Below are 60,948 nucleotides of genomic sequence, written 5' to 3' on the forward strand. Positions count from 1 at the left end.
GTTGTCACGTGAACTTTAATTGTTATTAGCAATTTGTTTAATTGTATTGAAATGGATTTTTTATATATTGTAATGAAGGACAATGGATAAAGTTGTGCATAAAAATATATATCATATATAGACATGAGTGACAAATAGTTAGAACTTGAATAATTTTAAATTTTCGAATTATTTTTTAACCCTTACGGCCTCACCTTACCCAGACCACATAGTGGCCACATGGGGTAACTCCCTTTTTTGAAAGTTTTTTTGACCATTTTATTTAAAAAGTATGAGACCTCTAATTCCACTTTTTTAAGCCTGGGGTGACTAGTCACCCCATGTGGCCATTAAGGGTTAATCACATAATTTGTTTTTTTATTTTTATATAAGAGTTAAGATTTAATATTCAAAATTTTTAACACTGCTGGAAAGTCCAATTATAATTTCGAATTGAATAGTCTTTTCAGAGAGGACGTCGTCATCGGTTTTATCCCCACTCTTCGAAAATTAGTCTAATCTGACACCGTTGATAGACGGAAAAATGATTGTCGCTTGAAATACTGTGGTGTCATAGTAAAGCTAGTCCATGTTAGCCACCATCAGTAATTAACATACAGTCAAATTCCATTAATTCAGATTCCATTAACTCGGAACTTCCCCTTAATCTTGACCCCCACTATGAGCTACGCTGTTTTCCACCCGGTGCTATACATTCGTATATGCTGTGTATATTTATATGTCATCATACATGTAGATGTAAGAGCGCATGCGTTATAGTTTACTTTTTCAAGGGAGAAAGGGCATCCGTTAACTCGAAAATTCCAAGATATTCCCGCTCTTCCGTAGACTGAATGTCCGAGTTAATGGAGTTCGACTGTAAATCCATGCAACAAAATGACAATGATTATATCAAAAAATACTGTTACCACTGTATTTTTACTGTGATAGTAATTTTTGCATGTGTTTGTTTCAATTTCTGCAGGTGACCAACATAGTCCGGCTTTACCATGACACAGTAACATTTTAAACAGGCATTATTTCTTCGTGTACGCATTAACATTAAAGACCGAAAATTTCTGACAGTTCCCGACGACCATTAAGTCTCTGAGACGACTCAAGTAATATTTAATATCAACATTTTTTGCACATTCCTGGTGATCATCATATTTGAATTATAATATATTTTCTATTCAAGTTAGCTTTTGGAGAGAAATTTTAATTCAAATGTATGCATTATTTGAAAGTCGTGAAGAATTATGACGTTTGAAATTAGTCTGCATGATGAAGTTAACTAGCCTGAAATTTTGTTAAAAGCCATGAAATCCCTCGAAATAAAATTATATTTTATTCTAAAGTTTATCTTAATTTTTTGAGACTTACAGATTGTGGGATAATATCTTCAAATGATACCAAATCATGGTAATTGACATCTACTTCCTGCGGCCACCGATCATGTGAAAGTTCATCTAGCTGTAAAAAAAATATATATTAAACATGGACAACTCGGACATCATCGTCAAATTAGTCAGGATAGCTTCCTAGAATCTCAAAACTTCAAGATCTCTTAGAAATTCGATTTTCGAAAATCGGACCGAAACTAATAACTTTCCTAATTTTCGAAAATTTGCAATTTTCTTAGCGGGAAGTTAAAAAAGCGGTACTTGACATAAAAATAAATTTTCTATTATCTGTGACACTATATATTATTTACCTCATGTTCAAATTGTTCATCTATTGAATATCGTCTCAAAAGTGAACAAAGATTATTTTTAGCCTTTTTTTTCTGTAGAATAATTTCGTCACTTTAATATTCAATTGCCCCAATAAAAAAAATAATTAATAAAAAATACGTATTAAAATATTCTATTTTTTTAAAAAGTTGTATACCTCTATCTTAGCTCTGATAAAAGTAATAAATACGACAATAATGACGAAAATCATCCATATTAGCCAGATTCCATAAACTACATACTCTTTTGCTGTCAATGGCTGTAGAAAATTCGGGTAATAAAAGTGACAAACTATGAAAGGTGATATACCAATGATATTAATAACAGCCATTAACATAGGAATCCCATAAAACGAGATAACGCTATCTTGTAATTTGCACAAATCCATATAAACTTCTTTGAGACAACAAAGTTCACATTCTGACGCTTGGTTGTTCAACACATTGTCATTTCCACCAATTCCGATTTCAAGTATTAAGGAATTTATATTTTTAATTCGTGTTATCGTCAAATTTAACATCATTATACATTGAAACATCACCCAATTATAGAAAATACTCGAAAAACCTTCTATGAATATATGAAGAAAGTTTTCATACAAAAACTGAAAAATAAAAACCGATAACTATTATCACGTTGCAATAGAATTGATCATCATATTATATCTGCTCGGAAAAATTATTTTCCACCATATCTGCACCAAAAGTTTAAATTCCTGTCCCGTTTAGAGGGAAGGAAGTCGTTTTTTCCATTTATGAGAAAACAAATGATAAAAATTAACGCATGCGTCATTCTTCCCACAAATAAAGGCAAAAATTTGAACTCTCAGGTGCAGGCATAGTAAGATAGTATGTTACACACCTAGGGAGGAAAGCAGGGCATTCCAACCCCCGCGTATAATTACCAATCCGAGCTAAAGGCGAAGGTGGCAAACACGCGGTTCGGAATGTTCGATTTTCCTCCCTTGGTGTGTAATATACTAATTAAAATGAGTGAATTGCGTTTTTTTTTTGATAATAATAAAACGCAAAAACATCTGCTTCGCGTTTGAGATGTGCAATAGTAACTTTGTTAAGAAAGAAAGAATTACAAAGTATCGTATGTTCGTTGTTGATTGCATCACTATTAAGCTAATTGACACAAATAAATTAACAAAAAACATTAAACAAAAACCGGTAGCATTTTTTGGTTTATATTTTTTTGAATCTTTCATCAATTTTATATCGACGCGCTGTAACCGGTTTAGGAAATTAATGATTATAGCCTGTAGCGAAACGTAGTTCCACAGGATGATTGATGTTGATGTGAATGATGCAGCTTGCAAATAGATTTGAATATCAGTTGATGCCAGAAGAATAACTTTCTCTTTGAAGTAAAGGTGTTCCAAGTCTAAGTACAGAAAGTTCGTTATTATAATAAAAGCACTGAGTACAATATTATAATATGATCCCCAGTATGATAAACAGTATTCAAGATTAAGGTAGTTTATTTTTTTGTGACGATAGAATTCCACAAAATGATAAAATGTCCAAGGTGATAGGCCCAGTGCTCGGAATACAATAAACTGCACAAATATTAAACTTCGGTGACGAATTTGGTACAAATTGTTGAAATTAATTTTTCCCATTTTACAATTATTTATTTTAAGCAAAAAAATGGGTGTAAATTTAACGGGTAGAAGTCATGTATGTTTTATAACTTCGCAATGTAAACTGAAAATAAATTAAGAGGACAGTGAAGTATATATCGATTTAAAAAGGTATCGTGTTACTTATCACGTGATCGACGATTAGTTCGAATAATTTATTTAAGTGCACTATTGGAATAAATAGGTTGTTTTCAAATTTTTATGAAAAGTCAATATTAAAAAATGCTTTATTTGATGATCGATCGGCCTTTTTAAAAATATTGAATGAAAAGAATTAAAAATAATGGAATTCGAATTCTTTTCAATAATTTGAATTTTTTCGTTTGTATGTATAGATATACAGTTTGCAAGGAGTGATCGCTTCTCAATTCTTTCCAATCAGTATTTTTAACCAGGGTTAAATAGCTTCTAAACTGTCCGTGAGGTCAAAAGTATGTGAAAAGTTGGAGATTTCAGGATCCGACCTACACAAATTTTTTATGGCTAATCTACTGACTCTAAATAAATTTTTAAAGTTCCATGAAGTTGAAAATAAGTAAAATTAATTTAATTTGTTGGAAAAAAAAATTTTTACAAGGTCTGACAGTCATTAATACGCACTGAAATCTCAATCCGGTCCCTAGATGTCGCTCTTCCCCCACTAAAAAATTCAACAAATCTCTTCGTTGTCTGATTAACTTCTTTATTTATTTTTCCCACCATTCTAGAGGTGAATAGTTCCAGGAAAATTCCGGATTGAACCTGGAACGTTTCCGGAGCGAAAAGGAACTAGTTCCTGGAACCATATTCTTGGAACTATTAATTTTTTTTTTAATTAATTAAATGTTTTTAATTCTCATGAAGGTTCAGTATTTGGAACGGAGACATACGAAATATTCTAGTATTAGCAAAGAGCGCGACGAAAACGACATCTGATGGTTACAAAAAATCATGCTCGATAATTGTAAGAGACATAGAAAGTCAGTGTAAAAAATAAAAATTCGCTATAAAATCAAAATATAGAAATTGATATAATAATATCAATAAAAAAGTGTAATTGTATTTTTGTCACAGAAAATTAAATTAAATATATTTCGATAAAGAAAGTAAATATAAAGTCCGCAACAAATATTTTGACTCGCTCTCTTTAAGTATCTGAATATAAATTTAATTAATTAATATATAATTATAGCAGAATTAAAAAAATTTATAGCACTTAATTGTATGACTATACGGTAGAGTAATAAAATTTCAAACAAAAACGTCAATTTTTAGAAACGAATCAAAGTTTGAGCTTCAATATCTCTTAAATGGTTAGATTTACGAAAAAAAACATAAAACGTTTATTGAAAATTTTTGAATTTCCTACAAAAATCAGTATTAGTTATAGCTGTACGCTTATTTTTCAGCAAGTTATAAAATTTTTCTCATTGCACAAACATTTCATATTTAATTTTCACATGTTTATTTTTAAAGAGAGCATGATTCAACAAAATTATGTCCACTGCGAGCGCTGAGATCGATTCAGTTGTCCCCACCATATACTAGGCTCCCTGCCAATACACAACATTATGTTTTGCGACTTATATATTTAAGAAGCATTCACGGCGAACTATATTATTTTATACTAAATAGAGAATGAATTTTGATTGGTATTCAACTCAAAGTTCCATAAAAAATCACCAATCTAAAATTATTCTGCTGCTTTACTGCTTGTTGGTAAGTGACGGCATTAGCGGATAAAAAAAAACTAGTGAGCATACTAAAGTGAATTTTGAGGAACGATTGGATACGTATTCGACAAAAGACATAGTTCATGAAACTATACAAGTCCGGAATTACCCACCTCTACACCATTCAAAAAATTGAAATTTCGAAACCTATCAAGTTTTTTTTCGTAGGCAAGAAATATAATAATGAAAAAAAGGAAAAAAATATATATACTTCATTTTACGTAATCGTAAATTTATAACTTTTATTCATACATAACTTTTAATCAATTTATTTATTCATATTTTATACAAATAACAAATAATTCCTTATAATAACAATTAACTAATAATAATCATAATATATCGATTCATATATTAATTATCAATTAATTGCTGATAATTATTTAACCCATAGCATTTTTTTCTTCCTTAATTAATAGTACATTTTATTTTATTTATGTTAATTAAATATTATTACCGTTACATAGATTTTTAAATATCTTGTTTTTTAAAATTAATAATACATAATTATATTAATATATATACAGATTTACCAAAAATTAAAAAAAATTAATTATAAAAAAAAAAAATTTTTTTCTAGTTTCGTTCAAATCTCTACATATTAAACATTATATATCGTATCATATATTTATATATATATATTTTTTTTATTGTACATATTATATTCCACATGACCATCATTTGCATATTTAGTTAAAACAACAAATTTAAAAAAGCTCGATAAAAAAAACTTTTATTTTTTCGTCAATTATAAATTTTAAAAATCAATCAATTTTTCTAGTAATAATTTAATAATTATTTTAAGAAAATCAAAAATTAGCAGAAATTTTTTAGTGAACTTTTTAAAATGATTTGTTTTTTTTTTTCTTTATTTGAAAATTAAAACAATTCCGATTTCATAGTAAAATATGTTTTTGAACATATACATACTTTAATAAACATTCTACACACATGTATGGCATAATTTTAATTGTTATTTCATTTATTTTTTGTTTTACTTCAATATTCAATATAATGATAGTAATAATAATAATAATCTACAATTTAAATAATTAAAATTAATTACAAATAAAATTACGCTAGACAAATAATAATTTGGTCAAGTTATCCCACTTCTAAATTGATATAATTGTAATAATAAATTTGAATTTATTAAAACAATAACAAACTAACTAATTAATTGATTATTTTTATTATTATAAATTCTGACGTATTAATTATAATAATAAAATATACTTTTAATTGTTTAATTAGTTACACTTGGTCTTGTTAATAAACAAACAAAATTATTTTATTTAGTATTTGAATTATCTATTAATTGTATTATTTATCTGGCGATGTTTATATTTTATTATTATTTATTTATTAATTATTAAATTAAATAAATATTTTTTATTTGTTTATTAATTACTTAATCTGCGTTTTGAGGTGTTGTAGGAATTCGTAGTAACTCAATGCGGCTTCTGAACGATCTTCGATTAGGTGCTCAATAAATAGGTTTTTGAAATGGCTGTCATCTCTGTAATGTTAAATTATCAAATTATAGAAATTTTTGATATTTTTAAAAGTAGAGTTTAAAAAACAATCCGCATAGAACAGTACTAGGTCTATATACAAGAAGTGTTTAATTATAACCTCATTTGTATGACAAACTCTATAACCTATCAAGTGTGGTCACTTATATGATCATGGCTATTGTCATTATGATCATAGATAATCATGTCTAACACCATGTGTGATCACGCCAAACGTCACTTGAGATTATATATAACCATGCCTGACGTCATGTAAGATCATGCTTGGTATCATGTATGATCATGTCTGATGTCACTTGAGATCATGCGTGACCATGCCTGTCAACACATGTGACCATATGCGATCACATCTGACGTTATGTATGATCATGTGTGACTATGACTGACATCAGGCACGTCTACGGTTTTTGTGGCGCCATTAAATGACCAAAGATTTTTGTAAAACGTAATAAGACTTTTTTTAAGAATAAAATTTTTCAATATCTCGCTTAGTTTTTAAGAGATCGAATTAAGAAATTAAATTTTTTTTTTTTTTAGCAATGCATTTTGATGTAACTCATCGTCAGAAAAGTGATTTTCAAACCCAAATAGTATAATACTGTGTATGACCATGTCTAATATTGTGTATGTTCATATGTGAAGCTATATTTGCACTTGATGTATAAATATTAAATAAAAAAAAATATATATATGTATATATTACCGTATGATTTGTACAGATGCATAGTATGGTTTTTCTTCTTGTAAACTAAATATGAACAATCTCAATCGTTCATTTTCCATTGTATCTAATTCTGGTAAATCATACTGAAAAAATAAAAAAAAAGTAAATTAATCAACTGACAAATAAATGAACAAAAAATTGAACAATAATTACCATTTCTTCAGGAATGGCTGCATAACATGATACACCAAGTACGTTAGTGCAAAAGAGTGGATCAATATTTTTACCAATATAAATATATATTTTATCACCAGCGTCCATCAAAAATGCACCGCGAAAATCAAGTTTTTCAGCGGTCAAATGTAAACGCGGTGGTTGCGGACACAATCTACCATCAATTTCTTTCCCATTATTATCATCTAAATTATGAATCGGATATAAATCTGGATAAATCATAAGCATTAATTGTGACAATGGTAATGATTTCATTTGACACATTGTAAATATACGATCGTCTAATCGTGTACTTGTACCGGTTCTAAAGGCCATCTATTTACCAAATAAATATAATATAATACTGAGTGGTTAATTTAAAAATTTGGATATAGTTTGTTTAATACTTACGCTTTTTAATAAGGCTACGATGTAAAGAGGTAATAGTTTTAAGTTGAGTGGTGCCATTAAACCACCGGTACTTGATGGCTGTGCTAATCTGAAGGCTGATAAAGCGTCTATTGCAACATTTATTAATGCATCACGTGCATCTGATAATGATGTCTGTTGTGATCGATCAACAGCTGTAATTTATTACTCATTATCAATATTAATAAAACATATTAATTAGCCAGCAAAAAATTCCCATAATTATATTTTCTGATTTTAAATAAAAATTCTAGATTTTGAAAGCATTTAAAAAAAATAATTAAGGACGATCTTTAATAGTACTCCCCTTTCCCACTTTTTAAATATATCTACAAAAATTACTTGCAATTATTTCAAATTTTTTAGGTTTAAATTAATTAATAAGATTACAGTCGAGAAATTTAAAATGGTAATTTTTGTTTTTTAATCTATATCACAGGAATTTATAAACTCTTTATATTTTTTTCAACTAATGTGATAACTATTTTCTTAATTAATTAATAAAATTTAAATAGGGTTTTGACAATTAAGTCATTGGATAAATTTAAAATGTGAGTGGGGGGGAGGGGCAACAATGATTGTATTTTAAGATTTTAAATAAAAATTCTAGGTTATGTAAGCATTTACAAACAATCAATAATTAAATTTTAACAGATCGTGTGATTGTTATCTAGTAAAATATTCAATTAAATTAACATATACAACTATATTAAAAAAAAAAAAAAAAAAAAAAAAAAAAAATCTTACCCATTTTCGATACAAGTCCAATAATACATTGCTGGTCAGCAGAATATAAAATATCTGATAAGCTAGATGATACTGGTAAACAAAGTGTATGAACTCTAATACGTCTTTCACCTAAAATATGAAAATAGTTTTTTATAATTATTAAAAAAAATTAATATAGATATTAATTTTTGTAAATAAATTTCATGTATATAACAGAAAGGATCCTAGAAAAAAAATAGTGGTTTAGTCCTGAGGTCTAACCCAGGTCTTTTGATATCGCGTCGACTTTTCTAAAATATGTTATAGATATTCATAATAAGAAGCACATAAATATTGGGTACTTGGACCAAAAATAATCAGATATTAAATTTTCAAATTTTGCGAGGTTTTGTTGACTTGATGATAACTTCTTCAGACAATTTTTTGAGGTTAATATCCTTGTAAACCTTTTATAGACATTAATAATCAAATAAAAAATATATTCAAAAGTACCTTTGCTGGATGTATAAAGTAAAGCAGCTTGGAAACAAACAGACTGTACATCACATAAATTTTCTTCAATAGCAACTTGCATACCAAAGCCAGCGTCGGGGTTAACGTTTGGTAAACTCAATAGATCTGTTGATCTAACAAAGAAATTACCATGGAACGTATGAATACTTAAACCACGTGTACAACGTATTCTCATAACAGCTTCAAATCCAATTTTGCGTGTTAAGTAACGTCGTAATATACGATCAAGTGTTTCTCTACATTGTGGTTTATTTATACGGAATAATGGCAAATGATGCATACAACCACCAGAAAATTTACATATTCCAGCTATTATAAATATAATTATGATTATTTATTTTTATAAACAGTCCAAGTTATTAATGTACCTGAAGATCGGAACGTTTCTCACGGAACGAAAATAAAAAAATGAAATGAATATTAAGAAATCTACTGGATTAAAATTTTTGAGATTTTTCGCTAGTATGTCAGCTGAAAATTGAAGTTACTCCCAATTACCTCTTAAGTTAACTTTAAGCAGTCAAATTACATAAATTTTTTTCATTTTCGTTGGGCAAAAAACGTTTCGGTCTTTAGGCACATATAAATTAACTAACTTACATAGAGTCGCTAAATCACAGTATTGACTATTTAGTAAAAATAAATCAACGGCTATTTGTTGACCACTGCAGTCTAATGCAAGACGTTTATAAAAATCTGTTGCGGGATTTAAATATGGTACATCTTTATTAGCACGTGTATTCGGATCTTCACGTGATTGCAGTGAACCAGGCCCTACATTTGGTAAACATGTTTGGAATACACTTACGCGTCCACCAGTAGCAGACTGTTAATAAATAATAAAATATATTAAGTAACAAATGAGTTAATTGATTAATAATAAATGTGTACAAAGAAATTCATTTATTTTGTAAGCTATAAATTAACATAATGCGGGATAAAGTAAGGGGAAAGAATGAGGTTAAGCGAAGCCCAAGGTGAAGGCTTCTATGAAGCAAAATCTGAAATCATGTTTTATTTTGTGTTACGCACTACATATTTATACTTATTACCGAAATTGAAGGGTTCAAATGTCGTCGGTGGAAGTTAGCTAATTTAAGGTTAATAATGTTGACAATTATTTGCGCATGCGCGAATAGCAAATGGTTATAAGCAGCGGGAAGAAACAAACATTTCTTCCCTAGGTTATAAAGTTTTTTTGTGTGAATATTAGCAATTTTTCCTGTTCATTAAGTCTGAAACTCTTCGGAGAAAACTCCGAGCGGATCTATCGCCGCCATTTTTGTGTCTCAAAACATCAATGGCGTCCTCAAAAAACTCGGAGATAAGAGAACACCAGGGAACGGTTGAGGGCAAGTGTGTATAATGGCTTGTCTGAAAATCTTAGTGTTTATAAGTGGAAACCCGTATGGGTAGGGGGAGAAATCGCGTCCCACCACTAATCATAAGCAATCTGTAGACCAATACCGGGAATTAGTACCATGGGGGACCCATTCCAAGCCCCATTTCGACAAGAGTCTTTCTATTTCCCGAGATGGGAGGAGTGTTTGGGTCCAAGTGAGGTCGGACTCGTGGTGGCTGTCGCTGAGGCACCCACATGCTATGCATGGCGAAAAGGTAAGCTCATATAATATATGGTGAAGTCAGAATATACAAATAGGGTTTATGCAGCACGAGTATGCCCAACAGGGTGAGGAATCAGCCTCCCGTCAAACGGAGGTGGACCTAACGGTCCCGTTACATTAATTTTTTTTTACTCGGAAAGAACAAGATGCTACTGGCTACTGTCCCAAATTATACTCAGTTACATCTGAGATTAAAAAAAAAAAGGTGCGTGTCCTGGAACACCCGAAAGAAGTGAAGCTTTCTTCGCGTTTCAGACCTTCATTGAAATTAAATTTAAAAAAAAAATACGGAATTACTCACCATTAATTTGAACGCAGCTTGTAAACCAGCACCTAATGCATTATTGTTATCAAGAGTACCGTTAAATTTACTAGGCAATTGGCTTAATAAATCACGTACTAATTCTTCACGTTCTTTTAAATTAACAACTAAATTATCTGGGCATGGTAAGAAAACATCTGTAACATAAAAAAAAAATAATAATAATTCGTTAATAAAAATTAACTATCCACTTTTTAAAAATAAATATAAAGACAATTACCGTCAACGTCGAGCATAATCAATTCATGCGGCTGAGATACATTGTCAGGCATACTGAAAAAATGCACAGCCGAATCAATGGCAAGGAAACCAACTTGCATACGACTGTCACCAGGTAATTTTGATAATTCTTCGCTTATAGTATTACAGACTATTGATAAATAACCGCTTTCAACGGCCAATCTTGATACGTCCAATATAAATAAATATACTGCTGGTTGAGGCGGACGGAGCTAAAATATAAAAATAAATTTCGTTGCCATCACTATACTGTTTATAACCAAACTTAACCTATCGAATTAATCAGTTATGATTAGAGATGCAAAATGAACGTCATCTTGATGTTCAGTTACGGGATCTTCATGTATTTTGTGAAAAAACTTACCGATGCTATCAAGAAAATTTTCATGAATTTTTTCATTAATTGACGGGAAAGGATTTTTAGCCTGTCTTGGTGTTTTATTTTTTTGTTTCTATTACACTAAATAAAGTTTTGAATATTACAGAATTAATCTCCATTAAATTATCTGTACAATCGTATGCAAACTATTCTGGTTCCGTAAACTAACAAGAGTATAAGACAAAAATAGCTGAGGAGCAAAGGCGAAAATAATTTGGTGATTGTAAAAAACTATCTAATGCTTCGCATTAAGAGTCGTACAATATATATTTTTTGCAACACCTGTTTTGAAAGTTAAATTTCCGAACGCTTTAAGTCGTATAAGAAGCGCCAAATATACTCAGCCTTGCCGATTTACTACGGCTCATAGTATCCACTACACTCATCTTCACGTTAATGCATCGTAAGTCTTACGCGCATGTCGCGATATGGTTGTCAAATTATTCGCTCCTTAGTACACATGTATCATAATCTACTATTAAAAATTTTAAAAAATTTTTTTGATCACGCGAGTAAAGTAGGGCGTAAAAGTTAATACGGTTCGGCTAAGTTCGAGTAGCTCCGAATCTTTTCGACATTCACAGCCATTTTTTTCAGCCGTTACATCTATCATTATTTACAAAATTTAAAAATAAACACAAGTACATGGTGAAATTAAAGTTTGTAAAATTTTTTAAAAACATTCAAATAAATTATAATTGCGTCATTACTAGGTAATTGCATATTATTTTTCTATTTAACGTTTTCTACAAAAAGTTTTAAAATTCAAGCGATTACGCATGCGCCCAAGCTCGAGAATTTTTCTCATCACGCGAGTTAACCGATAGATTTTTTTGTTGATCGAGTGGCTAATAGATGACAGCATTTTTGCTGGCTTAATCCGTTAATTTACAAATCGTTGTGACGTTTCCATGACAGTCACGCGCCCGTAAAAATTCAGTAACGGACCGCACCATAACTTATGGTACTTAAAAATAAAATTACCATGTATTCACTGGGTGCTATAAATTCAATTGTGCTTGTTTTAACTTCAGGTCTTCTTGTTGGATCGCCGTATGATTTTGATACTGGATCAAATTGAAAATCGTCGGGAACTTGAATGAAAAAATAAATTAATTTAATTAATTGCTTAGTATATTTCTTTATTTGATTGTTTGTTTATTAAAAAATACTTACGTTCATTTGCGCGGTAACATAAATTACATTTCCATCGTTTAGGATCAATAAAATATACATAAGGATTAATATAAGTGCGACATGCACGACAACGTACTATCGTACTGCATTGTATCAATGGTAAATGCTGAAGAAAAAATATTAAATTAATAAATTTATTAAATAATTAATTTAATATAAATAATTACATTTAAATCTTTAAATGGATGAATTAATATTCCTAGTGGTAATCGTGTTTTCTTTAATAATTTGTCGTTTTCTGGAATTTTAGTCAATGTGCATCGGAAAATACTGCAATAAATAATTTCATTAGTAATTTAAATTAAGTTAATTAATTAAATAAATATAAAATACATACTCAGGACTACAGTTTATGGATTCTAGTTCTTCTTGTTGTAATTTTATTTTAGGTGCTTCAATTTTTTCAGCTGGTAAAATATTTCTGTTCTGGAGTAAATCAATTGAGTGTTGATTCCACATTGCATTGAAACCAGAATTTAAAACATCCATTCTCCCCATTTGAGTATTTAACTGATTAATATCATTTTGATAATTATTAACGCCGGCAATTTGATTTGGATATCTTTTTGACATACTGTCCAAGGGTACATTTGACATTTGACCGAAGTAAGGCTGCCTGTTATCGTAAGGACTTTGCTAAAATGGTTTGAAATAAATAAATCGTTCAATTATTTCATTTTCTAAATTCTAAAATTTATCTTTGTCTTTGAACTAAAATAACGGCGAAAGTAATGGAGATAAGAAAAAATTGATAAGGACCTTTTTTGGAGAGGATTAAATTTCCTACAAAAAAGGTTCTCATACATTTTGACGTAAAATCAATACTTGAAGCACAAAAACGAGTTAAAAATAAATCTTACTTGCTGTCCAGGAAGTGGTGGTCCACTGATCCTTGATCCCATGTTATCATTAACAGCATTCGTGACCCCACTAGCAGGATTCGGTACTGCATTGAAATTAGCTGATGGATACCTCTTCTGACTAGTTAAATTTTGTTGACTGTGAGCATAATTTTGAGTCGGATAGACTGGCGTATTAGCATTAGCACTAACTGGTGGTAATCTAGGATCAATTTGTGGTTGATTGGTATAATTTAACTGCTGCTGTTGAATCGGAGGCGGCTGCTGTTGAATCGGAGGTGGCTGCTTTTGTATCAGCGGTGGCTGCTTTTGTATCAGCGGTGGCTGCTTTTGAATCGGAGGCGGCTGCTGCTGTATCGGAGGCTGCTGTTTTTGAATTGGAGGCTGCTGCTGTTGTTGATTATTAATAAATTGAGCAGTTGGCAGTGTTTGTCCAATAGGTAAACTTGGATTGACATTACTATTTATATTAGTAAAACCATCTCTATTAAATTGTTGATTCGATAGTGGAACTGGTGGTACAGTTTGTAAACTCTGGCCTTGACTTTTGTTAAATAAATTTGTTGTAGAATTTGAATTCAATGGTCTCGAGTATTGCAGAGGATTAATTTGATTGTTTTGACCAGGACTATTATTTAGTTGTTGTTGTTGTGGTGGTGGGGGTGGTTGTTGGAGTAGATGTTGCTGATTGACACTAGAATATGGAAGAACATTTAAATGGCTAGGTTGATTTGCATTAACTGGTGTCTGATGTCTCTGATCAGTAATTTGTGGCTGGTCTTTAATTAATTTTGTTCCGGGATTTAATAATTGCTGCTGATGCTGTGGTTGTAGCTGTGGCTGCTGGCGTGGATCTAGAGGCCTGATAACGGCTGGTGGATATCTCGGTAGTTGAGTTTGAAAAGGATTTGGTTGAACTGATCCAGATGATTCGTTAGTCTGCTGGCCATTTATAGGTGGCATTGGTGGTCTTGTTAATTGAGGGCGATATTGATTGTGAAGATATTGGGTCGGAGATGGATCTCTTGATGTTTCACGTGATGATTGCGATGATGGTGTACCTATTGCAAGTAATTATTATCATTGTTATCAATAAATAAATAATTAAATTAATTAATTAGGTAGTAATAATTATGATTAACAGATTGAATGATGAAAAATTACAAGACAACGCAGATCACATCAGCGCTTTGCAATCATGGGGACCAGAGTTGCGATATTTTCGTAAATTATCACGACGTCCAATAGTCGAAGGCGACTGTAATATAGTTATTGAAAAACCAACTTATATTATGAAGGTTGATGCAAGTAAGCGGTGTAAATAATTGCAAAGAAATATAAACAAATAAATAATTTAAATAATTTTTTTTAAAAATACGATTGTTGTAATTATATTACAGCAGTTAATTTGTATCATCATTTCTGTGATTTTTTTAATCTGTACGCATCGTTACACGTTAATAATACTCATCCATTGACATTTAGTACTGATAATCATATTTTAATATGGGAAAGTTACAAGTAAGTCAACTAAATAACATTTTTTTTTCTTTAATGACGATAATTAATTATTAATAAAAATGAAATAAATATTCAAAAATTGAAGTTATCATTCGGCGTTTCAAGATACGTTTGAAGCATTTACTAAAAATTCATTATGGGATTTAAAAACATTTCGTGGCAATACAGTTTGTTTTAAAAATTTGATATTGCCATTATTACCTCGTATGATATTTGGACTTTATTACAATACTCCATTAGTAAGTATTATTTTAAATAAATTATATATTTTTGACATACGTATAGAAAAACGAAACAACACTTTTTTTGACCTAATAAATTAACTAAAACTAATAATTTGTAATAAAAGTCGCCTTTATTGCTTTATTATTTAATAAAAAGGTATCTAATTAAGAAAATAAAGAAAAGGAAATTAAATTGTGAAGTATAAATTTATCGTAAGGCCTAAAAATTTTTTTCACAGGCTACTTAAGCCAATAAAAATAAATAAAAGTAGTCTGTGTGAAGTACAAAAGTCAAGTTTCTAAGTGACATTTTCATCTTGATCATAATCCTCACCAAAGTTACAGTCATCAGTACTTGTGGTAATTAAGATTATTTGATAATTTGAAGTGAATGATTAATCAAAATTATAAATAATTACCAGTCGAATTATAAATTTGTTGACTACCATTTTGATTATGTTGAATCGTCGACTGACCATTTATCATCGATGATGATCCACTTTTTAACGCATCATTACTATCAATATTTAGTGGCTGATAATTATTTTGTGACATTTCGAATTTTAATAATTTGCCAAATTACTTATAATAAATTCTAAAAATGAAGAAAAAACCATAAAGATTAAAATATTGTGAAAGTTATAACGTCATCATCATCACATATATTTAAAAATAATAAATTTAAACAATTGTAACAACAAAATCATTTTTTTATCATTGAATTAATTATCATGTGGATGATAATTTTCCTTTTTAATTATTTATAAATAATTATGTATAAATATACATACATAAATTAATATTTTGATGTAAGTACTCACCTTTATTATTTTTATTGATAGTAATAGTGACGTATAGTAACGTTGATTATTATGTACTTTTAAATGAGTGTTAGGATTGGACTTTAGTAGAATTAAACATATCTTTTTATGATGATCAATCAAATGTATGAATAATAACAAATTTTTTTGGAATAAAATATAAATATATATATGGATATATATATATATATTTATATGTATATATATGAGAATATTAAATGTTATAGCGCTGGCAACCTATAATATTGCACAGACAGACATGGACAGCAGACACAGACATTTGTAGACAGCAAGATACTGGGATTGTTAAAACGGCACGCAACATTACGTGGCAGCTACTACTGCGACTGTCACGCAGTCTTACAACTAAAAATACTATTAAATTTAAATACAGACAATACATTTTTATGGTAAAGTAGATTTTAGATAAATTTCTAATGGTAATACAGTTCATTTTCATGTTAATGATAACCCTCCTGATAGCCAAGTTGGCCGCAACTTATGTACATCAACTTCCTGATCAGAAACTCTGGCTATCAGGGCCACTTTGACCATCTACCCCGATAGCAAGAGTTTCTTATCAAAAAGTTGTTATTCATTACCCTGATAGCCAGACATTGCTCTACAAGTGTTGTAGAGCAACACTTTCGGCTAACTTAACGAGAAAGTTTCTGGCAAACCTTAGCCGTAGAATACTTTCCTTTAAGTTGGCTTCAGAATACGGCAGTAGCTTGAATGTAACTTACCAGAGAAACTTGCTGTCAAGTTGACGACAAGTTGTCGACAACTCTAGCTTTTGCAACTTCTGGCTACAAGTTACCGCCAACTTTCTGAAAAAGTTGACGCCAGGGAAAAGCCGCAATTTGAAAGCAGGTTTCTGAGAAAATTGAAGGCAACTCTCCGTCAACTTATGATTGCCAACTTTATGTAAAGGTTACTTTTTACGAAAAAAAAAGTCGGTAAAGTTCATTCTTACCATTTTAGAAGGTAAGCAAATTTGTACATAAAATTGTCTACAATTTGACAGTAAAAGAATACTTAACAATTTTTCAAGTCAAATTAACAAGAAATTGACTGAAAATTAACAACTTTTTTCTAGTCAACTTTTGAAGTAAACTTACATTCTAATTCGGGCAGTAAACTTACGTCAAATTCAATAGCATGTTTCATACAAATTCTCGTAAAAAATGAAAAAATCTGAAGTTGACGGAAATTTGACAACAAATTCAACGAAACTTTTGTTTACGCAAACTGTGCTATTCGGGTAGTTAACTTTCCTGATAGCAAACTAAATGAATACCAACTTTTTTAAGAGCAACTCGTGCTATCAAGGATTGAAAAAATTATATTCTTTATTTTCAACATGCGGAAATACACCGACAACTTTTTTTTTACTATTAATAAACTTTTTTTCAATAAATTTTTACTCACAACATGTATAATTTAAAAATACCGATGATATTATCAATCGTTGATTTAATTAATTTAAATTATTCCTTGCAGTTTAAAAAAACCGGTATTGTATTTATGTGATTAAATAATAAATGAAAACTGGTAAAGTACATGTATTCAGATAAAATATCGCTGAAAGATACTTTGTATAAAATATAACATATGTAGATATATATAATAATAAACAGCTGATTACCTCGTGTTTGAAAGTACAAGTGAAAGAACGTGAATACTTATCAGTTAAAAAAAAGTAAAAGATAAATATAAATATAAATAATAAAAAAACCATCACCGATTAGAAATTCGATTTTAGTAACAGTCTACTGATGCTGGTGAAACGCAAATATTTGTTTCTTATAGATTTTAATATATATAAAATAATATCATATATAATATTGTATTTATGAGTAAGTAATTATAAATATTGATATTTTTTTATTCTAATTTTCTTTTTTTACATACATTTATTTACTGTGACAAAAAAAAAAAAAAAATATAGAAGTCAGGAATAAATTTTAAATTACGAAGTCCGGAATAATAATTTTAAAAATATATTTACAGTAAGACCTCGTTATAAGACTATTAGTTGCTCTTTTAAACTATCGTGATATCTGGTTTATAAAAAAGACAGAATGATAGTCTTATAACGAGGTCCGAATGTATTTAATAAAATAATACTGAAGTTAGCCGACGTCTAATAATTTTTGGATTTTCTTTAGAACGATAAATTATAAAAAAACAATATTTTAAAAAATTGCACTTATAGTTTTTTTAATTTTCTACATATGCATATTTTTAGTTTTTTTTTTTTTTTTTTTTGTGATTGATGTGTTAAAAAAAAATCCGAAAATTGTTAATTGTTTGTTAATTTATGATCCTGAAGTTAACTATTATCAATTTTTATTTTTTTTAACAATTTAATTTAAAAAGAAAAAAAAAACTAAAAATATGGACATGTAGAAAATTTGAAAACTGTTGGTGCAATTTTCCAAATTTTTTTTTTTTTTAATTAGACGGCTAATTTCAGTGCCATGTTAATTTCAGGATCATTTAATACAAAATAATTTTATTTTGATTTTTAAATAAAATAAATAATATTTCTTCTCTTAATATAAGTTTTAAAAAAATAATTATGAGCTAATAAACATTAATACAATATAAAGTAACGGAAAAAAATGTATACATGTTTATATATGTATATAAAAATGACTAGTGTTTAAAAGTGAGGTCATACACCCACATCAGGTGTTTCTTACTCTTTACCCATACATTAACGCCTACTTTTTTTCTTCACTATAATTTTTTTCCTTGCCACTGAACAATCTACAGCCGAGCATTCACTGCATTAGTATTTTAACTTCCCATACATACTTTGTATAGAACTAAAAAGAAAAAAAAAGTTTTAATTTAATTCTTTTAATATTTCAGCCGTTTATGAGCAAACATCATGATAAATAATTATAAACTATTGATAAAATTGATCGTTATTTATTTAATTATCAATATATGTGCTAGTGATATTTATAAAAATATTAATTTGCCGGTAAATCATTTGAAATATTATTTCAATTCATTTCCATCGGTTGCACGTGAATGCTACGATGATCCGGCATGCCCGTATAAGGTAATCAATTTTTTTTTATTTCATTAATCAATTAATAATAAATACGTACAATTATTATTAATATTTTCTTCAAAGAATTATTTATTTTTAAGTTAGAATTGACTTTAAATTTTTCAGTGATAATTAAAAGTTAAAATAATCATTCAAATTTATTACATCGATTGTCGCGCTCATTTCCGGTATACTTATTTTTGAACTAAAATTTCTTGAAACTGATCGAGTTCAAAAAATGTTTTTAAATTTATTTGACCGCTGGCTATAAAATTCAAATATTTTTATTTTAAATTATTTTTACATTGATCTTAATGATACCAAAATTAGCCGACATCTAATGATTTTTTTATACACGACAAATTTAAAAAAAACATTATTTTAAAAAATTGCACCTATAGTTTTTAAAATTTTCTACATGTGCATATTTAAAATTTTTTTTCTTTAATTAAATTATTGAAAAAAAAAATTTAAGAATTATTAATTGTTTGCTAACTTCCGGATGATTGATCTTAGAATTTTTCAAACGATTTTTGTGATCAATGGCCAGCAATTTTTTATACTTGAGTTTATTTAATTTATACTTTTATAAATTAATTGTTATTATATTTTTTTTGCAAGGAACATTTAGATAAAAACGCGTGCTGGGGATATGAAAATGATTGTAAAAAAGAAAATGCATTTTCAACTCCACATTGTCCTGGTGATCACAAAGGATGGGTGTCAAGTAAAGAAGCACAAATAGATACATTTTATTCTCAAGGTGACTTTGGATATGTTAAAGATCAGCGTAAGGAAATGACGCTGCTGTGTGAACCATTTTTTAAAGTAAATACTATTATATATATTTATTTAAATTGTAATTCATTTTTTAAAACTTACACGAATGTCATAAATAAATTTAAGAAGCGTTCTTGTTAATTAGAAAATTTTTTAAACAGGAGGATTCATCATTAGAATGTTCAGAACATCTACGATTTTGTAGAGGCAGAAATATAATGATTAATTTTACGGATCTGATAAATAGAAAAGAGCCCATTAGATACGCGATGGATGTATTAAAAGAAGGACAAATTGGGGGTTATTGCAAGTAATTATTATCATTGTTATCAATAAATAAATAAGTAAATTAATTAATTAGGTAGTAATAATTATGATTAACAGATTGAATGATGAAAAATTACAAGACAACGCAGATCACATCAGCGCTCTGCAATCATGGGGACCGGAGTTGAGATATTTTCGTAAATTATCACGACGTCCAATAGTCGAAGGCGACTGTGATATAGTTATTGAAAAACCAACTTATATTATGAAGATTGATGCAAGTAAGCAGTTTGAATAATTGCAAAGAAATATAAATAAATAAATAATTTCAATAATTTTTTTTTTAAATACAATTGTTGTAATTATATTACAGCAGTTAATTTGTATCATCATTTCTGTGATTTTTTTAATCTCTACGCATCGTTACACGTTAATAATACTCATCCATTGACATTTAGTACTGATAATCATATTTTAATATGGGAAAGTTACAAGTAAGTCAACTAAATAACATTTTTTTTTCTTTAATGACGATAATTAATTATTAATAAAAATGAAATAAATATTCAAAAATTGAAGTTATCATTCGGCGTTTCAAGATACGTTTGAAGCATTTACTAAAAATTCATTATGGGATTTAAAAACATTTCGTGGCAATACAGTTTGTTTTAAAAATTTGGTATTGCCATTATTACCTCGTATGATATTTGGACTTTATTACAATACTCCATTAGTAAGTATTATTTTAAATAAATTATATATTTTTGACATACGTATAGAAAAATGAAACAATACTTTTTTTGACCTAATAAATTAACTAAAACTAATAATTTGTAATTAAAGCTGCCTTTATTGCTTTATTATTTAATAAAAAGGTATCTAATTAAGAGAATAAAGAAAAGGAAATTAAATTTTGAAGTATAAATTTATCGTAAGGCCTAAAATTTTTTTTTCACAGGTTACTTAAGCCAATAAAAAAAGATAAAAGTACTAAGTTTGTATCATATTGAAATGTTGAAAAATAATTTTGACCCGTAGTGTCTCTTCTTAAACTGACTTGGAAGTTTTAACTTTTCACAACTCAATAGTTGCAGATATAGATTAAAAATCTTCTTTTTCAGGTATATGGCTGTGAAAAAAGTGGACTTTTTAAAGCTTTTAGTGAACATATATTACACAGACTTAAAATACCTATTTATCAACGCAAAGACAATAGAATACGCGTTACATTATTAAGTCGTGATACAAGATATCGTAGAATATTAAATGAAGATGAACTTGTTGAAGGATTAAAAAAAAATATCAATTACAAAGTCAAAAGAGTAAGTCATCCATTTAAAATCAATTATGTAAAATACAAAAATTCTGTATTTATCATTTTTTCTTACAGGTAATTTACAATAGAGCAATACCATTCAAGAAACAACTAGAAATAACTCGTAATTCCGATGTATTTATTGGAATTCACGGAGCTGGATTAACTCATACATTATTTTTACCTGATTGGGCAGCAGTATTTGAATTGTACTTATCAAAAAATTATAAGTATTGAATTGAGTCTAATTAATATATGTAATTTTTTTTTGTTTAGATACAATTGTGAAGATGCTAGTTGTTACAAAGATCTAGCTCGATTACGCGGAGTTAAATACTTTACTTGGGAAGATGATGAAAAATTAATTCAACAAGACCCTGTAAGTTTTTTTAAAATTTCATCTGACTTTATTTTTAATAATCTCATTCATTATAAAAACTGGCTCTTAAGGCTAGGCAGCATCTAACGAAATCTCGAATTTAAGATCTCTAATTACGTTTTGTTTATTTATGGGACTCGAATGATGAAAATCTTCCAAAGAAGTTCATCTTCTGTTTTTTGCCGGAAGCTAAAAAAATCGTTGTAATGATAATTATTTAATAAATAATTAGAAATCTTAAATTCAAGATTTCGTTCAATCAATTCAATTTTAAACAGATTTAATCGGAAAAAAATATTTATTATTTTCAATTCTTTTCGGTTCAAGTTTTCAATCAAATTCAATCCAAAAATATTAATTTTTTCCGATTTCTGATTAACATTCAATCAGATTAATTCGGGACTTCCCAATTAAAACTGATAGAAATTCAATCAAAAATATCTGATTAGAATTTTCTAATCGTCAAATTTCTGATTCTGATTAAAGATAAAATTATTTATTCTTTCGAAAATTTACAGGGTACTCATCCAGACGGAGGAGCACACGCTAAATTTACAAATTACAGTTTCAACGTAACTGAATTCCTACGAATCGTATCTCTAGCTACAGAGTCAGTATCCAGTGACCCGAATTACAAAAAATTTATGAACTCAAATACCTCAAAGTCAAAACCACCAAAAAATGAATTATGACAATTACTGTATAATAATTAATTAAAATAAGTATTCCAACGTTACCTATTGATACAAAAATTTTTTTATTTTTATATAAATAGTAAATAAAAATTATTTATCACACCACACAATATAAATTTATTTTCACAAACAATAATTACAATTTTAATTTAATGTTATAACGATACAATACAAAAACACTGAAAATACAAATAGCAGCATACGAACAAATTAATAATACCGCATTGTATTCGTCAACATACAAAGTTTTTATTCTCAAATTAACAACTCCAGTCAATAAATTCGAAATTAAAAAAAATATAAGTCCATTATAATTAACAGCTTGAAAAATAATCGGAGATTTTCTCATTACTTCTTCATTATCAATGTCCTCAACATCTCTATCTCTCTTCCAATTATCCTTCACATTAAATTTATCATCAAATTTAACATTCTTCTTTTTTTTCTTAATACCATCCTTACTTTTATCTCCATCCTCACTTTTAGTATCATCTCCAGCGACAATAAATATCAAAATATCAATTAATATCTCAACAAGCAGCAATAAAGTCAACAAAATGGTGCTGAGCGTAACAATCCATGCGCAGTAACCAAAATTCGCCATACGCCGGGAAATCCCATACTGCCAGTTGCAAAAAATAGTTAGTCCACAAGCCTGTGGCGCTATTATCGATAGTTTAATGCATAATATCATTGCCTTTGTGTATTCAAATGATACTTTTTTACCAAATAACTTCATCTGCACACCAAAGCGCTTCATAAATCCGTAATTATCCTCATTATTATTGTAGGTTGAGTAAATTAAGCGTCCTAGCGCAATGCCTATTAAATATAAACCAACATAACCTGGTACAGACACAATTCCTTCGCGGTTCGCTGATACAAAATCATTGCGCGGTGTGTCACCTAATAGCCATTCTTTCAAACCTTTCGTATTTAATGCGTACTCATGCATTATTAATATCCATAGGCCTGATATTAATGACAAACTAGAGCTAATAGCGCTTGTTATTGTGCTTATAAATATTTTAACAAACGCTAATGTTAAAAAAAAATTCCAATGCACACCATACTCAGAAACGTGGTTATGATAATTTGAATATTCAACGGCTATAATGCGTCCGATTCCCAATATTAGTAATGGCGCAGTATCTTTTGTACATTTTTTTGCATTTAATGCAAATTTACGTATTAATTTTATTTGTTTATTACTATTGTTAATATTACGAAAGTCTTTTGTTTGAGGCGACACTATTGCGTTGGCAATTATGAATAAACCGACGCCGGTATCCATTAAACTGTAGCCATATAATTCCGTTTTCGCGTATTTTCGTGGAAATATATTAAAATCAACGGCTAATATACAAATACAAGTTAATATATTTGTTAACGCGCGAAAATTTGTTATAAATGATTTTTTGAATTCGTTCTTTTTACTACTTATATTTATAGATAATTTATGACGTAACTTGTAGATGATTGTGTAGTTAAATATTGTAAGAATAGTTATTGTTAAACTAATGAGTAATGTATAATTTGATAAAATGGTGAGACTTAAGATGGATGGAATTATTGTAATAATAAATTCAATTATTGGTAAAAGATTACGGTCTATTTTATTGTTTAGTAACGAGGTAATTGTTGATAAAAATATAATTGTCAGTATGTTTGGTAAAATTACTATTATTATTTCTTGTGGCGAACTCCCGCCGAGATTTGAAATGAACTCTTGTTGCGCGCGTCGGTAGCGCTGCTCGTCATCATCCTCGTATATTGATCTCATATTTTTTTGTATAGTTGAGGAGAGATGTTTTGGCTTGATATATTTTTAAGGTTAAGATTATTGTTTTTATTTTATTTCACTTATTTGGTCTGCACTTGAGTTAAAATTTTATCACCGCACATTTATTTTTTCATTAATTTATTTTTTTTATTTAATTATTTAAATTTAATTTGCTGATAATATTTTCATTTATTTGGTTTTTTATTTAATAACGATAAATTGAAACGCGTGTTTACTTTTAGGCGATTAGGAGACTAGCGCCGTCAATTGTTTTTTTAGCAACTAGATTTAGTTTGTTGGGGATTTTTTTAATTTTCAAATGAGCATGAGTGAATCTAGCAGACATGAGGAAACAAGTTATAAATTTGAATTAAATAAATAAATTAATTAAAATTATTAAATTGATAAAAACGCGCCAAATTTAAAAAGTTGACATGTCAGTTACATTCACATTCATAAATGAGAACTTAATTAATTAGAAATGTTTTTGCAGGATAGATATTGAAATATTTATGGAAGAATTTTAGTATGGAGACTAATGAAATGAGTGAATTGATGTTGATTGATAAATTGAGACCTCGGAGTTTGAAAGATTATTTTGGACACAAAAATGTTATTGGAGAGGAAACTTTGTTGGGTAAAATGTTGGATAAAAAAGAAATTAGTAGTATGATTTTGTGGGGACCAACAGGATGTGGAAAGGTAATTTTTTAAGCACTAGATGACAATACAAAGAATGAATGATTATTGAAAAAAATAGTCATGGATTCATTAATGAGTATTAGTGCCATTAGATATTTTAAAAATTTCCCAGACAGCATTCAAGTTGGAATGACTGCTTTACGACGTCTTTTAAAAGGCGTCCTCAAGAAGTCTTATAATGACTTCTTAAAGGTGTCATTTTTAAGAAGTTTTAATTCAGAGTTCTTGAAGACTTCATAAATAAGACGTCAGTTTTGTGACGTCTAAATGTATTCTTTTTTTTTCAACTTTTTTATGAAGTCAAAATTAGGAGCTCCTTAAAGACATCATGGTAAATTCACACTGAAGTCTTATTTGCGAAGTCAGAAAAAAGAATTCTTTGAGAACTTTTTTTAAAGATGTCTTGCTGAGTTCGCTAGGTGGCTCATTCAACATCTTGAGAACTTCTTAAAGTCTTCTTTAAGATGTTGATGAGACGTCAAAATCATAAATAGGAACTCATTCAGAACTCATCAAGCCGTCATTTTGTTATCGCGGTAGGGGAGAGCGGAAGATTTTTTAAACTTTTGAAAATTCAAGAGAAACATCAATAAATATCTTAATATTATTAAGATATGCCATAAAAAAACCGTTCAGAAATGGTTTAAAATAACCCAGAGAGCAAAATGGCGTCTTGATGAGTTCTGAATAAGATCCTACTTATGATTTTGACGTCTCATCAACATCTTAAAGTAGACTTTAAGAAGTTCTCAAGATGTCGAATGAGCCACCTAGCGAACTCCATAAGATATCTTTAAAAAAAGTTCTCAAAGAGTTCTTTTTTCTGACTTCGCTTATAAGACTTCAGTATGAATTTACCATGACGTCTTAAGGAGCTCCTAATTTTGACTTCATAATGGAGTCAAAAGAAAGAATACATTTAGACGTCACAAAAGTGACGTCTTATTTGCGGAGTCTTCAAAAACTATTAATTAAGAGTTCTTAAAGATGACATCCTCCAGAAGTTATTATAAGACTTTTTGAGGACGCCTTCAAAAAGACATCGTAAAGCAGTTATTCCGACTAGAATGCTGTCTGGGTATATATTCTTAAAATTATTCAAAGCCCATTTATGTTCTTACCATTATTAATCGACAAATATTTAATTTTTTAGACTTCTCTTGCCAATGTAATTGCAAACATGAATAATTATAACAGTAAACAATCAAATGACAACAATACTTGTTTTATAAAATTGTCTGCCGCGACATGCGGTATCGGTGACATTCGAACCGCCGTAAAAACAGCAATTGATACTAAGAAAAAATTAACATCTACTTCATGTCCAATAATTGTATTTATGGATGAAATTCATCGGTTCAATAAATTGCAGCAGGATATATTTTTACCTCACGTTGAAGCCGGTACATTTATATTAATTGGAGCGACGACTGAAAATCCATTATTTAGTTTGAATTCAGCATTAATAAGTCGCTGTCGAGTATTTAAATTTGATAAATTATCCACGAATGACATTCAAAATATACTCAATCGTGGCCTATTACTAATAAACAACAAATTGAAAATAGTTGATAATAAATTTATTGAAGATACTGGAAATGAACCTGGTTGCTGTACTACTGAATATACTATTAATCAAGATGCATTGCAATGGTTAGCAGAAATGTCTAATGGCGACGCAAGAATAGCTCTTAATACTCTTGAATTAATGATCAAGTCGTCTAATAATTCGAATAGATTGAATGAAATAAACTTATCATTAGAAAATGTTAAAATAAATATCGAAAGAGCGTATTTGTTGTCTGCTAAAGAGTGTGATATAAATAATGATTTAGTATCAGCAATGCACAAATCAATTAAAGCTAGTAATTTAAATGCAGCTTTGTATTGGCTCGCTAGATTAATGGCCAATCGTGAAGATCCGGTTTTTATTGGAAAAAGATTAATACGAATTGCTAATGAAGATGTTGATATTTCTGATCCTGATGCTTTAGGTAATCAACTTATTAATGAATATTTTATGCTGTTAAAAATTTATTCGATTTTCAACAATAATTGTCATGGAAATAAAATAAAAATTATTAACATCGATTTGTTCCCTGATTTAAAAACTCCGATTGAATCTGATTTGAAAATTTCAACAGGATACTTCTGATTGACTTAATATCCCAGACAGCATTCAAGTCGGAATGACTGTTTTACGACGTCGTTTTGAAGGCAGTCCTCAAGAAGTCTTAAAATGACTTCTTAAAGATGTCATTTTTAAGAAGTCTTGAAGACTTCATAAATAAGACGTCATGGTAAATTCATACTAAAGTCTTAGTGCGGAGTCAGAAAGAAGAATTCTTTTTAAAGACGTCTTATTGAGTTCGCTAGGTGGCTCATTCGACATCTTGAGAACTTCTTAAAGTCTTCTTTAAGATGTTGATGAGACTTCCAAATCATAAATAGGAACTCGTTCAGAACTCATCAAGATGTAATTTTGCTATCTGGGTAAGTTTTAATTGGAGTTCTGAATGAATCCAATTGAAAGTTAATCGGAAAAAAAATTATTATTTTTCGATTAAATTTAATTGGAAAATTTCTATCGGATTCAAACAGAAAATAATCGAAAAATAAATTTACTATTTTCCGATTGAATTCGATTCAATCTGATTGAAAAATTTTAATCAGATTTTATCAGAAAATGATGAATATTTTTTTCCGATTGAATTTAACAAAAATTCGATTGAGTTTCAATCAGATTTAATCGGAGTTTTTAATCAGGGCTGACATAATAAAAATATTGAGCTGAATTTTAATAAAAAAAAAATTTATAAAATACACTACTATCTTTTTTTAAAAAAATAATAATAAGTTTTTGATAATCGTGAGTTTCAAAAGTAGTATTATTTACAATTAATTTACTTATGGACAATAGAAATATAATTATTGCAATGAGATAAAATATAATGAATGAGTTTATTTATTATCTGATTTGATATTAAATTTATAAATAACCACAACTATTTCGTAACATTTATTTTAGATACTGCAGTCCATACCATGCATGCATGTCAAATGATTGGGATGCCAGAGTGTGACGTAATGCTGGGCCAATGTGTTATTTATTTATGTAAAGCCAAAAAAATTAATTTTTTCAATAGACTTAAAAGTGTTCATCAATTAGTTACAGATAATTTAAATAATTAATAATTACTTTACTGTTTCAAGAAAAAATTTATCATGCCGTCAAAAAGTTTTGATACTTCTACAGAAATTAATTTACAATAATTACTTATAATTATTTTTTATACCAAAAGATTAATAATAAAAAAAACGATACCGAAATTTTTATTTCACTAAAAATAATGAGCGCCGCATTAAAATAACCCGCGCAAAGTTGCGCGTGTGCGCCGAGTAAAAGAAATAATCTTGCGCTTGCGCAGTAAAAAAAAGTATAATAAGCTGGTAGTTGACATAAACTAGCGAATTATCTTAACGAACTAACAGAATTCTCAAGGTTAAGTACCCTGATTGGTTGATTAATTTACCAATAGTCAAATCACATGACAGCTGATTGCGAAAGTTCACCTCCGAGATTCCATCTTACAAAATATGTAATTCATTTTTTTGTTCGCTCTCATTCACATTTTCGTGTTCTCATCACCTTCATCCTTCACCAACAAGATAATTAGTTTTTTTTTTTTTTTTGATAAATATATAGACAAATAATAATTGAGTGTAAGCGTTTGTTTAATAAATAATTTAATAATTAAAATACTACCGTCTTTTTATAAATCGTAATAATGAAGATCTGGACAATTGAACATACATTCAAGTAAATATATTTTCTATTATTTAACCCGCGCATATAACCTCATTCATTTATTAGTTCAATTTAGTTTTTTTTTTATTCATTTAAATTGATTTAACATTCATATAATTATGAATATAAATTTATTTTATTGTTTGTTAAATAAATTGAGTCCGGTGACGCATTGAAAAAAAAAAAAAACAATGAACTAATAAGTAATGAATGTGATGATAACAAATATGAGTAACGTTTGTTAACTATTTAATTAATTGATTGATTAATTATTTATTTTTTTTAGTCACCCTTGGGAAACAGTCGTGGCAGCGGCGTTAAAAAAATATCCTAACCCATTGAATGAAGCTGTACTTGGCACTGATATTATTGATAGAAAAATAATTAATGGTACACTTTATACGCACAGACTTGTTGTTAGTGAATTCAAATTTCCCAGAACAGCACAAGCGGTAAGTCTTTATTATTTTATTTTATTCTGTAATGTAATTTAAGACTAGCAAATTGTCACAGTAAACTCTGATTAATAAATAAAATTTTGAATAATTTGAGCTGATGTAACTCTGGATAATTTTGAACCTTCTAAATTGTCTGAATTACTTTGCTTTAGAGGATAAATTTATTGACGATTCATTTTATATCATTGAATTATAAAATAAATAAATATTTTATGATTTGAAATTATTTAAAATTATTCAAATTCTTGAATTCATTTTTAATTGACTCAAGGTACTTGAAAAGAAAAAAAATACTGTTTTCAAGTATCTGCGTGCTTGTATCGTCCCGAGTATATATTTGTTTAATCTTAGTAAAAATATACTCCAACCAAATAATATTTTCTTGATTTAAGAATTTTTATACTTATTTTAAGAAAATATTCTTGGTTGTACATTGATGAGTACATTATTACTAAGATTAAACAAATAATTTTCTCAGGGAGATTCAAACACACAGATACTTGAAAACAATTTTTTTTTCTCTTCGGTGTAAAAGACATAGTACCTGATCAGAGAACTAGTACCCGATTACTCCAAGTATTTGTACATCTATATTTAATAAAATCCATTAAATATAGATAGACAAGTACATGAGTGATCGGGGGCGTCCGCTCAAAATATTACAAAAAAAATTTCCCATACAGAAATAACCATGCTAAAATACCATAAAACTAAAATATCCAATGACAAAAATAATCTGATACAAAAATTGCTAAATACAAAAATAACCATAAAAATAAAAAATATATACTAAAATATCTAGTTAACAATATCTGCATACATTAATATCCAATCGATATGACATAAATCTGATATTAATAAATGAATAAAAAAAAATGATATGAAATGGTGGCGAAAGTTTTTATTATTAGGTTATTATTGTATCGCGTTATTTTTGTACTTAGATATTAATTACAAAGATATTATTGTATGCCTGGTCATTTTTGTATCAGGTTATTTTCAACTAGTTGTTATTGTAATGGTTATTAAAAACAGAGTATTTAGGACTAACCGTGATCGGGTACTAGATCTCTTACCTTATATGAAAAATTAGTATCGCAATTTCTAGTTCCTCAGACAATTTAAAATTATTTCAAATGATTTGAACTCTCGAATCATATTAAATTACAATTTAATAAGAAAATAATATCAAAAGTTCTGATTTATAAAATATAATATAAAATAATTTCGATTTTTTAAATCATTTCAAGTTAAATTTAATTATCAGAAAGACAGAACATTTTTTTTTATTTTTATTTGCAATAAAAAAATTAAATATTATTTTATTCGAGTTCTGGAACTTTGCCTCAAAATTACAGTTTGCATAAATTATAATTGGTTACTACGAGTCGGAAAATAGTTTTTCTAATCTTTTGTAAAAAATTAAACTAGATCTATTGGCATTTGTAAGAAATCGCTTACGAAATAAAATGGTGGTTTTTTTTTGCTATCAGGCTTTTGATCCGTTTGAAAAAAAAATAATTTCTATGATTTGAGCCTTTAAATAATTTCTTTTGAACTATTTCTGTTATACAAAACTATTTGTAGCAATATCTTTTGAATTTTAATTGACCTTTGACCTCATTCAAATTATTAATCGTGCGTCTTTTCGTCATCAGTGCATATTAAATTATATTCGGAATTTAATATTCATGTGTGAATCTTATCCACACTTACAATCTTACTGATAACGAGTAAATATTTCATAAAATTGTAATTTTTTCCATTTAAATATTCTGATCACTGACTAAGACAATCATATTTTTTTTTTAACATTAATTCAAAGTTTTTATTAATTAAATTCTGATTTTCTAATGTTGATTTTATTTTCGATTATTATATATTAGTTTATAGAGCCACAAGTATCTTTAATTTGTCAACTTTTATTGAATATCATTCGTATATATAATTAGAGTTCTTTACGTAGATAAAAATCGGTCTGGCGGTTGATCCTGCGGGCCAGCCCCAAAGCGTCCCCCATATTTCGAGCTCCTTGAGCTCAAAACTTTTTTGTAGATACATTTTCGAGCTCTTCGAGCTTGAAAAATACTTTTGTATGCTTTTGATTTCGAAAAAAAACGTTTTTTAATGATTTTTTCTCAAACGATATCTCTCGAACAAATTAACCGATTTTTATAATTTAGGTGGTATTCGACGCGACTTATGAAGCTTCAGAGCCCAGTTGATTTTGGAATCAATTCATCGAGCACATAAAAAGTTATCCAAAAAAAACATTTTTGAAAAAAGTTTATTTTTGGAATATCTTTGCCCTGCCGATCAAGTTCAATTTTTTTTTCAGCTTTTAGATATTGACAAGCCGCGTCGAATAACACCTTCGAGATTAAAATCGGTTTATCCGTTCAAAAGTTACAGGTATTTACATACATACATACATACATACACACACTCGGACATCATCGTTAAATTAGTCAGGATAGCTTCCTAGAATCTCAAAACGTCAAGATCTCTTAGAAATTTGATTTTCGAAAATCGGACTGAAACCAATAACTTCCCGAATTTTCGAAAATTTGCAATTTTTTAGCGGGAAATTAAAAAAATTTAATTTAATTAATTTTTTTTTTAAATTTACATTTTGAATATTTTCGCGCAGCAGTCGAATAAGTTATAAACTTTTGTAAGTTTTGTCAAGTACATATTTTTCCATAAAAGTTTTTAAGCAAAGAGCGTAAGCTGTTTAAATTAGATAGACGTCAAAAAAAAAAAAAAATAAAAAACAATTATATCTTTTTTTTTTTTTTTCATAATTAAATTTTAGATGCGCGCTTAACCCCTGACAGGTAATAAGTATAATATTCCCTCCCTTGAAATTTTATAATGAAGCTAAAAAAAATCACTTTTTTGAGCTTTGAATGCTTGGTTACCCAGCAATTAAAAAATATTCATACGTCGATTACAAAACATGACTGAACTATTAAACCCGAGGACGTTTTTTACTCAAGTCCCGATCATACAGATCCCGAATATTTAGATTTCCGGTGATAATACAGAAAATTAATCCCTGATAGCCAAGTTGGCAGAAAGTTAGCGACAACTGACTACTGCAACTTGTCGCCAAGTTTAATGTAAAAGGCACTTCCATAAGTTGACAACTGGGTGCCAACTTTTTGAGAAAGTTGATGGCAAACGTTGACATTCCATGGATGGAAAGTTGCCTTCAATTTTCCCAGAAAATTGGCGACAGGTTGCGGTAATAGATTGCCACCGACTTTCTGTGAGAGTTAGCAGCAACTTGTAGTCAACGGTTACAAAGGTTGAAGTTGTTGACAAGTTGCCTTCAACTTGATCGCAACTAATTAGCACTGAGTTTTTAACCAGAAGACTTGGTCTTGTTTCTTTACCGACTAAAATTTTTATCTATTCTGATAGCTACCAAGATAACCCCAGCTTCTATGCAACTAAGTCACGGAGAAACAATTTCAGTCAATGTGCCGTCAAATTGGGGGCACCATATGTCTATCCAACTATTGACTGCAAGTGAGCTTCAACTTTCTAAGAGAGTTTGCAACAATCTGCACCCGCAATATGAAGGCAACTTGAGAAAGAAAGCTTTTGTCAAATTGTTGGCAATTTTTAATCACCTAACTATTGCATTCAACTTGGCAACAATTTGACATCAACTGTTGCGCTCGCCAACGAATTGCAGAAATGTTGGCGTCAAGTGTCAGCTTGAAGTTTACGTCAACTTGCGGACAAAATTGCTATTTGATAGACTTTCTCGTCGAAGAGATGGTTTCAATCAGTTGCGATCAAATTGATGACAACTTGTCATCAATTTCAGCCTTTGTAACTGTTGACTACAAGTCAATTTTCCGAGAAAGTTGAAGGCAACTTCCTGTCAACTTTCTCAGAAAGTTGGCGTCCAGTTATCGTCAATTTATGGGAATGCCAACTTTTGCATTTAACCTGGCGGCAATCTGCGTAGTAGGTTGTTGTCAACTTTTCATCATTTTAGTCATTAGTGTTTTGTTAAAAATTTGCAGTCCTCTTAGGCCTTTCGAACTAAATCACTGGCCAGGCGTGGGTTCGAATCCCAGTCTTTTTGTCCTGAGATTCGTGAGTTTGATTCAGTTTAGAAAAATTGAAATTTGGATTCGACTAAGTTTGCCGGATATGGGATTGCCCGAGGCCTAATAACATATACCTTAAAAGAATTTAAAAAAAAATGGCAGCTGAATTTTTTCGTGAATCGTCAGTTTTAAGTTTTTATTAATTATTATTAAAATTGAAATTGTGTCCCTCTAATTCACTAATACATTATCTTTCAAATGATATGAATTTTGTTCTAGTTGAGAATATTCGAATGTGTAAATATGATTTTTACGTAAGTAAATCAGCTGTGACCGATTAAGCGTTAGCAGATTACATCTCATTGCTTCACAATTGAGTTGTGCAATACATAAGTTAGTTAATATGTAAATTACATATTTAATGTAATCAATATCTCCATATTAATTAATTTTATTTTATATAAATTCAAAATTAGCTATGATCGAACGAATTTGAAATAATTAACTGTCAAATTATCGTTCGTCCGCTTCAGCAATTACAGTGCGTATATATTATCAAAATAATTAAAAGCATGTATGTAGATAGATAGGTATAAATGATGATTCAAATAATTTATATGTACTCCATGTTCCAGTTTATACAGTTTATTTGATTGGTTTCTGTAATTACTAATTCATTATTAATTATCATAAGTACAGGAAGAGAACATTCTGCATAAAGTAATACCCAATAATTCCGAATCGTTAAATATTTATTGTAATATTTACGCAATTTCCGCTGTACTTTATCTCTTAGTTATTTAAATTATTGATGAATCCATATTAAAAGGAATTAAATCCATTAAAAAGCTTTTAGCCAGTTTTATGTATTGAACATTATTTTTATTTCTTCATTTGTTTGTAATCTAAAAAAAAAGATCAAATTTATAAACGTCAGTTGTGTATTCGTTTGAATTTTTAAAATAATATTTAAATAACACATTTATCTTTACAAATTGAATATAAACATATACGATATTATAATTTCTTTTGATGATGCACATTAAATATATTTATCTACCATTTTTTAATATACAATTCGCTGGGTATTTTACATATATTTATATATATCAATCAGGGTGCTTCATTTGAAACGAACATTTTTTTTTTTAGCGGACACAGGAAAATTTTGTTATTTATGTTGAAAGCAAAATTCCCGGAAAATTTCAGTTCTTAATTTTAATTTTAAGTACTTCCTCTCAAGTATCAAAGTTTTCCTATTTAAAAAGCATGTAAATCTAATAACTTTTCTTTTAAATTACAATAACTTAGCCCGGTTTTAAGCTTTCGTTTTTAAACCAGTTTTTAATTGTAGAATATTTGTTGCTTTTTACAAGTGTATAAAACGACTTTGATCTAACTTGATCCATGTCGATTATATCAGCTCCGAAAGTCAATTTTTTACTTTTTTCATTTATTTTTGTTAATAGTGAAGAAACGGCTCATCTTACGAAAAATATTCAGAGAACCAATCTTTTAGGAAATTTTGTTCTCTACGAAATTTCTTATTACACTTATATTGCTAAAGTGCTTTGTTCATGAGATACATGCATTTTAAAAAATTGTAAGCTTACTATTGTATTAATTTTTTTTACTGTAAAATGTTAAAAGTCTGAGCTACTGACTCATGCGCTATCATATTATTTTTTCATTAATTTGTTTTACAGACAAAAAGTTTCACTTCTAATTATAATTGACTCCCTGCTAATTAGTTAAATTCAAATTTTATTAATTATTAAATATGTACATGAGAGAATTATTCTTATTTTAAATGCTATGATGTAATAGTAGAGCCCGACCATGTTGGCCCCCTGACCATTGTATTTTCAACGAGAATAATTTCTCTGTTTATATTTTATTTATACATACATTATTTTATATTTAATTATTCAGTAGGTACTAATAATATCAAAGTTATTAGCTAATTGAAATGGTTCTTACAATAAAGCGCGAGAAAATAAAATTTTTAAATATTCAAAATTAATTAACCCAAATAATTATAGTTAGTTTTTTATAACTTTTATATTATAATTAATAATTTTGATATTTAAATATTTTATAGAACATTATTAATTATGAAAGCTGGAAATAATTTCATTCGTGATTATTTGCAGATTGTGGTTCGTAATAATTAATAACTCGGTGCACAGTAATGCAAATTCATTAATTAAAGTACATGCAAGCATTATAATTAATATTAGTACACATATTACCATATATCACATTAATTATTTAATACAACTTACTATTCTAATTTGGAAACTAAAAAATAAATAAATAAATAATAATAACTAATTTTTAATCACAGAAATTTATTTATCGTAAATTTTAAATTTTATTTTACAGATACTTGGACATGTAAAAACTCATTATGCTAGTGAAAAAAGTGAAGTTAATCCTGCAACTAGAGAAATGGTTCTTCGAACGCGAAATGTAAGTATTTATTATAGATTAATAATAATTTAATATCCGGCCGATGTTGAAGTTGGTGAAAATTTCAGTTTTTGAGTTAAAAATAATTATTAAACAATGATAAGATTGATCAATTAATCAAATAGGGAATTAGTCATTGAAGATATAAATAATTTTAGCTGCATCTGTCGTTAAATATTTGTAATTTAACGGATTCATAGTAATAGGCCAGGAAGCATGTCTAAATATATGATGAAGATAACAATGGAAATTTATTAAATATTCTATAAATAGTTTCGTTTCCGGTGATATGTTTCGGGTTTTGAATTTTTAATCGTAAATGTTTGATTTTTGTATTCTTGGATGTGAAAAATTAATATTGTACTGTGAATAGCATGGGTAATTTTGGTTACGAGAAACTGCTGGTTCTGATTAAAAACTATTGTTACCGAATCTACAATGGCTTGTGATACATTTGCCAACGGCTATAAAACGGGCATCTTAATAGACGTGTTACGTTGCTTTTACTGAATGCGCTATTGTAATAGAGCCGGCTATCGTTTACAGATCTATTGAACGAACCAATTTGCCGAAATGTGTTACAAATCAATTATTTTTACATTGAGACCAATTCGACTATGATTGAATGTTACATAGTCAAATATATGTATATGGTAACATCATTATGATCATTATATATGTTATATGTAGTTTTAGATAGCCAGGGTTGCTCAGCTAAAGTTTCCCGTCCCCGTTTGATACCAGCTGTAGATTTCGGACAAGCTTAATTCCAAGTTGCTGAGCAACTAACAGACGTCCCTTAAATTTGACAGTAAATAGACGCCAACTTTTATTGTTCAGCTTTTTTACTACAATAAGAGCGCAACATTCAGTGCTAATTGACAGAAAATTCACTGGAGATCTTGTTCTTTAACTTTTGCTGGCCCTTTGCCGTTTGATACTGGGTGCTGATTTCAGGAAAGATGAATTTTTAAGATGTACCTGAAGATCAAGACGATTTTTGCGGAACGAAAATAAGAAAACAAAAATCCATTGGATTTAGATTTTTGAAATGCTGCGCATAGGCGCTAGTATGTCAGTCAAAAGTTGCAGGCTACTCACTACCCCTTGAGCAGTCAAATTATATAAATTTTTTTCATTTTCATTCCGATGTTCAGGTATATATTTCTAAGTTAATGTCTACTTGCAAATGACAGTAAATTGGCCATTCATTTATCAGCATTACTTGATAGAATGAATATGAAAGTAACCGCAAGATGAATTAATGAATATATAAAATCACCTCAATATTTAAAAGCCGTTTTAAGAATCTCAATCACTAAAACTTTTGTAGCCACATACTTTTTTTTTAAAAATAAAATAATTAGAAGAATAATTAATCAAAGGACATCTAATGAGGATCTCAGTATTATCAAACAGAGAGTAAGTTCTATATTCACAAATGCTGACATTAAGATGCATAATTTTTTTCTTTTTCGTTTTTCAATTTTTATGAGGATAAAAACGAATTTTCACTTCACTCTAAAATTATGATAAGCACTAAGTAAATTTATTGGTTTCCTAGTTTTCCCATAGTAATTAAATTTTTTTCTTTGAGAATAACTTACTTTATTTTTTTTTTTTTTTTCAACATCTTTTGAACTCACTGGGGATAATGATCATCTTTCTCTTTCACTTGTTCTCTCTACTTTTATTTTTATCTATTTTATAATTATCATTCCAACCTTATGCCCCTTCTGGTGCCTTTACACTTAGTATTCCGTAAAGCTAATCCAACTCACTCTCTAGAAAATTTCTCGCGAACTCAACGGCACCCAAACGGGATTCCCCGGAGACTTTAATTGCCATAGTGGGCGCCACTAGTCGTTTGGTTTCCTAAACGAGGAGAAATGTACATCCACACTACCACTAAAGACTCTCTACTGAACTGCACAAACATGCTTTTTGGACATTCAAAATTGCACTTCACGACCGCGAAAGCGCTGAGTGTGCTCTACTGTCGAAAAGCCGAGATAGCCTGATGCATTCATATTAAATTGGTTCTGCTATTTATTTGGCGTAATGAATGCATTAAAGTTGGGCATTTATAAAAAATAGAAATTCTTATTAATATGATAAATATATTTTTAGATTGATTCACTTCAATATATATGTAGAAAAACGTGGCTTAAATTTTGTTTACAGTCACGTTCGCTAATCTGTGCGTCTCTTTGTTACCAGCATAGAGTTCATTAGACGCAATTCATAAAGTCAGATTCATTTTTATAAGTTTCCGCTCACCCTTAAGACGATCCCTTTCAAAATTCTTTAACTGAACCCTTATCATTCAAAAGATATTAATAGAAGAAATTAATTTCCTGAGATTTTCAGTAAATTTATCGCCCATATGTTTGAAAGAAAAGTTTAGACAAAAATGACTGTAGACCCTCTTTAGACAACATTTTTATTTCAACGTCTTTAAGGTGCGTAGTGTAAGGGTCTGCCCTGGCTTCCTCGTACCAGGAAATTCGGACAGCCCTTCTTGTCCGGCTGCTTCGATTATGAGCAACTGGGTTCTGAAATACCTAGTATGACTGAGTACGCAGCCTGATTACAGGATAGAGGGAATGGTGCACTGAATTTATTTTATAGTGTCATTCTCTTTATTATAATATTATTTTATTGATTTTATTAATGTTCTGATTATTTACAAACGTGATTTATTGAATATATGGACATTTAGATTATAAGGGAAAACCAAAAGAATTATTGTATTAATATGCGTAAGTAGGAGATCCTGGGTCTTATCTCATCAGTAACATAATCGGTTTGAAGAATTTATTTTATACAATATGACTATTTCTTGTAATAAGATTTAACAAATTAAATAATTTGTCTTAATCATTTTTATCAACAAGCCAAAATGAAATTCCGACATTTATATATAATTTTCAACAAAATTAAAATTTAACAAAATTCTAAATATAAATAACTTCGCGTTTGGCAAACTTATAATTAACTGCATGTAGACTTACATCGATGATCTTCAAATTACGTAGGACATTCTGGACGTGGACTGCAACATACTTGATTGACCCTTTTGCAAGACTATTGGCGACGACTAGGTATTATGGCACAGATTTTATTACATAGATTAAAATGAAATCAACTGACTAGGCTTTTACAACAATTAAACTGACTAGACTTTTTCAGCAAATAAACGGACTTGGCAATAAATTAACGGACTTTACAATACAACGAATTGACTAGACTTGACTAGTACAAAAGAAAGACAGTAATGTGTGCTTAGTGAGCTGGAGAGTGTAGAGTAAGGACCTCGCTAGGCGTCCTCAGCCCTACACTACATCTCCCAGCTGATTGCTAGATGCTAAGTGTATGCTAACTGCGTATTAACTGAGCTCATCGCTGATTGCTCGCCCTTATATAGCTATAAAATCCGAGGAAGGGTCATCCACGTGATCTCGCCTGAACTTCCGTCTAGGATGTTTGGCACACTGACCCATGGGCCTCTTTCGGAGTCTCGGTGAACCGGGTAGCGAATATTCGTTGATAAGGGTGGTGTGTGAACTGAGGGGCTCCCCGAAATGACGTGACCGATTTGAGTAGTCGAACCTCTAGCTGCCCCGTTACAGTAGGTTTGGATTTTTTTATTCTATTAAATGTCATTTTTATGTAAAGTCAAAATTTTAAATTTAAGGAGTAAATGAAAATTTTAATAAAAAATTAGGTTTTAACTTTAATAATATAAAAAATCCGTACATGCAGATTAATCATTTCGTAAATTAATATTAACTGAATTTTTATATTTCATTTGATTTCCTTTTTACTTTCAAGATATTCGATAAATTTTTTTTCTTTTTATGGTGCGGTAATATTTCCAATAATTATATAGATTTTTAAAAATTGCTTCAATGCACCAGCTATTGACATACTCTATTTCACGTGGTACTAGTTATTGATGTACTCCAAGCGATATTGACCTTTTTAAATCTATTAATATTATATAAAATTTAAAAAATTAATATTATAAATTTTCCATCACCACAAACAAAAAAAATTATATTCAAAGCTTTACTTATAAATATTATTATTGTGAAAAATATTAATCACTTGTCATTTGATTCTTGAATTAAAATATCCACAATTTTAATTATTATAAGCATGAGTTCGATTAAAAAATGAACAATGCATAAAATGACACAAAAATTTCGCTAGGAAAATATTTGTGTCGAACCAAGTAATTTACAGTATTTTTAAAGACCTTTTTTTTCGTTACGCTCGAACTATATTTTGATCGGGGATTTTTTTCCTTATAAAAAATAAATTAATTGCATGAATTGAAATCGAATAATCAATTTTCATCATGCCCGAAATCAGTTACTTGCCTTCAGTTTATATTCTTTTATAAAAAAAAAAAAACTAAATTCATAAATATATGCTTCGAATAACAAGTAATTGACACAAATACGAACCAAACATTCGGAATGTGCGACTAATTTAAACTTACAAATTTTACGTGTCGAAGTAAAAACAGAATATTCCGAATTTAATCGAATAGTAGGAAAATTAATGAATAATCAGTCCAAACAAATAAAAAATTTATAAGAATACTTCGAACTACAAATAATTCAAAAATTTATAAATAATTCGAAAACTGACGAATATTTCGAATACTTCATAAGTTTTTGGATTATTCCATTCGAACACTATTCGCAAATCCCTACGAAATGGGGTACCCGTGGGTAATAAAGCCTGTCGGGTACAAGGCCTAAGTGACAGAAATGATATTTAAAATAATCGCCTCCACTAAAGGCTACTCTAGTAGAAGGGTCTTGCATAGAGATGTTACGATAAATTTATAGAGTCCCGATACCACGTTCCTTGTCTTCTACATTTCATCATCCGTCATATGCTGTCGTAGCTCAGAAGAAATTATTAAAAACAATCTAGTTTTCTGACTCTTAAAAAGGATACTGATAGTTTTAAGTACTGTTGAGTAAAGCAATCTAGTCTTCTGACTCTTAAAAAGTATTGTTGCTAAATTTAAGTGATGATTCATCTCTAATACCAATTTTATTAAGTATATTTAAACTATTCCAGTTTGATTAACCCGTAGGCCTTATTACCCTATCGTCGTAAAATAAGGCTTATTCGCATGGTTTTTGTAAAAGTATAATTTTTTGTTTGTTTATGGTAAAAATTACCATTACTTCATTACCTTTTATGGCTAATGTATTGAAATAAAGATTAATGATACATTTCGATAATTGAATGAAATATTTTCGATTCTATTGAAAATTTCTCTTAGCTAAGCCTTATTACCCGCCGGTACCTTATATAATAAAATACAATATAATGTTGTTGGTAATTAAGCCTTTCTACTAATTATACTAATACATAAAAAAAATTTTGTGTTTCATACAAATTAATAGTTTTCATAATATTTATAATTATGTACATGTGTATAGAGCATATATTTTGTAAAATTCATACATTTATGAGAAAATTTAATAATTAATAAGTGAATTACGATTAAATTGAATATTTACCAGAAAACCTAAAAAGCTTTTCCATACACCATTGTCGAACATTCCGCAACCACAAAGTCCTTCTCAATAAATGGGGTAGAGAACTACGTCAAGTGGAAATTGGAGCGTAGTGAATTGGTGGCGAGTACCAAAGTGGGTAATACTAGCTCGAATATCGTTAAATGGCGAACATCATTGAACAATGTGGTTAAGACATAGTTTACTAACTCCACTCTTCATTCACTCTCTCCCTCTCTTTGTTTCTCTCTCCTCAATTTCACGTTAATTAAATCCCAATTATTTTTCATTTCCCCACGGAAGAAAAAAAAATATTAAATACTCGAAAGTAAGAAAAAAAAATCAACTACTTTCTGCTTTTGTAGTTAATTATAAATTTATAAAATAATATTATTAATATATGTTAACGAGAAAACTCATTACAAGTTTTTATTCTTTTTCTGTTTTATGAAAATTAAAATTTTTAATATAAAGAGAATTTTAAAAAACTCAGTGTAAATTCATTTAAACTTTTTTTTAAAGAATAATTAAATAAGAACTAATTTTTTTTTTATTATCATTCTTCGTTTTTTTTTATATTAATTATGCGACAGATTCTCAAACATCATAGTAGTATGTATATAATACATATATATGTATATGACGACATAACAAGAGTAAATGAAAAGCAAACGCCTGAAATGGGAGCGTTAGTAGTACTCGAGGGATTGGCAAACACATTGAGTTTGACGTGCAACGAAGAGAAAAATTTCAATTAACCGATGAGTAGGGGCTGTGTCTATTGCAGCTGCACAAAACATTAAACAACAAATATATACGGCTTCAGAAAATATACAATAAAAACAAATAAATGAAAAGATATCGGATATAAATTTAAAGTGTGAGGAATACAAAATTTTTGCATAATTTCGTACTAAATTGATGCAACACTATGCAGATATATTGAATAATAAATCTTTGGTTTGTTGACCAAAAAAACACTAAATTTATTTTTAGTTATTTTTTGGTTACCATAAACAACACGGGCTTCATATTTCAAGAATGCATTACGTGACCGCAGGCATCGTTCATGTCATTGTCTATTGATGTTATGAACGCAGTATGTTTCTGATAATTGAACGCCGGTTTAATTCCAGTTAATTGGGAGATGAGTAATTACTTTATTCCAGTATAATAGAATATGTACATATATATACGAATTTATTTATCAACATCCAGAGAACGGAATAAATAACTGAAAATTTTGATAAATGGCCCAACGATTAACACTCTATCATATTTTATTTTATTCGAATTGATCGGCTTAGTGAGAAATGGAAAAAAAAAAATATTTGGGATTATATTCGGAAAATATTATTAATTTGGTTTATTTGTAATTTTGTACAGTCTTTGACACGGGGTGAAAATAAGTAGCCATTAAATTTAAATTTTTAATAACTATTATTTTTTAATAATTAAATCCTAAATCTTGGTACCTCTTTTTGCAGTTAGATCCGAGTTATCCTATACTATATCACATTTGCCGAGAACTGATAGAAAAATTACAGAAAACTCTAATTGGTACAGTCGGTTCTACTAATGCGCCTTTCCACGAGTGGATGAACTTCACCTTGATTTGTTTTATAAAATCATGGTGTCCAACAAGTTCGAAGATTAGAGAATCACTTAGTGATGGATGAGGGCAAGTTTGTGACAATGGCATGTCTGAAATCTTAGTGACTATAAGTGGAGAAAACCCTTTTTATTGAGAAGTTGCGTCTCCCCATTATCTCGAAGCAATCTGATCACCAGTTCAGGATATTGGTACCACGGGGGGCCTTTCCAAGCCCACTTCGACCAGCTTCTCTTTATTTCCTGAGATCGTAGTAGTGTTTGGCCCAAGAGAGGTATGGACTCGTGGTGGCTGTTGGATCGGCACCCACACGCAAAAGTATCTTTGATCTGATCATCGATCCTAGCTAATATGAGCTTATGCTCAATACTTCGCTATATATTATCATTATATTATGGTGGATAATAGGGGTATTACGAAGCGCGTGTATGCCCAAAAGGGCGAGAAAATGGCCTCCTGTAAAACGGAGGTGGACCAATTCTCTCGAACGAAAGTTTTTCATTTTACCTCAAGTTCATAAGTCGGTTAATTTTCAATAACTGTTTGAATTTTCATTTGAATTAGAATAATTTCCATTAATAAATAAAAAAGTAAAAAATCCATCGATCATAAGGCACTCTTAGCGCTTTCGCGCTTGAGGTATGCAATTGTTATAATATTAATTTTTCTATTTAAATAATGCTATAAAAAAGCTCTATATTGACGAATCAATCAAGCTATTGTTTTGTTGTAAACATATTAATTTACAGGTTGTATATCGATACTGCCATTCTCATATGTCGTATTCCACGTTTGGGGAATTCTTCAGGAGACGATAAAAACGTTTCACGGTCGGCAAAGAAAAATTATTTGTATTATGTTTACATTTGTATAACCTACTAATTTATTTTCATGTTTTCATAAAATACATGCATTTGTAATGAATAAATAATTTTGAATTATATGCCGTAAGAAGAGAAAAAAATTATGCATTATTACCTTCTTACTCATGCCGTTAATTGTTTCCTTATAATTAACTTAAAATTAAAAATGTTAAGCTTGACTAAACCTATACAAATGGTGGGATACGACATATTAGAATGGCAGTATCGATATTTCAAAATTAACTACCTGACCTAAATAAGAAGAAAAAATAAATTTGACTTTATTGATAATCTATTATCTTCATTATTTAAATGGACTTTTTTTTTATAGACAATACCTATTTAATAGTCTTTATTGCACAACCTGATAAATTTATCTTTTATATATTTATCTCATCTCATGTCACTTATCTTAAATTTCACAATTTGAATTAATTATATCATTAAGAACTTCTTAATTAGAGCTAAATCCACATGACGTTTTTTCCAATTTCACGATAATTATTAAAGATAAAATATTATCCTCGCATTATTTTTAAACGAAAAGTCACGGCTTAGATTTCAAAAGTCCATAAGTTGGAGATAAAAAATTGTTTGTTACGAAAAAATAAATTTTTTAAGTTTATAAACAAATAATAGTAATTTTAGAAATTAAAAAAACTCAGTTGGAATGTAATTACAATTACATCGAGTTCAAAAAATAACTGTGTAATAATAACTCGGCATGAATTTCTAGTAATTAACGAAAACATGTTTTCATTATGAACTTTCAACAATTTTATTACTTGGAAAAAAAAAAGAAAAAAAAATACTATTTATTTTTTTTTTTTAATTTTTTATTACTACAAATCACACATAATTCATACCTGGTATAATATTATTAAAAAAACATTTTATACGATCATAAATTTTTTTTTTTATTTTATTTTCATTTCACCACCAAATTTCATTACTCGTAACTTCGGTCTCCTTTTTTTCGCTCCCAGTAGAATAGAGGAGATGAGTTCTACTATTTTTCATTAAGCCGGACTATACCAGTCGGCTATATATTTCAATTGGAAAAAATTAAAAAAAAAAAAAAAAACAAAAACCGGATAAAACGCGAGTACAAAAAAATTCCAACAAATTTTTTTTTGTCGAATTCTTTTTGTCATTTTTTTTTTTTAACTTTTTATATTCTATTTTGCCACACAAAAGTATCAAGTGCATATCCTGTGTTCAATCGCGCATTCTATGCTCAGTGTATGCAATTCGTTGTTTTTATGATTTAGAGAACCGGATGTATAATAATTTAGTTCCGAGGGAATATAGTGGATTTAACGGACTCTCCATCAACTAAATCCTGCGGGAATCATTTCGAGTTAACAGAATCTCTAATATATACATAAATATATATAGATATTTACTTGAAAATTTTCTCATAATTTAAGCAATGTAACAAAAAAAAATTGCGATTGAATTCCGAGTTAAACTTCATTTTTTTCTATTTAAATTATTATTGTTCCCACCATTAATTATAATTGTGGTTCCCACCATAATTATTTTAAAAAATCTGTTTCGATTTAGTTCTATATCAATTCAATCCACAAAGATAAAAGAAAATTAAAAAAAAAATATTGACATAGGAAAGAGTGGGGCAAAATAAGACATCATTTTTGAATAAAAAAAAACTGAATTTTCCCTAAAAAGTGTTGTCATTTTACCCCACTTGCCCTAATTTGATTAACCATGTCATATTCTTGAATTTTACACAACTATTAAGAAATATTTCGCATCCTCCGACTAATATTTTATACTCAGTGTTATCTCATTTTCTCTATATCATTATGACAGTCACATAATTCAAATAAAATATAAACATAGATCAATTTTTCCACCATAATATTTTAACATCCTCCCCATTTATTTATACCATTTTACCATATACATATTTCTATCCAGCACGTCTTGTCCAACTCTATAAAATGCTAAAAGATATTTTTCTCTTGGGATGAAAATCCCGTGTACCAGCAAAACGATCCTCTGGTTCTCTAGAGCGCTATGCGAGTAGTATAGCAAACCGGACTTGTGGGCTTATGTAGAATACATCGGAAGTATATGTACATATATATACAAAACACAACACACAACATCCTACAGACTACACTAGTTGACCGCGAAAGGCTACTATAATATCCTATCCTGGTGTACGCAGCTAAAATATCACTATCCCTGTTCCCTTATACTGCCAACCAACACATGACCCACGGGATTCGTTCAATTTTAGATTAAGCCAGAGCATGAGGAAAAGGATGCTAACGTTGTTGCCGTTGTTGCTGTTCTTGTTACTTTAGTTTGGTAATGTTGTTCACTTGTTTCACTTTGTATAGTTAATACAGTTGTTCAAAAGATGGTTACAACACCGAATATCATATACTTTTTGCATAAAAGATCTTGCCAAGAGTATCTACTATCCCAGCACACGTGTCTCGTTTAGTTATACGACCATGCCACTGAAAATACTAAGGAAGACTATAGTCTAGTTATATCTGGTATTTTCTGTATCTACTCCTGTCTTTGTAGACTTCCTTGTCTCGCTAAGCACGATTCTACAGCTCAAAATATTTTATGATAAACATTTAATGCTACTGACCCACTACCTACGTGTCTACTTGTTTTTTAATAGCTTAAGGTTATTTTTATATTGATAAAAATAAAACGTCACTTTTTTTTTTACTATATACATCGAAAAAAAAATTTTTGGCGCAAGTAATATTTTGCACCATGAATTGGCCTCAAAAAAATTTTTCTCGCTTCGAAAAAATTTTTATATTTAATTTATAATGCAAAATTTTTTTGTGCCAATAAATTCTTTTTGTTTTTCTGTGTATGTATTGTTATTTAGTGTAAGGATTTTGGATCATTTTGATGAAGGAAATGATTTCGAAACTACCGTAGAATAAAATTTACTGAATCGTAGGATTTAGATAAATTGTACGATCCGGTGGTGGTGTACGTGCACGTCATACTAACGTTGAAGGGTGACGGGTAATTTTTTTTAATGCACTGAACCTCTAAATTGTAGGTTATTATTTTTAGCCAGCGTGTATCTTCAATAAACTAAACTGAGATAAAACAAGCTAGTAAGAAAAATCCTTTTTTTTTGTTTTAAACTCTCCTTTGAGCTTTCAAGTTAATTGTGATTTTTGAAATTTCAAACAATTGGACGTCATTATTTTATTTTTTTTGTTTTTAACCCATTGCTAATAGACGGAAATATAAAACATGCACCAAAATATCACATTGCCTTATCAACAAATAATTTAAAAAATGCTTTAGGCTAAAATATTTCAATTATTTTCGCTAATTAAGTTTTTTATTGTTGGAATATTTTCACTGACAATATTTCGACTGTTCGCCTTTAAAACTCATTTTTTTTAAAACCGCACATATGATATTTTTTATTGGTTATTTTATTTTTCTATTTCTATTATCAGATTGCTGGAAAACAAATAAAAAAAAATAATAATTTATCTGATACACGTTTCGACAAATTGGATAGGTCAACTGATGTGTACTGGGTAGCCAACCCTATCAGGATAGCGTGCCCAGTATAAGCAATGTAACACGTCGATTAAGATGCCCGTTTGATAGCCGTTGGCAAATGTGTCACGCGCCGTACATCTAGTAGATACACTCTGCAACAATAGTTATAAATTAGAACCACTAGTGTCTTACAACCATCAGCAAACAATTTAAGCAACAATGCTAACTCCAAGCTACTTTATAATTCTATAAAATAACTTCTTTCAATTATTACCATAAAAAATTTACTCGAATAAATTATTCTTGTTTAAAATGCTATGGCGCCATAGCAATGCCGGACTGTATTTTCCTGAAGATTGGAACGTTTTTCGCAGAACAAAAATAAAAAAACAAAATGAAAAGTAAAAAATCTACTGGATCTAGATTTTTGAAATGTTTCTCATGTCAGCCGAAAATCGCAGGCCATCCCTTAAAAATCTTTCGATCTTCAGGTACATGACTCTGTTAGCCACTTGAGGGAAATTCAAAAAGTTTGGAAAATCCAAAAGTGTACACCTCGAACGTTCGTGTTACAATAAAATATATAAATTATTAATTTTCATTTTTGACTACAAAATTTTTTAATAAACATCTAGAAAGAAATTCGTCGTATTTTCTATTTGTAATTTCGTTAATTCTATGACAGTTGGCAATAAAAAAAAATCATCAGATGGTAAATTAGAACCTTATGATATCAGTAAAGTTCGATGATAAAAAAAAAAATTTCCGATAAAATAAAAAAATGGATACAGTGTGTGTTTGTTTACATGGTGCCGGTTTTAACAGAAATGATTTATTATAAAAAAAACGAGAAGGACTACAGTAGTGATTTTCGAAAAAGACCTTCTTTGCATAATTCTGAAGACAGTGAAAAAAAAAAATAAAGTCATTTTGTCAAGCCGTTCACGAGATATTTGTGCCACATACTTTTTTTGAACTACGGACTAACTGACGTCCACGATACATATTTTTTATTGAACTTTTCTTTATTATAATACGTATCGGACAACTTAATGAAAGTATCAGTCTTATTAATTAGTATTTCCTCTAAGATTAATGTGCTTTTTATAACGTGTAAGTGTGATATGAAAATAATATATACAGTTTAATGCGAAAAATTCACGTGATCTTGACAAGTCCATTATAAAGTACAACCTCTCCGCATCGTGTTCAAGGTGAGAAATAAACACGAGCAATAATTACTATGACCATAGAAAAATGGACAATGGTTTCAGTAATTTGGGATATAATCTTTGTCAATTTTACTGTGGCCGTAGTAATTTTCACATGTGTTTGTTTCAATTTCCGTCAGATGGCCAATATGGTCCAGCTTCACTAAGACGCCATTGAATTACAATACAGAATAATTTCGCCGTGTACTTTTTAATGACCTCCCTGTTAATTGAATGCCACAATAAAATTTGTGGTAATTGGTCATTAAAAATATGAGAATTACCTATTTATATATTACAATTGCTAAATCGATATATAAATTAGCAAAAATAATTGGAGTTCGATGGTGAACTATAAAAGTCTGAAGAATGATAACAATAGTGCAGTACTTTATTGCCAATATTATGTTGAAATGCTTGGCACGTTATATACTTTTGTGTGGTATACAATACCATGGGTGCTAATTTTCTCGTGAAACCTACTGCAATCTCTCGACTCAACACTATACTATATGTCCGTCCTTCTTTCTCTATGTCTATATATATTTCTCCCATTTCAATTGTTTCTCGTTCTCCTTCTCCAGCACTAGTTGTAACCGTTGTTCTCTCCGACTTACGCTTATATTAATGCCTCTGCTACACCTGCTTCAGAACATTGTATTTCATGTAAGTCTTTGCAGTTTATGAACACATTGTTACAGGTTTTGCAGTATATAATAAACCCGTCTGTTCAATAGGAATTCTGATTAATTAAATTTATAGTTAATGCTTACTGAGTTTGGCAGTATAATAGTCTTTGGTGAATATTTTTGTAATTTGTGATTAAGTTTTTTAGAAGAATCAAACTTTCAGAAGAAATTTTAGAAAAATACAATTCAGCGAATTGAAATTGATCGATTTTGATTGAAAAAATAATTTAGATATATGTTGATCTACAGTAGGTCTACAGAGATCTGATTTTTCCAAAAATTAGATCTACTTTTAGCAGATATACGGAGACCAATATCTCATAGTTGCCAGGCTTTCTTTTTAAGAGATCTACGAAGATATGGTGAGATCAGTAGAGATCTTTCAAGATCACCACAGATCTAAAATGATTGACGATTTGCCAAAATCATCAGAAGTTTTCTGAAATCTATTTCAAATTTCAGTTCTATGTAGATCTACTACTGCTGGTCTTAAGCAGTCTCGTTTCAAATAATCCCAAACATGAAAACTAAATTTCAATGCGAATAAATATGAAAAATATAAAGTGTGGCTCCAAATAGTCTACGATTTCAGATTTTGTATAATTTTAGTCCAGCTCTAAAATTATCTTATGACGTTCATTACCCAAAATAATTTCAACTTTTAAATAAAATTTAAATTAAATCTTTAGTTTCACTAAAGAAGCACAGCATTATGTCAAATGCATATTTTAGTTTTGTGACGAGCTTTAATTTTCTTGATCTGTTAATCACTTTTTACGAGTATTTCTGCCTGTTTTCTGATAGTGATTAAAAAATTCTTCAACTTATAGCATATTAAACTTCTATGGATTTATCCTTAAAGAAACTTTTTAATAAGAAGCCATAGCTTAATTTCTTTAAATCTATCTTATAACTTAAAGAACAAGCTTTACAATACGCTATTAAAAAGTTTTTACTACGTTTATTTAAAATTTTATGATGTTACAAAAGTGCATGTATAATTATTTTGAGATCGGTACCGAGTCGGAAACCCTGTAACTTTTAACCTATACTAGAATACAAGTTTGCTCATGGGAACATCGGAGCTGAAAAGTTAATAAATACAAACTTCAACAAATAATAAATATTCTTATTAAATAGCTATTTGTATTGAAAAATTACAATTAATCAGAAAAAAATCAAATTTTTCGTTTTTCCGTTGACCGTTACACCTATGATACAAATTTAAGGATAAGTCAAAATTATAATAATAATTAATAACAATTACTTATTCAGTGGAAATAGACCGATCAATATAGAACAATTATGATATCATGAATACATAATTACTCAATTAATACTAGAGTTATTTGATGAATTATTAACATACGCGTATAATATTTAAATAGTCAAAAATGCGTGACAGTTAATAAACTAACTTCAATAACTGATGCGGTAACTAACTCCCGCACAGTGTAAACAACCGAAATGATCAATATAAATTTGAAATAAACAGTTATATTATTTTAGCATCTAGTATTTTAATGACTAAGGTAAAAGACCCATTATTCACTCACTTTTCATTGGAGTGAGATTTAACTACTCTAAATATTGCTAAATACTTGAAAATATTGATTGAAAAGAATTAAAAATGATGAAATTCGAATTCTTTTCAATAATTTCAATTCTTTTGTTTGAAAAAAAATATATATATAGAATGCATGGACAAATTTCAATTCTTTTCAATCAGTTTTTTAACCAGGGCTAACCGGAACATTTTTCGCGGAACGAAAATAACAAAACGAAATGAGAAGTAAAAAATCATTTGGAACTAGATTTTTGAAATGCTTTGCATGGGCACTAGGATGTCCGCCGAAAATTGTAGACCACACTCAACTACCCCTTGAGCAGTCAAATTACATAATTTTTTGTATTTTCGTTGCACGAAAAACGTTCCGATCTTCAGGTACATGGCCTGAGAGTGATTTTGAAAATAGTCATTTCATTTAAGTTTATAACAAATTTTAAAATGTTTCGACCTTCACAATTAATTATTTATCAATGATAATTTTTTTATCTGGAATTTTTTCTATAAAAATTATAAAAACTCATTAATCAATCGAAGTGAGCGATTAATGGTACCGATCGGGCTTAGAGTCTTTTACTTTATATTGCAATTAATCCTCAAATTATTTTCAGTTCTAGAAAATAATGAAATTTCGATCGTCTACATTAAAACTAAAAACATAGAACAACTGTTAAAAATTGAACTTGGAGGCTACTATAATACATGTATACGGTGTCTCAAAAGTATTGCAATAAATTAAGGGATAGATAGAGGTTGCGATCCTGAAACGAAAATTTCTCTAGCGTTTTTCAATCCGACGCATGGATAATTAGTTATTAATTGAAAAAAGTGGTTACCCCTACTCTACTTCTGCTAAAGCGCGCTTCTGATTGGTTACTTTTTCTCATTAATAACTAGTAACCTGTGCATTGGATTGAAAAATGCTAAAGAACTTTCCGTCTCAGAATCACACCTTCTATCTACCCCTGAATTTATTTGCGTTACATAGGACACCCTATACAACTTCACTATAAAATTTTTGCCCTAATTCTTATTTCCATTGATTTAGGATGACCTTACAGAAAAATCGACTTTAAAATACCTTTAAAAATTCATTTCATTCATTTATTATTAAACTACTGAAGATTTAAACGTTCTTTGAGACATAACCTATTTTATATTCCTCATCAAATTTTCTGTCATGGGTATTTTTAAGGTATAATGCAATAATTTAAAATAAATTGTCTCATGAGATGTTACATATCAAATAATAATATCAAGTTATATTTAATAATATTTCCACAGCGATGCTTCACAAATTTCGATTGATATTTCTATAATAATATGAGCGTATTTGTACTATTGATTTAATGCCACAGTATAGTTTATTACAATATGTTACAGTTGTCTTTCAGTAACTACATAGATGTCGGCGAAACGTTACGTTACATTCCCCACCCCCAAGACAAAAATAAAACACTTCTCAAACAAGAAGCCATTGTTACTGTCCAGGGAGCACCTCTTGCTTCATATATGGAAGATCTTTTAACCAAAAGAATTTCTTTCAATGCTGGAATGGTAAAAAAAAACAATATGATTTTCACTATTAATTTATTTATGTTCCCGTTCTAGTAATACAAGACAACTTTGGTTTTTTTTTGTTTTTTCGCTGGATTTATTTTAGGGACGACAAGCTGTTGAATGGGTGATCAAGCTAGACACGGAAATGAAGGATCTAGCCAACACGGCAGTTAAGTCAACAGATGAATTGCTGTCGCAAACACGCCGTCAGATAGATGACATAACGAATAAAACAAAACGTGGAATGGATGATCTTCAGCATGCAGCTAAAAAATCATTAGATGAAATTCAAACTTTCACGGCGCCACCGTCGCCCCAATCTATGCCTAAATTATAGCTAAGATTGCGTACTAGTTTCAATTTATTCAATTAAATGCGGTTTGATTTTTTATTTTTCTCATTTCATTAAATAATTAAGTTATCAAATATTATTTATTGTCTATATAAAAAACAAAATAATTTTAATAAAAAATCAAACGTATTAGAGATAATTATAATTATTCTTTATTTAGAAATACATTGGAAAAATTTATTAATTAGATCAATAGTTTTTTTTTTTAATTTTGCTTTTTATAGTAGAAAAATATGGTAAAAATTATAATAATTATTATTGTCATTATTAATGTTATATATTAGGTAATTCAATCAATTTAATAATGTTTATTAATGTAAAATATAATTCAATAATTTTGGTTATAATTCGGATGTAAATATTATTAAAATTTTTAGTACTTTAAAATTACAATGCAAATATTATACGGTTATTTTTATCTAATTGTATAACATGTAGCTGATAAATTTATTTTAAAAGCAACTAATACTTGTTTTTATTGACTACGTTCCCTACACAGAGAAAAAAATATTGTGATTGGAAAGATTTGATGAATAGTGATTTGATAGTAATGCGCGTATCGTGAAAGGTGCGATCTGTAGAGCTACTGTCGTGATTCATTCGAGTGACTAATTAATTACACTCTGGAAAGACTTCATAAAGAGGATTTTAGGTTAGTTGGATAGGTGACTGTCGATACCCCCCCTATATCAAAATATTTTAGTTTGCGAATGCGTAGAGATATATTTTTTCAGGATACTTTAATGGCAGGGAGACAGAATAGTTATTTTCGATACGTATGCGGAACAGTAGGGATTCTCACGGCTTGAAGTAATGTCACGAGTTTGAGGCTTTGGGCGCATTCTTAGCAAGACCGAGTTAGTTATCCGGTCGAGCGAAGCGACTGCTTATTTAATTTATAAGTTCAACCTAGCGGACGTTTGTCGAATTAAAAGACTCATCTATAGCGTATTTTAGTAGTCATGCTAGTTCGGGAAAATTAACTAAACTATAGATTGCCAGAAATCGTACTGTTGGCGCCCTCTGCATGTTACTCGAAAATTCAACTTCAGCGGTCGACATGACGAAAATAAATTATTGCAGTCAGATGTAAGAATAATTTAATATAATAAAACTTCGGTGTATGAATCCATAAAATTTAATTGCATTTCTATCCTACAAATTTATAACCGAAAGATATGACTATTGAATTTATATCACGAAATATGATTGAATTAAAAATGGTATCAATTTCGACGATAACTTCAATTTGTTTAAATAATAAATTAACTGGAATATTCGCTTATTATATTATAAAAATTCAGCGTATATCTGAAATTGAGTTTGTTTAAAATACAATATAAATTTTCTGTAATAATTTATTTAGTAACGAAAAGTTGAATAACTCTTGAAAATTGTCATAAAATCAATACAAAGTCTTCTTAGATAGATTGAGCAGAAGTAGTTTTTGATTCCTCGCGGAGTGCAATATTGAACTGACAGGTATACTATAGTGTCGTATAGGACTTGAGTAAAACATGAATTATGGGCGCCATTAATATCCAAAATCACTTGTGTGAATGTAATTGAGCATTATTTTGAATTATTTTTGTTAAACTTTCCCAAAAATCGAGTGTCAGTCGAAAAATATCAATGACTTTTGTTTTATGATACCAACTAATCAAAATTTTTCTTCCTTTCTATTCAATAATTATGTAAAATGTAATTTTTCTGTATGTAAATTACTTACAAAATATAAGTATCCCATTTTGCCCCCCTCCCGCTATACTACAGGTCAAACGTTATTTATAAGAAAAAAATTGTAATTACTTGATTGAATAAGAAGACAGATATATATATATATATATATATATATATATATATATATATATATATATATATATATATATATATATATATATATATATATATATATAAAATATTTAATCTAGAATTTTTTTTCATACTAACAAAAAAGGATTTTTCCACGGGATTAAGAAATTATTTTGATGGCATGTAAAAATTAATTCAACAACATACGTATGTATTTATCCCTCCGGGTAAATAATATACATATAGAGGATATAAAACGCATCAACTTTTGTTCCGTTTCCGTAATCCGGTTAGGTTGGTTTCAGGCGTGGTTTTAGTAAAAATATTCGTAGTTATTTTTTTTATACGTAGAATTCATTCCCTTTTAATATTTTCATTTAAAATATTTTTATCTTTACTACACCCTGTCTGTAGCTCAATTTTTCCACATGAATAAATTATTTGCAGATGGATGTACGTATCAAAATTCCACTTTTATGTGAATAATTAAAATTTATAAGAAGATTTTACGAATGGGTGACGGAATGAAACACACAATTTTTTTTTTACCTCTTATTATTAATTAATTCAAAATTATTATTCAATGATTATGTAATCTTGATAATGCAAATTTATTCCCTAAATTCTGTCGACGCATGTAACAGCTAATTGATGAGCTTGCGGTTTGTAACTCTCAGAACCCTTTGAAACCACCAACATTGTACCAAGGCTACGTAAATATTGACCGAGTCCTTTAGCAAGTACGGCATGACCTTAATTAATTCTAATTTAACTTTCGTGTAAATCGTTGGGATTTAAAAATCAATCGCCTTAACTAATTTTATGTAGGAAATTTCAATTATAACCATTAACCCTAGGGTCAGTCCGAAAACCCGCATCAGAAGATAATCAAAATTTTTAAGTGAGTTATAAATTGTCATATATTCGTCATATATTTTTAAATAAACTAGAATCAATGTTGCTCGTGCGAGTGCTTGTCATATTTACTTATTTCAAGCTATATTATTGTGTATATTTTCATTCTGTCTTTACCCTGCTTAAGGAGGTTCCATCAAATTTAATGTAAAAATGATTTTCCAACTTTAAGATATGAAACTTAGTATACATGTAAAGAAGTACTTTATCTATGTATTCTCTAAATTTAAATATGATCCACCGCCTAGTTTTTTAGAAAAAAAGGCTTAAAAATGACGTTTTTAAAGTTCTTATACACAGGCTCTTATGGCGGACAAGCTCCCGACATGACTTATTCAATTTTTTTCATTACTAACCTTCCAAGTTTAAGAAATAAAAAACCACATACCATAAACTTGAATATTTTTAGAATATGATAAAATTTCAACAATATAGTGTTACCGTTGTAATTATTTAAATAATTCAATTTAAACTTTATTATTTAATCTCGTTCATCGATAGAGATACATATTATTGAGGGTTTGGCAACGTCGCGGAAGCAGCTAAGAGAAAAAACAAAGATAGAAATACATTAATAAGAGAGACGAGATTATAAATAAATTTTTCCCGCTTTAATTTGAATATCGATGTGTAAGAAGTTAGAACGCGGTGTTGCCAAATCTTTTTATTAAATCATATGAGTCAAAAATAACCAAGTCATTTCATTACTTTCTTTAATTAAATAAGTAATAAATATTAATTTATAAATTCGTTACGTTATTATAAATTAAAATAATGAATTTTCATAACTATTAGGAGAATTTAGCAAACCAAAAAATTCAAACACTACTTTGACTCATTAGTGTCGGTCGAACCTCCTTAAGAAAAGTTATTTTTTTTTTTTTTAATTTTCCCAGTGTATAGCCGCATGTACGGTCTTTTACACTTTTTGCCTTAGTATCGCAACTGCTTCCTCTCTTCTGCTTTCATTGTGCGGCTGTGGCCCGACTTGTGCTTATACTGTACTGTACCATTACGGTGATACCTTAACCCCCAAGCTTGGCTGTGGGAGTATAGGGGCAAGGGAAACCACAGAGAAAACCATTGCCAGTACAGTTCGGTTTGGGTGAGGCTCTACTGATCGATAAAATTCCCATTTTACTGACCACTAGATCTTCGTCCCGCACCTAACGGTCAGAGACCTCCGTTTGAGCTCAATGCATGGCTAAACGGTCACCCAGCCAAGTAGCAATCCTGCTCGATGCTGCTTAACTTGGGTGATCGCCCGAGCCACACGAGAACCGACCGGCTGCCTCTGTCGTCTAAGAAAAATTATTTGAATTGATTCAAAATAATTGGAATCGATGTCATGTCTTTTTTCTAGAGACTGTAGATGCGCATTGTCAAAATAAATTTTCTTGTTAAAAAGTGGCGTCTTATTTTGCCCCACTCTTATTCCCTGTATATTCATTAGTATAAAAAAGTGTCATGCTTATAAGAGATTTAATTTACTGTCCCAATGAACAGGAAATTACTAATAACATTAAAATTACTTGAGGATGTATAGCATTCTGAATATTATTTGTATTAAAACATACTCTGGAATTTAGTTCTGTCTGTATTTAATATGAAGACAGCTTCAAAGGGAATGCAATTACTTGTATACTTTGAACACCAGATAGAGAGTAAGAAGTGGTTAATAACAAGTTTACGACAAATAGAATTAATGTGATTTGAAGGAAGGAAATTAGACAAAAGAGAAATTCAGCATGTGAATACAATTTATTACGTTTTCTATTTTATAGTCAAAGTGAACCGATGGATTACGGAATTTCAGCGGTTCTAGTTTAAATTTAGATGCGCGAAAATCGATTACTTTCATTTTAATTTTAATTTATCTCTGAGTCAAAATTAACAGCATTTTAAATGAAAAATTGAATTGCAAAAAATCTATACTATTATTATTTCTGGTGATAAAATCGAATTTATTTTTGAAAAGTTTAATTTACTGACATTTGGCTACAGTGTAGTATTAATAAAACGTATACATAATACGGCAACCCATCAATTTGCTGCTTATGACAAGCATAAAAAATAGTTATCAACATGTGATTTAAATTGAATGGAGAATTTTAATTTGTCACAACCATTACTGAAAATATACCGACTTTAATGTGTGATAAAAAAATAACTGATGCAATTTATTAAACTCATAAATTTAATCCATTGAAACATTTATTGAACGTGATGTGTCGGTGATTTTTTTTTTTTATCAATGACTCTCTTTATAGCGATTTAAATATCAGCGACGTTCGAGCTCATGAAATTTTTATATATCAATGCTTGATATCATTTATTTTTTTACTATTACGACCTTTGCTTTTATTGATATCATTATTGAAAATAAAACAATATTTTTTTAAATTTTGTAGGGGAGGGTGGGGCAAAGTAGACCCCCCTAAAATTTGGAAGGCTTCAAAAATTTGGGGGTAAAGTGGGCACCCTGAAATTTTTTATGAACAAGGCTCATAATAAGTAACCTTTACTTTTTGACGACTATCATTTTTACTTATTAAATTCTGAAAAAAAAAAAAAATTTTTTGTGGGACAGAAAGGCCCCCCTCCAATAAATGATAATTTTTTTTTCTTTTAAATTTTTTTCATTATTAAGAATGTATTTCTTTCTCTTGACGACTATTTTTGGTTTTATAATACTTAAAAAAAATTTTTTAAGGTGTAATAAATCATTCCTCTTCAATGAGCTTGATTACTTAGCTTGAAGGGGCCTACTTTGCTCAATATTTTAAAATTCGAAATTTATTAAGAATACAGCTTATCCATAACATATTTGAAGTGAAAAATTTAAAAAAAAATAAAACGAGCAATAAATTTGTCTTACACAATTTTTTTAGATGGGGGCCCACTTTGCCCCTAATTTTAGATTTTTCAATTTTAATGGACACAGCTTATCAATGTTAAATAACAAACAAGGATCTATGAAGTAGTGTAACGAGTAAAAAACAGTCAAGATAATCCCATTTCTAGCTTACGGGGCCCACTTTGCCCCAGCCTCCCCTATATTTATCTGCTGTAGTAACCGTATATCTAACTTTTTGAAAAACCAGATCTCCGAAGACCTAATGTAGATTAACGTAAATCTAAATTAGTTTCGCCCGGAGTTGTCTTCTCCATACACTCAAATTTGTAACATAATTATGGATAAATTCTCTGCATAATTAAAGTAATTAATGTACAAATCTCAATGCAACTAAAGTCACGGAACAGAACATTATCCGTGACTAATTAGAAATAAAATAATTCATTTAAATCTCACTCTTCTCCTACGCTATAGAAAATCTCTCAAGTTTTAGATGAGTTAAATTGAAGAAATACAAATTAACTATTTTTGGAGTTTCCGTTGCATCGAAAAGGTATTTAATTTCCACAGGTTTCGGTACATTAAAAAAATTAAATTTAATATTAAATAATTACAGTTCAATATACTCATTAGTTATTATCAATTAATTAATTAATATTACTATTATCATTATGATAATTATTAATATTAGTAATCACATTAGCAAAGAGGCCGTTCCATTGAAATTTGGTAAATTACTGTTTGTCTTTTATAACAATATACAGTAATGTATTATTTAATATCATAGAATGCTTTTTGTTATTAATACATATCAATAGAGTAATAATACCAGTACCCAATGATAAAGTATTTATATTAATACCATACGCTCAGAAATACCAATGTGCTCACATAACATCAAATAAAATAAATGTTCATACGATCACATCCATTATCCTCAGCACTCAATTTAATTGTTTGCGTATATGAAAAAAGGGCTCAATTTGTAACAAGTTTCGTTACATTGAAAACTCAATTAGTTACTCCTAATCCATTAATACAATCGTCGCGATCATACTTCGCATGCTTCACCGTTGATACTACCTTTTATATATATTTATATATTTTCGTAATATATTTACAATAAATGTACCATAAGTACAATTAATTTTCGAAAATATAATTCCCTTATGTAAATAGTCTGCAATAAAAGATATGTATTCGCTTTATCTACATAGAGAGAAATTTACAGTAACAATTACAATATTTTATGTTGCAAGTCGTTCCCAAATCATATGGAAACAGTATTTTTGGAATATTGGTTGTAGTAACAATAGCCATGCAATTTTGGCTACAATTCCCTTCTATATAAATCTAATTCCTATACGATACCGAAATAGTCCCTACAGAATTGAGGTAACAATTTCCATAATATTAGGACTTTCTAAATATTATGGTTATCGTTATATTATTATAATAACTTGCACTAAAATTAGGATTATACCACACAACTTTTCGGTTTTTACAGTTTTTTGCCTTCGACTCCTAATGACTAACCGCTTTTTTGCATTGTACCATATTTGCCAGCAACAGGGCAGACGTAGTGTGGCTGGAAAAACTTCAGAAAACTCAGCCGGTACAGTCGGTCACTTCATCGGTGGCTTATTAGTGAGGTCCTCCTTCTATTTAGGGGAGTACTTAAGCCAAGATTTGAACCTTTTTTTTATTTATCAAAATTATAATATTAGTTACATAGGTTACATAAAAACTAAATAAAATTACCTATTTAAATATTTTTTTGGTATTTTATATTCGGACTGTTGGCTGATGTTGACAGCGACTCTTATCCTGGCTGCTCTTGATTAGTTATGATTTTTTTTTTTATTATCTAGTTATACTGTATAGACTGTATTTATTATTGCTTGTCTATTTAATCTTGATTTTTAATTTCAGCTGTCGGGAAAAAAATATTTAGATAAAATAAAAAAACCCTAGCTTAAGTCTTTACTGCCCAGGATTTGAACCCTGGCCTATGAAGTGTCAAGCAGGCACCTAGCGTTAGTTAGTAACTTCTACTACAGTATATTGGTCATATTCCTAGTTGCCAACGGCAACTATTCCTATTATTATGGTAATTATTACGTATAAGGGATGGTTACTATAATTTTTTCTCCGTACACTTGATTCATTTTTTTTACTGCCACCCATTCAATGAATACTTAATTCCGTAAGAAAACAACGAAAAAGTGGAATGTGCATTAAAAGATAAATCAATAGTAACGTGTCTGACTTGAAGGCGAAGTCCTTAATCCATTGGAGTTTC

At 29.2% G+C, this 60,948-nt stretch overlaps 5 protein-coding genes across 6 annotated transcripts; 3 read left to right on the plus strand and 2 right to left on the minus strand.

Annotated features, from left to right (window-relative positions):
* Positions 1–5,957: 5,957 nt before the first annotated feature.
* LOC103568783 (protein transport protein Sec24A) lies at positions 5,958–16,649 on the minus strand. The gene is made up of 16 exons (XM_008545750.3): positions 16,345–16,649; positions 15,943–16,118; positions 13,779–14,839; positions 13,256–13,554; positions 13,086–13,188; positions 12,898–13,024; positions 12,706–12,815; positions 11,323–11,554; positions 11,082–11,239; positions 9,756–9,981; positions 9,135–9,464; positions 8,661–8,771; positions 7,896–8,068; positions 7,485–7,820; positions 7,311–7,414; positions 5,958–6,591 (listed from the first exon to the last, which is right to left on the minus strand). Exons 2-16 carry the CDS (start codon positions 16,076–16,078, stop codon positions 6,480–6,482), a joined length of 3,618 nt encoding a protein of 1,205 aa, XP_008543972.1. The 5' UTR covers positions 16,079–16,118; positions 16,345–16,649; the 3' UTR covers positions 5,958–6,479.
* A 1,119-nt stretch (positions 16,650–17,768) lies between these two features.
* LOC103568784 (EGF domain-specific O-linked N-acetylglucosamine transferase) lies at positions 17,769–22,937 on the plus strand. The gene is made up of 11 exons (XM_008545752.2): positions 17,769–18,203; positions 19,225–19,420; positions 20,033–20,239; positions 20,353–20,501; positions 20,576–20,739; positions 20,832–20,952; positions 21,038–21,191; positions 21,580–21,780; positions 21,849–21,982; positions 22,050–22,152; positions 22,671–22,937. The coding sequence occupies exons 2-11, from the start codon at positions 19,244–19,246 to the stop codon at positions 22,842–22,844; spliced, it is 1,584 nt and encodes a 527-aa protein (XP_008543974.1). The 5' UTR covers positions 17,769–18,203; positions 19,225–19,243; the 3' UTR covers positions 22,845–22,937.
* On the minus strand, positions 22,887–24,890 carry LOC103568786 (uncharacterized). Its single transcript, XM_008545756.2, has one exon. The coding sequence runs from the start codon at positions 24,628–24,630 to the stop codon at positions 22,984–22,986; it is 1,647 nt and encodes a 548-aa protein (XP_008543978.1). The 5' UTR covers positions 24,631–24,890; the 3' UTR covers positions 22,887–22,983.
* Positions 24,636–28,876, plus strand: LOC103568810 (ATPase WRNIP1). 2 transcript variants are annotated; one of them, XM_008545784.3, is made up of 4 exons: positions 24,636–24,680; positions 25,124–25,332; positions 26,486–27,326; positions 28,361–28,876. In XM_008545784.3, exons 2-4 carry the CDS (start codon positions 25,159–25,161, stop codon positions 28,522–28,524), a joined length of 1,179 nt encoding a protein of 392 aa, XP_008544006.2. In that variant the 5' UTR covers positions 24,636–24,680; positions 25,124–25,158; the 3' UTR covers positions 28,525–28,876. The 2 variants fall into 2 exon arrangements, with proteins under 2 accessions (XP_008544006.2, XP_053595712.1); XM_053739737.1 differs by lacking the exon at positions 24,636–24,680 and adding an exon at positions 24,981–25,066.
* A 141-nt stretch (positions 28,877–29,017) lies between these two features.
* On the plus strand, positions 29,018–53,524 carry LOC103568787 (protein slowmo). Its single transcript, XM_008545757.3, has 5 exons — positions 29,018–29,152; positions 29,427–29,592; positions 36,051–36,137; positions 52,534–52,707; positions 52,814–53,524. Exons 1-5 carry the CDS (start codon positions 29,121–29,123, stop codon positions 53,045–53,047), a joined length of 693 nt encoding a protein of 230 aa, XP_008543979.1. The 5' UTR covers positions 29,018–29,120; the 3' UTR covers positions 53,048–53,524.
* The last annotated feature ends 7,424 nt before the right edge of the window (positions 53,525–60,948 follow it).

The sequence above is a fragment of the Microplitis demolitor genome, chromosome 6 (assembly GCF_026212275.2).
Source record: "Microplitis demolitor isolate Queensland-Clemson2020A chromosome 6, iyMicDemo2.1a, whole genome shotgun sequence".
Classification (NCBI taxonomy): Eukaryota; Metazoa; Arthropoda; class Insecta; order Hymenoptera; family Braconidae; genus Microplitis; species Microplitis demolitor.

What these genes read in the sequence shown, in the direction of transcription:
- LOC103568783 (XM_008545750.3), bottom strand. Translation starts at nt 16,078, where the DNA reads ATGTCACAAAATAATTATCAGCCACTAAATATTGATAGTAATGATGCG. An exon ending in TCCATAAACTGTAGTCCTGA is followed by an intron (nt 13,189 to 13,255) that starts GTATGTATTTTA and finishes TATTTATTGCAG; the next exon opens with TATTTTCCGATGCACATTGA. An exon ending in TGGACTTGTATCGAAAATGG is followed by an intron (nt 8,069 to 8,660) that starts GTAAGATTTTTT and finishes AATAAATTACAG; the next exon opens with CTGTTGATCGATCACAACAG.
- LOC103568786 (XM_008545756.2), bottom strand. Translation starts at nt 24,630, where the DNA reads ATGAGATCAATATACGAGGATGATGACGAGCAGCGCTACCGACGCGCG.
- LOC103568787 (XM_008545757.3), top strand. Translation starts at nt 29,121, where the DNA reads ATGAAGATCTGGACAATTGAACATACATTCAA. An exon ending in TGGTTCTTCGAACGCGAAAT is followed by an intron (nt 36,138 to 52,533) that starts GTAAGTATTTAT and finishes AATATGTTACAG; the next exon opens with TTGTCTTTCAGTAACTACAT. An exon ending in TTTCTTTCAATGCTGGAATG is followed by an intron (nt 52,708 to 52,813) that starts GTAAAAAAAAAC and finishes GATTTATTTTAG; the next exon opens with GGACGACAAGCTGTTGAATG.
- LOC103568810 (XM_008545784.3), top strand. Translation starts at nt 25,159, where the DNA reads ATGGAGACTAATGAAATGAGTGAATTGATGTTGATTGATAAATTGAGA. An exon ending in GACCAACAGGATGTGGAAAG is followed by an intron (nt 25,333 to 26,485) that starts GTAATTTTTTAA and finishes TTAATTTTTTAG; the next exon opens with ACTTCTCTTGCCAATGTAAT. An exon ending in TTCTGATCCTGATGCTTTAG is followed by an intron (nt 27,327 to 28,360) that starts GTAATCAACTTA and finishes CATTTATTTTAG; the next exon opens with ATACTGCAGTCCATACCATG.
- LOC103568784 (XM_008545752.2), top strand. Translation starts at nt 19,244, where the DNA reads ATGATAAATAATTATAAACTATTGATAAAATTGATCGTTATTTATTTA. An exon ending in ATCCGGCATGCCCGTATAAG is followed by an intron (nt 19,421 to 20,032) that starts GTAATCAATTTT and finishes TTTTTTTGCAAG; the next exon opens with GAACATTTAGATAAAAACGC. An exon ending in TGTGTGAACCATTTTTTAAA is followed by an intron (nt 20,240 to 20,352) that starts GTAAATACTATT and finishes TTTTTTAAACAG; the next exon opens with GAGGATTCATCATTAGAATG.